This window comes from Papaver somniferum, chromosome 5 (genome assembly GCF_003573695.1).
Source record: "Papaver somniferum cultivar HN1 chromosome 5, ASM357369v1, whole genome shotgun sequence".
Taxonomy (NCBI): Eukaryota; Viridiplantae; Streptophyta; class Magnoliopsida; order Ranunculales; family Papaveraceae; genus Papaver; species Papaver somniferum.
Window position 1 is genome coordinate 78,478,520 of NC_039362.1, and position 72,089 is coordinate 78,550,608.

General features: G+C 37.7%; 3 pseudogenes; all 3 read right to left on the minus strand.

The window, feature by feature from the left end:
- Window positions 1-1,248: 1,248 nt before the first annotated feature.
- LOC113279213 lies at window positions 1,249-2,334 on the minus strand (annotated as a pseudogene).
- Window positions 2,335-3,906: 1,572 nt separating this feature from the next.
- Window positions 3,907-31,980, minus strand: LOC113277564 (annotated as a pseudogene).
- Window positions 31,981-70,441: 38,461 nt separating this feature from the next.
- Window positions 70,442-72,089, minus strand: part of LOC113279214 — a 3,547-nt pseudogene continuing 1,899 nt past the window's right edge.

Here is a 72,089-nt window from a genome sequence, read left to right on the forward strand (position 1 = left end):
ATCCCGCTGTCAATATTTTTTTTTGTTTTTTAATCGGTGTGTTTTTTTAATTATTTTGTCCCCACATTATTAGGATTCCGGCGAGTGTTGAACGCAGATTGCTAGTATCATCGCCTAACAACTTTACCACTCTACTATGATATTTTTTTGAAATACGATATTCATACCTGAATTATTAGGGAATTCAATTTATTGATATATAGTTCAAAAAAACGAAACGGGAGAAATTAGGAACCATCCCTTCAAGTGAAGATGACTTATTGTTGACATAAGCAATTATATGTCTTATTGAACCGCATTATATATACGCTTCCTAGAGAAAGAAGCAGTAGTTTTCCTTTTATAAGCCGGTTATATGATATAAAATGATACAAATTTATATGGATAAAGAATCACAGAGTTGCAATACCTTATCCCATAATGGACCAAGGTGAAAGTTAAAGTCACAGAAAGACAGCCATAAAATTACCTCTGAAATAGTTCTTCCTATTTTAAGACTAACATTTCAAATCTAATGTTGCTGAAATCCTTAGAGGAATGAGATCAGTACAAAATATTCTCCTCAATATCTAATACGATATTTTGAGCGTACTTGTCTTTTACCTCTCCGACGAACATCGGTTGATTACATTCTTTCCGGATGTTGCAACAAATCGCATAAGGTAGGATGTTTTAAATTAATAAAATTTCCAGTTATAGTAAAATTTGTTCAATCTTTGTCTGTTGAAAGCATCCTTTATGTCATCTCTTGGATTTCATTCACCTAACCGATGGTCTTCCCGAAATCTAGTACTATCCCCTTTATGCACGATCCCTTTATAAAAACTCTCCATTTGGTTGGTGACCCCTCTCCACATCACGCTGCCAATGTTTTTTCTTATTTTTTTTAATCAGTGTGTGTTATTTATTTATTTTAGTCCCCTCTTACTTTTTTAATCAGTGTGTTTTTTATTTATTTTAGTCCCCCATACTGATCAGATACTAGTCAGTTTTAAACTCAGACACTTTGTATCACCACCTAACAACTTTATCACTGTAGTGTACCACATTTTTTTTAATACATGATATATTGGTACCTGAAATATTTGGGAATTCAGTTTATTGATATACAGTTCAGAAAACAAAACACCGGAACCATCTCCTCAAGTGAAGGTGACTTATTGTTGACATGTGAATCGCATTATATATACACGCTTTCTACAGAAAGAAGCAACGTAATACTCTTTTTACAAAGCTTAATTAATTTTACTATGGGAAGGCTTGAATGACATCCTGAATAACGCGAATGGATCTGATCTTATGAGACCGAAACCCTGCACTTCTGAACAAAACTTCCCAATCATTTGCAGTTCTCTCCCTACCACCGGTATTCACCATCATATCCATATCTAGAATCAATCTTGCCTTTGTAAGTTCATCTTCAGATTCTTCTAGAAGTACTACATCCACTATGATTACTTTACTCGTCTTTTGGGGCATTGCTTCCTTGCACTTCTTTAGAATCTTAACACAGTGTTCATCGTTCCAGTCATGCAAGATGAAGGGTCATCTTTACAAAAAAAAGAGGGTCATCTTTAGAAGAATACTAGGTTAAATGTCTCACCTTGAGTAAGATAGCTTGAGCACTGGGAACAGACTTGAACATATCACCGAGAACTTTTTCGATGTTAGGGTGATCGTGAGAGTTAACACATGAGGAAGATCATAAAGTTTACATTTTATATGTGGAAAAGCTTTGTATATTGCCATGATTGTTGTTCCATTTCCTCCACCAATATCAACAAGAGAATCCAAAAGCTTTGTAGCTTTTTAAATCTATATTATAAAAAGAAGTGGTGTGTGTAGACTTACAAATCCGACCAAATCCGACCATCGATTTCGTAATCCCACTGCGCGGATCGGTTCGTTATATGTTGTATATAGGCGTCCATCGGATTGTGCGATTTCCGAATTTGGATGTGTTTTCATAAGATGTAATCGCGGTTATACATCCAAAAACAAAAAAAAAAAAACGTCCCTTGGGGGTTTTCTAAATCAGTCAAATCATTAAAAAATTAGTTATTCTAAAACTTGCAAATTAAATACCCAATGACATAATTTAATTTGCAATTTAAAGAAAGCACGAGGAGAAACCATAAAACCTTGCCCAAAAACATAAAAAAATGAACAACCTAAAAGTTTGACTCGGTCAATCAGACCTTTGAGGATGCAAATGTACAAATTGCTGAATGGAGACAAAGTTGTACAACAAAATGGACAAACAAACTCGGTGTAGTTTGCTAATATTCTATGTACAATTTTAGAACCATGTATAGAGATATTAGATTCACGCATATTACAAATTAGCCTTGGGACAGATCCAAACATTAACTTTGGCCACTCTGCCGCTTGGACCGTTAGTTCGCGAAATGTACATCCGCCCGTTGTATATATGACGGGGATTTTATTATTTTGGACGTTCGGGATTGATGTCACGATGTAAGAATATATGACTTTGAAGTAATAATAAGCCTGTTATAAAAAGAAGTGATGTCTGTCTTGGGTAATAGACGACCCTTGATTTCGGCAATCCGACGGTTGGGAAAGATAGTTGGCGATATTTCTATTCATCCGTCCGTTTTAGACATATAATTTTGAGAGATATTTACGTCCGTCGGATCGTGAGATGATCTTTTTTAATATTTTTTTTAGACGGCAGGGATAATTCCCCGGCCCGATGCAAAACGAGACTCAACATTTCCTTATGTGACTCGAATCAACATTTCCTAATGCGTGTCGGTTTCCTTAAAAGTTTTCATGCACTAACTATAAATATCCTTTCTGATTTTACCAAAAAAAAAAACAAATATTAATTTGAAGACTCTATAGATTTTACCTAATCACGGTTAATTTTAACGCGGATATCATATTTTCCTTTAAACCCCGGGCCCATCCGGCTACTATGACCCGCCTAATTGAACACACTATTGTGACCCGACTAACTAACACGGTATAATATGACACGACCAACTAAATATCAGGACCGTTGTGATATTGACCGGACTAACTAAATATACTCCCCACTATTATAGATGGACTAAAATATGGGACGACACTGGCCGACCGACCAAACAATAAACAGAACTCTAAAAGGTTGATCCCCGGCCATAGGCCGGGGTGATACCTAGTACTTCCATATATCCATTCCCATTCCTTTCTCAAATGATTTTGCACTTCCATTTCCTAAACCTTCTCTAATATCCTGCGATGCAACCATGAAATCTTTTTGAGTCATGCCTAGTATCATCGGCACCATACTTCTCTGCATCTCTTAAAAGTAGAGTACCGACCGGTTTAAGCGAGTAAACCTTCTCAACTCCGCCATTACAAGTTTATTGTTCTAAGATATTCAGGTGCACCAAGTATCTTACCAATTCTGTACAAGTGCTCCCAGTGCTCAAGCTATCTTACTCAAGGTGAGACATTTAATATGTGGTTTCTGGTTGTGCGTGTGTTTCGGGTTGTTTTTATAAGTGCTCCAAATCTAGCTAACTGGTTGGTGCGCCATATACGATTAAATCACGAGAGAAAGAAAGAACCTCGTCGGAAAAATTAGTAATACTAGGAGAGCAATACCAAAACTAAGATCAGTACAAACTTGAACAAATAAAAAAACACAAACACAACACACTCTCGAGAAATTACACTTCTCAAGCACTCCGTCAATAATTATTGTTTCTCATTTGTGCCTCAATACGTATTATTTTCCGGAAGTAAAGGTACATTACATAAGAGTTCTTGAGAAAAGTCTTATTAATTAGAATCAAAACAATGATGAAAATAATTAAGGACTCGAGCACCAAAAAATGGCAAAAGGACAGTTGAATCTGACATATAATCACGTAGTATTATTGTGTTTTTGAGTTTTCACATCCTCATGGAGTCAAGAAATTATTTTCCATCGAGCTTCCTTGAATGACATTCCTCCACAAGATCCCCATACGTAGATACACTTTTGAACAAAGCAGGTGTCTCTGGAGTAATCAAGCTTGATATTGGGCCTATTACCGACTCTAGACTAGGGTGATGAAATGTTGCGATTGAGAGCCTCTCCTTTGTTGAGTTTATTACTGCCCGGTGATCGACGCTATGGTAAATTCCATTAGTCATTATCTGTAAAAGAAAAAATAATAACACAGAACCAGTACTCAAAACAAGGACCAGTAGTTACCCTAGCTTAAATAAATACCTCCAAAACGTCTCCAATATTCACTACGAATGCATTAGGTAGAGGTTTGACTGAAATCCATGTCCCTTATTTCTTTATCTGTAATCCTTCCACTTCGTTGATTTGAAGGAGGATTGTCAAACCGCCAAAATCCGAGTGCGACGTAAGACCGATGGCGAGATTTGGTTGAGGACAAGGGGGATAATAGTTCATCCTCATTACTTGTGTCTCATCTTTAAACACCTCTGACATACCCTTAATCTCGGTTGCTTGTACTTGTAGAGCTTTTTCCATCTTCTCAAAGAGAACCATGGATAACTTTTTCATTTCTGATGAGTAGGATTCGATTGTCTCCCTGTACGTAAATTAGATGATCATATGAAAAACTATAACAAACCAACCAAATTAATATATCCAATCACATCACTGAGAAAATTCAAAAAGAGAGAAAAATATTATGATCCACTATCATGCATACTCTTTTAAAGAGTGTTAATTTTGCACGTCTACTGGTCAATAGGGGAGCCAGAAAATAATATCAAGAGGGATAATTTTTTTTATAGAAATAGGGAGATTTAGGTGTGTTAGTTTTTATGTTGGTTCAGCAATAAAACATACTCATTCCGTTCCTTTTTAATAGGCTGGTTTCTATAAATAAATGTTTCAAAAAAATAGGCTAGTTTCTTAATTGGGAAAGTCAAATGTTACTTTAATTTTCTGGGACCACTTTTCTCTTAACTTCTTTTGATGACAACTGTCATGGAGACCATTTCACTTTACTTCTTTTGCTAACAAGTGTCATGGGAACCATTTCACTTCACTTCTTTTATTGACAAGTGTCATGAGGACCACTTTCAATGATTAGTTCTCTTAATTTCCTTAAATTTCTCTAAAAACAAAACCAGCCTATTAAAAAGGAATGAAGGGAGTATTTTTTATTCCTTTCAACTGATTAGTACTAATCCTAATCAATGAATTAAGGTTTGTTTATGTTAATTATGTATGTTTAAGGGTAGATAAAGGCCAAATATCTCTTACACTATTTGGAATGGCATACTAGTTATGATAATCCTATGTGAGGTTGTTTTCAACTCTTGATGGAAGGTTGAATGACACATGTCTTTCCTAACATGAGGTGAGGTGTACTCCGTTCTAGCTCTTGTTTGAAAATGAATTTTCCATCATTAAAGAATAAGAGAAGATAAAATTGGAAGTATCTGCATACAAGTTGTAAAATATATCATTCTATAGCATACATATATCAACATAAAATATTAAATATGTTCACATACAACAAGGTTACAACTAATAAGAAATATTAAAGAATGATTTATATGATGATATTCTATCAAGGTGGATTAAAAATTAAATATATGTGGGCCAAATAAAAAACATAAAAATAAAAAATTAAGTGAGGTGCATAGAAACCGACTATGAAAATGTGAGATTAAAAAGTCGTGTGTATAGAAACTGATTATGAATTAATAATAACCTGAGAGACAGTGTGAGTTTTGAAAATAAATGAGGCTTCCTTAAATGGAGAGGAAGAGTGAGCATCATAAATATATATGCCCAATCAAGTGCTTGGGAGGCGTTACAAACTAAATTCTCTTTGCTTGGGCTCTTAGACCTCTCCCCAAGCTTCCCTTACCAAAAAAACATCAAACAAGTGATGTGGTTACCCCTCTCTCTCTCGAAGTGCTTGAGAGGTAGGAAGCATCATAGGGACATAAAATACTCAAAAAGTAAAAGTTCAGCCATAAACAAACAAGTAAACTTTAATCACAAAACCATTACAAAGTTTTACTCAAAGAAAAAAATCAAAATCATTGTGAACCAATTATCTCAAATAAGTTCAGTACATCCAAAATCAACAAGTGATCGAATTCTAGGAAGGTGTTACTTATCGCCGGAAACTAAAAAAGCCAAACAACACTATTTCGATCCAAATTTAGATGTGAAAGAACTTCATCTCTCAAAACTCCCCTACCCAAAGAGAATCAAAGTTAAATTTAAAATCACCCAATCTCAATGTCTTTTCCGTTTCAACCTGCTCCTCCCCTCCTTTCTCTTCTCTCCTTTTATGTTTGCGTTTATAGTTGAAACATTGTCTACTCCATCTCTTTTGTCTTGCTTTTGTTCTGCTAAGAGGGAGGTTTTGATGATGGGTACAGAATATCAGGGTTTGTTACAAAAACTAGATCTCCACATCTTTGCTCGATGGGTCTTCTCTGTGCTATTTTCTTACCTTTGGTCTCAAACTTCATATAAAATTTTACAAAGTGAATTGCTTTTAATTCTTTATAACTTCATTGCTGACTTTATAGTCCATCTAATGGAATTTGATTTTCACACTCTTCGACCTTTCATCTTTGTAAAGATTTACATAAAACTGAGCTATGTTTCAAATTCTAAACTATTTGTTGATCTTCTTTTGATTTCAGGCGTTGATCTCTTGCTGAATGTCACTTTTCTCGATGCTCCATGCTACCACACTTTCCGGAACACTTTGGAATTTGACCTTGGGATATGGATTTGCTGTTGTCATTTTCAGTCTGAGCCCAAGCCTAACCATATGACCTACAACTTTCGTATCTCCAGATTATCTCCATTAGCTCATTTTCTTGAACAAAAAGATATTGTCATTCTGATGGTCTTTCTTAGTTTGACCCAACTACCTTCGTACAAAACAAAAGGCATTAAATACAACTATTGGCTTTACAGTTGGAGCAGTGTTAATCCTCTTTCTACTGCTTATCTCACCATCAGAAGACATGGTTTCAGTCTTAGCTTGGCATGCAGGAGGCTAGCAAAGAATCTTAGTACTTTCCTCTTCATCAGTCACGGGTTAAAAATTCATACCTCTCAAAAACCCTAAAAACACCTTCTCCCTATATTCATCACAATTATTTTTAAGAGATATTGCAAACAACACAATCATAAAGTGAAATCCCAAAGATATTTTCAAATACTTATAAAAATAACCATTTGGTCTACCCTCAATACAAACAACTCTTCTTGGAGAATTTCAATCATGTCTCTCTCTCATGAAATCTCTTCTAGTTCTATAGAATAAATCACATAAGCTATGCAAGCAAGCCAAATTATTCAAGATCCTCTGAGGCCTCTGGTATTTCTAAGTAGAGAATCTCTGAAGCCAAAGCCAACCCAAGATGACAATTGGTGTGCTGTGGGAAAGTTACACAGTAATATATATGTTAATCATCAAGAAGCTCAATCTTATGCCAGAAAATACTAGAACTTAAAAAAGGAAGTCATTATTTCACCTTTTCAAAAAAAGAAGAACCACTTTCACTTTCGTTTTCATCATGCTGCTGATATTCTATCGGTTAACTACCCAAAACCACGGTTAATCCATGAATCCATGTTGTCTATTGTTCAAATACCGTTTGAAGGGGTTCACAAAATCAAGGAGGAAGAGTTTGACAGAGTTCTGATAAGCATTACTATGAAGAAAGTACCTAATGATTATATCACCTTTAGTGCTCTGGAAGGTATCACTAAACCAACTGGAAAGTTCCCGCTCTTTAAAGATCCATATGGAAGAGACTTTTATGAAAAGAATGTGGAAGTAATGGCTGATATTAAGATCGATCACATTCTCCATTTTGGAACGGATTGTATGGTAGAATGAGTCAAAACTTGGATTGAGTTTGCATACTCTCTGCAACCTTTCAAGCTGTGTCAATATTGTAGAACTTTGGATCACTCGAAAAGCAGCTGCACACCTAAAAGAAGAGAAATACTGGCTGCAAAGATTGCTCTGAGTACTACTAAACTCGTTAACCCTGATTTCAACTTCCAAAGTCCCATTATTAATGGTAGCCCTAAGTTTGATGCTACCTCTTCAAAGCAAACCGCACACAACTTGGTGGTGTCACCAAACCCTTTTGCAATTCTTGTCTCAGAAGCTTTGGAACAAGAACCTCCTACTAGTGATCGTGTTCATGCTACAGCTGAAACAATGATGCTTGTAGTTGCAGGAAATCCTACACTACACCCTTCATATGATTTCATTGTTGATCAACTCATTTTTAGGTTTACACTCTCAATTTTATTGATTAAATTTTGAATGTTCTTACAAGAAAGACAAAGAAGTCAAGAATGATCTCTGCTCTGAACTTTCTCTCTCCTATTTACTTGTTTCTTACTCAAAAAAGATCTCTCTCTTTCTTTACCACTCGAATGACTATTTATAAGGAAATACATAGTGGATGACAGCTAATCTGTCCTTTATTTTCGGATATGGTTTGCGACATTCTCGCAACCTTACAAATGTTAATTTCGCAAGCTCTCTAATTTTCGCAGGACTATCATATCTTTCTCGTGTCTTAGCTGACGTCATTTATTTTATCATTCTGAAATTGTTCTGCGACGCTGTGTGTGTCATTGATAATTTCGAAACATTATTTTGCGAGATTCTGATCCTACATCTTGCCTCTTCTCATATCTTTCTGCAAGTAGAGAATGATGTGAGAAATGCCGCAACTGCTTATCTTTTATATTCTGCATTTTATCACACGTATTCTTTCTTCCTTTTTATTTCTCGACACGTCTTTTGTAACCGTTACTTTTTAACCGCTTATATCTTTCCGTATTAACCGTGTTTATTTTCTCGAGGAAAATTCCCTCTATATATATTCCTTTTCACTCTCTTTCTTCTTTCCTTTTATTCTCTCTGCAACTTCATCGTTCTTCTGCAAATTCCATTATTGCAACTTTTCTTCTTTCTTCTTCAACCTTTTTAAGTTCTTCTTCATCTTCATACTAGATCTTCATAGTTCGTAATTTTCTTCGAGACAATCTCCCTGCTATTATTTTTCATGGATTCATCAAGGTTAGTCTTCTTTTTTCTTCTTTATGAGTTTTGCTGAAATTGATATTTGAAATTGATCTTGTTTATTGCCTTATTTGATGTTGTTTATGTATGATTCCCATACTCTTGTTATTTCAGCAAAAGCGGCTCCAACACTAAATTTACAGTTCAGAACCCTAACATTCCCAAATCACAGCATAAGGTTGTCGCACATAAAAGAAAGTCTGCGAATGAGAAGGTAGTAAGAAACACTATCTTTTTCTAATAACAATATTGTTGCCTCTGTTTCTTATCTGGATTGTAATTCGCAGGGTGATAAAGATCTTAATAAACCTCTCAAGAAATCTCGCCACCTTAAAACTGTTCCAACTTCTGTTCCCTTCCACCTACTCTCATTTCTTCCAAATCTCCTGCGACATCTTCGCAAGATAAACCTTTATCTCCAATTCGCGAAAATGCTGCCTCTGATTTCATTTCTTCAGCTGACCTTTCTATGATTGAAATTCCCCTTGTGGATCCTTCTGCGAATGAAACCTCTTCTCTTCCCATTGAGATGTTTCTCAACCTTCTATCTCTACCAGTTCTCTACCCAAGTCTCTTCTCTGTCGAAAGAAACCGTGGAAGGGATAGATATTGCTTTCAAAGTTTTATCTGAAATTCTGGATGACAAGAAGTCTTCTACTGATCCCATCAAGTCTAATGTTTGCGAAATTCTGAGCAAGCATTTGGGTTCTGACAGAGCTGCTTCGCAGACAGCTTTAGAAAAAGAATGTAATGCTCTTCGTCTTGAAAATCAGAAGCTTCAGAATGTTTTGCTGGATCGTGACAATCTTCGCAAGAAGAATGATGAATTAGAGGTATGATTTTCTTATCTATGTCTTTAATTTGCCTTTTCGATGGTTTTATCCTTCCCATGTTTAATTATCCTTTAAATCCCTCTTTCGCATGTTAAGCATTAAATCAGAAACGAATAATGGAGAGTATCAATTTGAATCTGCTGTTGAAGAAGCCCGTGTTGATAAAGAAATCTTGATGGATCAATATAACCAATTAGATAACCTCTATTCATATTCTCTTGATCAGATAAATAATCTTACCAATGAAAATACCCAATTAGTTCAAAGACAAGATCTATTAAGTAATGAAGTATCTCGTCTTTCTTATTCTTTAACTAAAGCTAATTTAGGGATGGAAACTTTATCAGATGAGAATAAAACCTTATCTCAAGAGAAGCGAACTTATTTAAACAAGATGGCGATATCTTCGCAACAACTTAGTATTCTCCAAAAAGTATGTGCTGACCAAGAGCAATCTCTTCGCTCTTTGAGAAATGAACTTAAAGAAGTAACAGAATCATCTATCGCTGAAAGAGATACACTCATTCAAGGTAGAATAGCTTTAAGTGTAAAGGCAATCATCTTAAAGAACAATATTCCAAATTAGAAGAATCTTATTCTTCTCTTGCGAAGAAAAATGCCTTTCTTATTTCTAAAGAGAAAAATCTTCAGTCTCGACTTAAAGGTTTAGTTGGAGATAAATTTGATGACGCAATGGACCATTGGGAGAATAGTTGTCTATCCTTGATTCAACACCTTATTTCGCAAAAGGAAGGTAGTCATAATAGTTTGACTGCCTTAATTATCTTTTCTTTGTCATATCTCTCTGAATTCCTTATCTTAATAAAATTTTGTATTCTATTTTCGCAGAGTCTGAGAAGAATCTTCATTCTTCTATTTCTGTTTTGGAGGCTAAATATGCTAAAATTCGCAAAGAAAATGCATTGCTCGTCTCTACCCTTACTGGTTCTCGCGACCGAGCAGAAAGAAGACTTGATTATCTTGCTTATTTTAAGGATATTCAAGATAGGAATCATCAAAGAGCACTTCTTCGCCAAGTTCATCTCCGGGCTGAAGTCCTTGTAAATGACATTTTATTGTCCAACTCTCTTCCTCCTACATCAATTGATCCTTTAGAAGTAGATGATGATGAAGTTCCTCGTCCTGCTGATAGTGATTATGATTACGAAAGCGGTGCAGAGGATAATTTCTTGGAAGATGAAGAAGAGGTTCCTTCTAAAGAAGTATCTGCTGGTGTTAATCAGAATGAGAAAGAAATTTCTCCTGAAGAAGTAATTGCTGGCGATAATCAAGATGCTAGTCATGGCGAAGATCAAAACCGAAATGAAGGAGAAGCTTGCGAGAATATTGGCGAAGAATTTTTGTCATCTCCTGTTACTGACATTAATATTGAAGCTTGAGCTTCTTATCTAGCTTTGTCTTCTTGAATTGTCTTATTTCTATCACTTTTGCGAATTACACTTTGGAATCAACTTTTCTTTTAATATTTTGTTGATGAGAAAGATAATGCTTCTTGTGTATTGATTCCCATACTTGCTTCTCATTATCTTTCTTGCAAAAAATAATCTGTTGTGAATACTTATAATTAATTTGTTTTATCACATGGTCTTATTTTTCCTTCCTAATTAAAGGTCTTATTATGCCACCTTTTGTCATTGCGACAAAATCGCAGGACGTCCTTGCACTTTCATGCAAAAACCCATTGATCTTGCCTTAACTTTTTCTTTTGTATTATGGCCTCTTCAGGAATGTTGCGACAATATGACAGGCCTAAATATTCTTGCGAAAATAAAGCCCCATGACATTGCCGTCTTGCGACGAAATCGCAGGACGTCTTCGCACTTTCATGCGAAAACCCATTGATCTCGTCTTATCTTTTTCTTTTGTATTATTGCCTCTTCAGGATTGTTGCACAAATATGACAAGCCTTAATATCCTTGCGAATAAAAAGCCTCATGACATTTGCGTCTTAAGACACTTATCAGCTCCCTAATGGAGGGTGCCGCCCTTATCTCCCCCTGGTTGCCCCTTCAAGGAGGCGTACTTCTACCATACAAGGTTAGCTCCTCCCATCCAGTCTTAACAACAACCAGTTGTTTTCGCAGCCTCTTCCCTTTTACCTATAGGGCTTATGGTTACGAGACTGCACCCTAAGTGGGGTTTTCTTCAGGCCGAGTGCAGTATAGCCAAGACTTGTCAAGAATGGCAAGGACGCTTCAAACGCCCCGGCACTCTTGACTCAACCGTGTACCTCGGCGCCTTGATCAGATTGCACTCCTTGGGAGAGTCCTTATTACCTTAGTCGCCCCAACCTAAGTCATATGCTTAAGCTGAGAATCCAAGGTGCCTCTCCCGGATGGGCTTTATTGACCCCAAATCTCCATGACTCAGGTTCCGGTGGCGGTGTAGCCTTTCCCTGAGCCATGCAACAGGTACCCCCTAATATGACGTACTTTAGGTCTTACATTTGCCTCTTGCGAAATTTTATTCGCGAACTAGGGTGTACGCCATAAAGGTTCGCCCCTTTCTTTTATGTCATTGTTCTGTGATTATCTCTGCGAAATTTCGCACATCATGATCTTCTTTTGATATGAGTAATTTGCAATTATTCTTTCAGAATTCATAACTTCTCAAAGCTTCTTACTGATAATATCTTTTTAAATACAACCTGTTCCATGGTCTGTCTAATCTATGACCAACATCTCTTCCTTCTGGATCCATTAATCTATAAGCTCCTGTTCCAACTATCTCCTTAATGATGTAAGGTCCATCCCATTTTTTCGCTAATTTTCCACCATTTTCTCGCTGATAATTGGTGTTTCTCGCAGAACTAAATCTCCTGGTTGAAATTCGCGTATTTGACACGTTTATTATATTCTCGAGCTAATCTTCGCTGATAATTCTCCATATGTTGTAAAGCTTTTTCTCTTCTTTCTTCTAATTCATCAAGTTTGTTTAAAATTAAGCCCGCACTAAGATTTTTCTCCCAAGCTTCTCTTTTTGTTGTCGGAATAACAACTTCTGTTGGTAACACCGCTTCAACTCCGTATGTTAAACAAAAAGGTGACATTCCAGTAGCTTCTCTTCTAGTTGTATTATAAGCCCATACTGCATTATGTACTTGTTCGCACCATGCTGTGATGTCCTTCCAATTTCTTCTTTAATATATCTGCAATTGTTTTATTTGTTGCTTCTACTTGCCCATTAGCTTGTGGATACAAAGGAGTTGACTTTCCACATTTTATCTTGAATGCATTAAGTAACATTTCTATATTCTGCCCCTCAAACTGTTTCCCATTATCAGATACCAACTGTGCAGGAATTCCAAATCTGCAAATGATATTTTCGAATATGAATGTAAAGATATCTTTGTCGCGAATATGTTGTACTGCCTTCACTTCTGTCCATTTTGTGAAATAATCTGTTGCGACTATTAAGTATCTTCTTTGTCCAGTTCCTGGTAAAAATGGCCCCACAATGTCTAAGCCCCATTTTCCAAAGGGCCACACTGGTTGAAGATGACAATGGTGCTCCTGGTGCATGTATTTTCTTTCCATGCCGCTGACAATCTTCGCAACGTCTTGATATTTGTTTTGCATCTTCATGCATGTATGGCCAGTAATAACCTTGCATTTTTGCTCTATGTGCCAAAGATCTTCCTCCACTATGATTGCCAGCATCTCCACTATGTAACATTTTCAGCACCTTTTCTCCTTCCTCTCGTGTCAAACATCTGAGTGATGGTCCACTAAAGGATTTTCGGTATAGCAACCCATCTCTTAATTCATAATTCGTTGCTCGGCTTTTTAACTTGTGTGTTTCCAATCTATTTCTTGGTGTTTCTCCTTTCGCCAAATATGCATGAAGTTCCATTCTCCAGTCTGCGACATTGTTTATTTGTTCTTCTTTTTCATTATCTATTATCATCACATCCACATCTTCCTCTTCTTTATTGATTGATGGTGACAGAAGTGTTTGTATTTTTATGCATCTCGCAGTTGGATCTGTCATCATGCTTGAGATGAAAGCAAAAGCGTCTGCGAGTCTATTATCCTTTCTTGAAATGTGCCTCCATTTTATTTTGGGATTTTCGCTGACAATTCTTCAACCAGCTTCTTGTATTTCTTCAAGGATGGTTCATTTGTAGTATACTCTCTTTTATTTGGCGAATAACTAGCTGCGAATCACTAGTGATCCTGGCATTTTCTAGTTTCATTTCTATTGCGAATTTTAAGGCATGTATCACAGCTTCATATTCTGTTTCATTATTAGTGGATGCAAATTCCAATCTGAATGAAAAAGCCATCTTTATTCCTTCTGGAAATTAAAACAATTCCAACTCCATTTCCTTCTCCATTTGATGATCCATCTACCAATATTCCCATCTATTTGGTTCTGTTAATAAATCTTTTGGATCTCCATGTCTTCTTCTACATCCATCATTTCTTCTACTGCTTCATCTTCTTCTAAAGGAAATTCTGCCAAGAAATCCGCAACAACTTGTGATTTTGGTGAAGACAAAATTTCATATTTAATATCAAAGTGGCCTACTTGTGCATTCCATCTCTCCACCCTTCCTGATCTTTTAGAATTCTTCATCACTGATTCAATTGGTACTTTTGTTAATACCTTTATCTTGTGTGCTTGAAAGTATATGCGGAGCTTAAATGATGCATAAACTAATGCTAAGATTAACTTTTCAATCTTTGAGTAATTCTTCTCAGCGGTATTAAAAGTTTTGCTAATGTAATAAATGGGTTTCTCCACTCCTGCGTCTACTCGCAATAACACAACACTTAATGCATGCGACGTTGTCGCAAGGTAAATCAATAATTCTTCTCCTTTTCTGCCTTTTGTAAAATAGTTGTATTCATAAGATGTTCTTTGATTCCTTGAAAAGCCTTTTCACATTCATCACTCCATTTAAATTTTGCACCCTTCTTGAGTATATCGAAAAAATATTTGCATTTGTCTGATGATCGCGAAATGAATCTCCCCAGCGAAGCTAGAAGCCCATTCAACTTCTGTACATCTTTTATTGTTGCTGGTGTTGGCATGTCACGAACTGCTTGCACTTTTTCTGGATCAACCTGTATTCCTTCCTTTGATACAATGTAGCCTAAAATTTTCCCGATGCAACTCCAATAGTACACTTCTCAGGATTCAATTTAATGTTATACTGCCGCATTTGTTCAAAAATCTCCCTCAAGTCTTGTACATGGTCTTTAGCTTCTTTACTCTTTACTAACATGTCGTCCACGTACTTCTAATGTTTTATGTATCCATTTTGCGAACACCTTCTCTACCATTCTTTGATATGTCGCTCCGCTTTCGCAAACCAAATGGCATTTTCGTGTAACAATATAAACCTCTAGGGGCAAAAGAAAGCAGTATGTTCTTGATCTTCTTCAGCAGAGGGATTTGGTTATACCCTTTGTACCCATCTAAAGATGATACCCTATCATTTCCCGCTGCGGATTCCACCATTTGAGGAATATCTGGTAACGGAAAACTATCTTTGGGGCAAGCTTTGTTTAAATCAGTGAAATCTATGCAAATCCTGATTCCTTGTGTTTTTCTTTGGGACCATGACCATATTCGCTATCCATTCTGGGTATTTAGCTTCTCTTATAATTCCTGCCTCAAGCATTTTCTGTATTCTTCTTCTATTTGGGAATGGTAAGTTGTTGCAATTTTTCTTATCTGTTTAAATGGTCTCACATTTTTGTTAATCTCCAATTGTGGCATGCAATTGATGGATCTATTCCGGTATCTCATCCATGTTTCCTGCGAAAACATCTTTATATTCTCGCAACAAGTTAACAGTTCTTTCTTCTTCTTCTCTATCCATTTTGGTTCCAATTCTCAATAGAGGTTCCTCTATAGTCCCAACGTTTATTTCTTTTGTTGGTTCTGCGGCAGTGTAACTGGGTTTAGGTTCTCCCATTGGTGTTGGTTCTTTTATTGCTTTTATGGGTCCTTCCCTTCTTCCGAAATTTCGCTGGGTATTCCTTTGCCTTTTTTGCCCTTATCATATACTCTAAATTCTTCTTCTTCTTTGCTTCCTTTGCCAATTTTCTGCGAAATTGTTTCTTTTTTGCTTGTCCTTCATAATGTTTTACTTCAATTTGATGACATAATTTCGCATTATCAACATCTCCTCTGATTTCACCTATTCCATTTGGAGTGGGGAATTTAATACATTGATGCAACGTTGATACCACAGCTTTTATCGCATGTATCCATGATCTTCTTAATAACATATTATATGGCGATTCCATATCCACCACGCACAATGTTACATGTGTTTCGGTTTCTCCAAGTGGAATTCGTACCACTATATCTCCTTTAGGTTTTGTTGTGGATTTTCCAAAGCCGTGAACAAAATATGTTGAACTGGACATTTCTTCGTCTTTAAATCCCATTCCCCGGAATACATGGTAAAATATTATATCAACTGAACTTCCTGTATCGATTAAAGTTCTGTTCAACATCCATTCTCCTGTGGATTTTATTGTTGTCTTCTTCTCTTTTCGTGTAATAGGCACTGTGATGACCAACGGAGATGTATGGTTCAAATTTTCTTTTGGTATTTCTTCCGCCACGAATGCAATTTTTTGTTTTTCCCAATCTTTCAAGGGTGACGTTTTTTCTACCGCCATAACTTTCTTTCCTTCAAAATTTCGTTTATGTATTCTTCCTTTGATGTTTTCATGGAGTTCATTAATCAAGCTTTTTGTTATCATATTACACTCCAATCTTTTGCCATTTTCATTAATTCTACTCATCTTTCTTCTAACTGATTCACTGATTTATTTAATCACTTTCTTGATTTGAATATTCTCAATCAACAATCTTCAACTTTCGATCTCCAGTCCCTGTTTCTAGCGCCATTATGTAGTTGCAGGAAATCCTACACTACACCCTTCATATGATTTCATTGTTGATCAACTCATTTTTAGGTTTACACTCTCAATTTTATTGATTAAGTTTTGAATGTTCTTACAAGAAAGACAAAGAAGTCAAGAATGATCTCTGCTCTGAACTTTCTCTCTCCTATTTACTTGTTTCTTACTCAAAAAAGATCTCTCTCCTTCTTTACCACTCGAATGACTATTTATAAGGAAATACATAGTGGATGACAGCTAATCTGTCCTTTATTTTCGGATATGGTTTGCGACATTCTCGCAACCTTACAAATGTTAATTTCGCAAACTCTCTAATTTTCGCAGGACTATCATATCTTTCTCGTGTTCTTAGCTGACGTCATTTATTTTATCATTTCTGGAGTTGTTTTGCGACGCTTAAGTGTTGTGTCACTGATAATTTCGCTGAAACATTATTATTGCGATATTCTGATCCTACAATGCTACCTCCAATGAGAATTGATCTTAACACTCAGGCAGATAAATCTGGTAACATTGCAACTCAGCATACTCCTGGCTCGTCTCTTCATCGTGTTACAACAAACAACAAAACTATAAAGCTCCAAGCCCATAACTTTGAAAGTCTCTCTTATAACCCTTTTCAAGCCCGTAAAATTATTACAAAGGTTACTGAAAAGGTCCTAGGTCCGGATCCAGTTTATCCTCCGGGTTTCGGACCACACCCACAATACCCTCAGACTATCTCCCCCAACAGTATCCCTTCATCTTCTAAATCTAGAAAATGGGTTAGAGGAAAACCCCAAAATTTCGCCTCTCCCCCTCAGCTCAATCATGGAATTAATTTTCTCAACGTGGAGGATGAAATAAAAAGGAAATCTACTCTCAGTCCTTATTCTCGCCAAGGAAAAACCAGAAAAGCCACAAACCCAATTCAAAACCCTAACTCTTGGTCCCCTTCTCCAATCCTCAATCAAGAATCCTCTAATCTTATCTTTCAAACAGGAACCTATAAAAAACCCATTCCTCATGATAATAGCAGAAAATTCATTAAGTCCCAAAAGGCGACCAAAGTTAGTAAAGTGGTGGAAGTTGTCAGAGGACAAAGAGAAAAAGTGGCAAACATAATTGGATCTTCGTCTGAAAATCAGTTGGAAATCAACGTTGATCAGGTCAGTTTCAATTACTTTACTGTTTTCACCCTCAGCAAATTTCACACTAGAAATATCACCGTCTTTCATAATCCCCAATTTTTATCTAGCATTAAAACCCAAATTTTTTTGTGTTTTGTTTATCCTGCCGTTTCGTATTTTTGGAAATTTATTAAGATTATGTCATGGAATTTCCAAGGTTTAGGGCCTAGTAATACTAGACACCAACTGAAGAAACTGGTCACCGCCCATGTTCCCAACATTCTGTTCCTTTCTGAAACTAAACAGTTACATCACTTTGTGGAGAAAACTCTGAATAACTCTCTGTACTATAACCTTGTTTGCCAGGACCCTATATGTAATGCTGGTGGCTTAGTAGTTGCTTGGGATAAGTCCACAAAGCTGAAAGTTTTATATAAAGATGATAATCAAATTAACTGTAATGTGTGGGATGAGAACTCCAAAGATGAGTGGATTCTCACATGTATGTATGGTTGTAGGATCAGATTCTCACAACAATTATGTCTCAGCGAAATTATCAATGGTATTGCACAATAGCGTCGCAGAACAGTTCAGAAACAACGTCAGCAAGGATCATGAGAAAGATGTGATAGTCTTGCGAAAATTAGAGAGCTTGCGAATTTAACATTTGTAAGGTTGCGAGAATGTCGCAAACCATATCCGAAAATAAAGGAAAAATTAGCTGTCATCCACTATGTATTTCCTTATAAATAGTCATTCGAGTTGTAAAGGAGGGGAGATCTTTCTTGAGTAAGAAACAAGTAAATAGGAGAGAGAAAGTTCAGAGTAGAGATCATTCTTGACTTCTTTATCTTTCTTGTAAGAACATTCAAAATTAATCAATAAAATTAAGAGTGTAAACCTAAAATGAGCTGATCAACAATGAAATCATATGAGGGGTGTAGTAAAGGATTTCCTGCAACTACATAATGACGCTAGAAACAGGGACGAGTGGAAGATTATTCTAGAAAAAGCTAAAGATTGATATTGAGATTTGTGAAAATTTAAAGTAATTGATTAATAATTTTTCATAATTTCTTGAAATATTGTTAGCATTGAAGAAATGGCTAGAAGAAGAAATACATCCGAACAACCGACTACTATTAGAAGAAGCAAAAGAATTGCTGGAAGAGAAAGAAGTGAAATGGGAGAATCTACTAGAATGAGAAATAATAGAGAAAATATAATTCAATCACTAATTCAACAAACACTAGTTCAAGAGAGGAATACATATTATGACAGAGTGAGCGTACACACTTGGCGATCAAATTCAGCAGAAGAAATAGAAGAAGAGCAACAAAATAGAAATTACAGACAAGAAGAGAGAAATCAAGAAGAAGATGAAGGAATAATTCATGGAGGTGAAGAAATTGGAGCGTTAGAAACATTGAGACGAAGAATACATGAAGAAAGAAGAGCTGAGGCAGAAGAACGTGCAAATTTAACAAGACAAAATCACGAATTAAGGATGGAGAATATCAGATTGCAGAATAGAAGATCGAGAAGTATTACAAAATCATATTCCAGATCAACTAGAAGAGAAATGAGGCAAAATTCACCTACGATCAATGTTGGAAACAATATTCAAGAAGAAATGTCAAATCCTAATGAAAAATATCGTGAAAATAGAGAAAGAATTGATGATCGTTACATTCCACAAAATGAAACTTTTGATGATAGGCAAATTGGAGGAAATCAAGAGAACGGGCAAATTCAGAGACAAAATAACCAAGATGGCGAAGGAAATCAAGAGGAGGGAAGAAAAATTTTACATGTGAGAGAAAATAAAAGAAATCAACAGATAATTGAAGAAGAAATTGAAAGACATAATGCCGAAAAAACACGTTTAATCTGCGAACGTGAATGGTTGAGAGCAGAAATGGAAGAGCAAGAGCTTCAGGAGACAATTCTCCAGAACAATCATGACAACCGAGAAAGAAGGCGTATACAAAACCGGAATAATGATAATCTCAATGAGGAATATGATAGAGTGAAGAGAATGGCTGAAAGACAGTGAATTGAGTTGATAAGAAATGAACGACATCATCATTTGCGAATTCAAGATAGGGATGAGGAAGAGAATCGCAGAAGAAGAGGAGATGAGGATAATGAATAAGAAATACAAAATTTCGCAAGAGAAGATAGACATGAACGCAGAAGAAGAGAAGCAAAATTAAAGAGACCAATGGGTCAAGATTCAGGAGTAAATAAACAAATCTTGAAAGAATTAGAAGAAATGAGAGGAATGCTAAATAACAGAGGAGAAGTAGGTAGAAGACAATTGGATGAAGCAATAGAAGAAGCAGCGAAAACTCCATTTACAAGGGAAGTAAAATTATGAGGAATACCACCGAAATGCAATTTGCCCGCATTAACCAACATTTTCGATGGAACAACTTGTGCAATTCAACACATTAAAGCTTATGCGAGGTGCATGTTACAATGGGAAAATCATGATGCGGTATTGTGCAAATATTTCGCATCCAGCTTAACAGGAGAGGCGTTAAAATGGTTTGAAGGTTTACCAAAGAATACAATAACCTCCTTCAATCATTTGCAGACCACATTCTTGGGAGCATATATAAGTAATAATTCCTCACAACCTGGTATAGAAGATGTGTTTGGATTAAAACAAAGGATTGGTGAAAGTTTAAAACACTTGACTAAAAGATGGAGAACTATGTGTAGCGAAATGTCTGGCCGTGTAGATGAGAGATATCTCATATTATCACTTATCAATGCTACGTTTGCAACAAACCTGCTGTATGTTCAAATTTTCAGAGTCAAGAATACGATTACAATGACTGAATTGCGAGAACTTCAAGAAGAATACATTGCTTTAGAGGAAAGAAAAAATGAAATGGAATCATATCCAGTTGCGAACACCAGCTCACAAGCAGCGAATGCAAGCTTATTACCCAAGCTAATAAATACAGTGGCGAATACTTCGCAAGTACAACAAGAAAAGGTGAAAGGTAACAATCAGCAGAAGTTGGTAGCTATGGGAAGTCGAGATCAAGAAGAGTATGAAAGAGAAAGAAATTTCTACAGTCGTGGAGGAAATAACAAGATTCAAAGACTCGATCAACCGCAAGAAACTTATGGAGGTCAAAGACCAAACTTTAATAGAGGACAAGGAGGTCACAAGGTAGTATGGGAATAAATCAAGATGCCACCTCTAAATGCAAGTGTGGAGAAGATATGGGAATCTATAATCTTGATGGAAAATATACCAACACCGTGGAACATGGGAACGGAACCACCTCCAAATCACAGAAGTCATGAATTTTGTTCTTATCATCATTTTCATGGACATACCACAAACAATTGCAGAAATGTAAAGAGAATTATTTTGAGAATGATGGATCAAGGAAAATTAAATGACTTTCTGGTAGGGCATCCGCAATCTCAACCATTACCACCACCGCCAGAACATCACAAAGTGAATAAGATGAAAAAGAAAGAAACATTCTTCATAGAAGTTGGTGCAAAAGCAAAAAATCTATTATGTCACTCTATCATACATTCATATAAGACAATTGAAGATTTTCATGATAATGTTTTAAGTAGAGTGTTCGCAAGAGATAATAATGGAAGAGAAATTATGAATATTGCGAAAATTTCGCGACTAGAGGAATGGCAGAAACAGATAATTTCCTTTACCGCAGAAGAAGTTCCCGAAGGAGAAGAGGTGCATGACAATCCATTGGTAATAAAATTAGAAATTAATCCAAAACCAAAAGAAGATGCGGATGATGAAGTTGAAGCTCTGTGAACATCTTATTTTATCATACTTATAAAACCATGGGTGGAAGAGATGATGATCTTATACCATCAACATATAAGATATATGGTTTTAATGGTACTGCTAACAAGCCTAAAGGGGAGGTTACTATGCAAATTCCATTGAAGGGAATATCTTCCGAAATCTCATTCTGTGTCGTTGATGTAGAATCACCCTACAATGCATTAATTGGTCGACCTTGGATACATGGGATTCTAGGTGTAGCTTCAACTTTCCATCAATGCATCAAATTCCCTCTCCCAAACGGTGTAGGAATCATAGAGGGAGATTGGGTTGAAGGAAAGAAATGTTACGAAACTGAGACAGAATCTTGCGAAGGAAGATCAAACAAGAAGGAAAACTGGCGACACAAAATCAAAGATGTACAAAGAAGTGAGAAGTTGATGGTGGATACAATCAAAAAGAAAGGAGAAGAGATGTTACAAAATCAATGCTAGCTCAGGATAAAAAGGATGAACATACCATTACCAAGGACGCAGTAGCAGAAAATCATAAAGAAGCAGAGGAGGGCAAAAGTAATAAAAGCAAGAAATGTATGAATGATTAAGAGAACCAAGATTAGCGGTCTCATAGATGATAAGGATCGTATCTCTGATCAAGGTGCCAAGGCTTTGGCGAAATTCCAAGAGGCTCTCCTTGAAGTTCAACTTGAGCGAGATGAAGCTAACCGCAAGAATATTGAACTCTGCGAAAGGGAAAATCAAATTCGTTCTCGTCTTCTCATAAGTAGTGAGGATGAATTTGTCTGGGCTGCGAAAATTTTAGATGATGCTATAAAAGATTTAGGCGTAAATGTTAGCCTCCAAGTTGAACATACAGCCTTGATTAGAGACATGATTTCTGACAGAGAAGGTTGCTAATTGCTCTTCTTTACTAATCTTTTTCTTCTTATGGATTTTCATCAAGTTGATAATTGGTCGTCTTTTGTTCGCAGATTCTGAAAATAGATATCGTGAAAAGATTGAAGAACTTGAAGCTGAAAAGGAGGAACTCGCAAAGAATCTTTCTTCTCGCAACGACAAGTATTCTAGATTGAAGAATCAAATCAAAATCACCATTGAGAATTTTAAGAATGACGTTATGCATTTTCGCAATCAAACCATCCAGATGGTTTGTGATGACCATAATATCCCACATTCTGATTACCCTTGTCTTTTAGAAGAAATCCCACAAAATACTCCCAGTTTGATTATCTCTGATAGTGAAGCTGACGATGAAGAATCGATAGTAATGGAAGTTCTGATGGTGATGAGGATTCTGACGCAGATGAAGAAGGAAATAAGTCTGATGAAGATAATCAAGGATTAACCAAGAAATAGTCTTTATTTCTTCTTTGATTCTTTGTAACACTTGTACATTTATTTCTTCTTTCTGTATATTTGTGTTTCTTTCATTTTGGCCTGCGTAAATTAAAACAATTCTTCTTTGCAATACAGTTAATTAATATAATCATTAATTCTTGAATTTTTGAGTAAATCTCTCATATAGAGACAAATAACATTTTCTAATTTCATACATTCCCATACTTTCCTCTGTTATTTGAATCCAAATGACAGATTTCATAAACTTTTTCTTATTATATAATTTCGCAACCTTTTGTGGAGTGAATTTTGTTTCTTTTCAAAATCTCATTCCTGTGTCGCATTAGGAAATGAACGAAGAAGGGTAGCTTCATCAGAAAGACCATAAATGTCTGCAAAACGGATCATTTAAATAAGATAAAACAATAAGATGAATGAATAAAGATAAAAGAGAAAAGTAATATACCGTAAAGCTGATTATTAGCTTGTTGAAGACTAGAAATTTTGTTCTTATAAGAGGAAGAATCAATTTCTAATTGTCTATTCTTCTCGCGAAGACCTTTAACTTTAACTTCAACTTCCAATTCTTCATTCCTTTTGTGAAATTGAAGATTCTTCTTTTCAAGAATTTCGCGTCTTCTCTCTAGATCTGAGGCAACCGCAAAAGAAGCTTTTCCAGCCTGCGAAAAGAAATAAAAAATATTAATATAGAAAGAGATTTTGAGTTATAACAATGAAGAAGTAAAAAGATAAAAGTATACCAAACTATTGAGAGAATGCAAGAAGTCGGGAGACACTAATCTAGAAACTCCGCGAAGAGAGCTATCACCATCTAGTAAAGGGACATCACAAAGTGTAGCGAGAGATTTGCAGGTATTTGCGAACTGGCTGTCTCCCATTCCTTGTAGAGAATCAGAAAAGAGGCCAGAAAGCTTAGCCATAGAAGATTCAGGTGGAGAATCTTCAGTTGCAGCGAGATCATCATTATCCTCATCATCCTTGTCACTTTCAGAATTTTCGTTAGGAAGAACATTTGAAGGAGAAAAAACAACGAACTTTTATTTTCTTTGGAGGAGGACTAGTTGATTTTTCTCTGCGAAGAGCACCTTTACCTTTATCACCAATCTTCGCAGCATCAGCAGATTTTCTACTTCAGCAATAATCTTCGAACACAGATAGAAGTAAGAAATGGGAGCATGGGAATAACAGTACTATTTAAAGTCATAAGAGAAAATTTCTTACCTCATCTGTATATGAGTGAAGAGCTAACAGAGTACTAGATTTCCCAGTCTTGTTATAACTATCTTTTAGTTTTTGGATCTGCGGAATATCGCAAGAGTTAGCGAACAGAATAGTAAAAATCAATAAAGAAGTATAAAATGAGTTAAAGGGGAGAAGTATACCTCTTTCTCCTTCTCGGTCCAGGAGAAAACCCAAGGTTGGTATGCAGCGAGATTCGCAGGAAGAACGTTTGATCCAGCAATGTAAGGACCCTTTAGCATTAAAGGAAACACACACCATTTTTCATCTTTGGATTGGCGAGGAGTTGTGTTTTTACCAGAATGCCAGTCAATATCTTGCATAAGAATTTTGGCTTCATCAATGTTATCTTTTCTTCTTAATCGAATACCCCAGCGAGTATTCTCTTTCTTCATGGAGATAAGTTCGTAGTTTTCAAAGAAATTCGCCACTGTATATTTCTCAGCAACTATCTCTAGGTCTGCGAATTTTGGATCCCTAAGTTCATTGGAGTAAAGAGATCCTCTACCATCACCACGATTAGCGAACTCTGGTATCAGACGGATGCAATCCCCACTTAGTTGGAAAATGGCTCGTGAAAATCCTGGATGAGCGAGAATTTCATACAATAAAGGAATGTCTGGGTTATAAAGAGGAATAGGGAGAACTGCGAGAATTTGACCTAGAAAAATTATGATTGATTGATCATCACAATTTTGATTGGATAAAAGCTTGACATAAAGAATTGATTTGGAATTCACACCAGGAATGGGGGAGAGTGTAAGACCTCTATTAGCAAGATCTTTTTGGACATCTTGTAGATTCTTCTCATATCTATGACCACTTGGAGCCATGATTGAATAAAGAGTATGGGAATGTATGGAAAGTAAAAGAATTGAAGGAAGAAAAAAATTACAACAACAGAATTTGTAGAAGAATGACAGAGTTGCAGAGATGAGAGAATAAAAATAGAAGAGAAAGTAAAAAGAAAAGTGGAAAGAGGGAGGGAGAAGAGTATATAAAGAAAATTTACTTCTCGAAGAAATAAACACCATTAAGACGAAGAGATGTGTGCGGTTGAAAGGTAGCGGTTACATAAGACGTGTAAAGAAATAAATGGAAGAGAGAGTACGTGTGATAAATGTGGAATATGAAAAGATAAGCAGTTGCGACATTTCTCACATCATTCTCTACTTTGCAGAGAAGATTTGAGAAGAGGCAAGATGTAGGATCAGATTCTCGCAACAATTATATCTCAGCGAAATTATCAATGGTATTGCACAATAACGTCGCAGAAAAGTTTCAGAAACAACGTCAGCAAGGATCATGAAAAAGATGTGATAGTCTTGCGAAAATTAGAGAGCTTGCGAAGTTAACATTTTTAAGGTTGCGAGAATGTCGCAAACCATATCCGAAAATAAAGGACAGATTAGCTGTCATCCACTATGTATTTCCTTATAAATAGTCATTCGAGTTGTAAAGGAGGGGAGATCTTTCTTGAGTAAGAAACAAGTAAATAGGAGAGAGAAAGTTCAGAGTAGAGATCATTCTTGACTTCTTTATCTTTCTTGTAAGAACATTCAAAAATTAATCAATAAAATTAAGAGTGTAAACCTAAAATGAGCTGATCAACAATGAAATCATATGAGGGGTGTAGTGTAGGATTTCCTGCAACTACAATGGTAGTCCTTACTAGGACTATAAAAAAGATTTGTCCTGGCAATTTATCAATCAAATGGGGGAATGTATAAATAAACCTTGGATTGTTATGGGGGATCTGAATGTCATTCTCCATAGTATTGAAAAACGTGGTGGTAACCCAGCTAATGGATCTATGATAAGAAAATTTAACTTTATGTTTAACAACTTAGGTTTGAAGGACATAGGTTTCTTAGGCTTACCTTTTACTTGGTCTAACCATCAAGAGGGAGTTAATCACATAGAGGAAAGGCTTGATAGAGGACTGGAAAATGGCCTTTGGCTAACCCAATTTCCTTCTGCCAGTCTCAGACACTTAAATCACTTAGGCTCTGATCATTCCGTCATTCTTTTAAACACGACCATCCCTTGTCAAGAGGGACATAAACCTTTTAAGTTCTTTGGGATGTACCAAAAGGAGCAGAAATGCAGAGACCTAATAAAGTCTTCTTGGGAGACCAACTTCCAAGGCTGTAAAGCTTTTGTCCTTGTCAACAGACTAGCTACTGTTAAAAGAGAAGTCAGTCTGTGGAACAGAAATGATTTTGGTAAAATAAATCACAATTTAAACAAGATGAATAAAAAGTTAGACAGTATTATGGATAATCCTAATGTTAGACTTAATGACCAAACTCTGATTGAGAGTAAGGATGACATACAAAAACTCCATGATTATGAAGAAGAACTCTGGAAAATAAAAGGTAGAGAAAACACCATCTTCTTAGGAGATAGGAATACACACTTCTTTCACCAAAATGCCATAATTCTTCAAAGACGTAATAACATTCAAGGTTTGTATGATTCCAACAATGTCTGGGTTGAGGGTAGAGATAAAATTTCTAACTGTTTAAATGTGCATTTTGAAACTCTCCTGACTACTTCTTTCCTGGTCATTAATCATGACATTGTTAACGTAGTCCCCACTTTAATTACTGATGTTGAAAATGTGAAACTCATGGAACCACCTTCTGAAGCGAAGATCCATGAGGCTCTGTTTGGCATGCAGCCAAACTCCAGTCCTGGCCCTGATGGTTTTCCAGCATGCTTTTTTCAAAAAAACTGGAATATTGTCAAAAAAGACATCATTGATACTGTCCTGGCTTTTTTCAATAGTGGTCATATGTTAACTAGGTTAAACCAAACTTATATTTCTCTGATCCCTAAAGTCTTAAATCCAGCAGGACCTGGAGATTACAGACCTATAAGTTTGTGCAATGTAGTGTATAAAATAATCTCTAAAGTCATAGCCAATAGGATAAAACCCTTTCTTGATAGGCTAATTTCTCCATATCAGTCTGTTTTTGTGAAACAACGACTTATCTCAGATAACATTCTTGTTGCTCATGAGATAATTCACGCTATGAGAAAGAAAAGAAAGAGCAAGACTGATTTTATGGGTCTTAAAATCGACATGTCTAAGGATTTTGATCGGGTTGAATGAAACTTTCTCATAGACATCCTTCGCAGAATGGGATTCTGTGAGGCCTGGTGCAATCTTATTTTCCAGTGTATCACCTATAGTCAGTCTGCTATTCTGGTTAATGGTGTTCCTTGCATCCCTTTCAAGCCCTCTCGAGGTCTGATACAAGGAGACCCCTTGTCTCCTTACCTGTCCATTCTTTGTATGGAGTCCTTCTCTAGGACTTTATCTAATGCTGAGCAGAGAGGGCTAATTACTGGATTTAAAAATAAACAAAAATTGCCCTTCCATCAGTCATTTAATATTCGCTGATGATTGCTTAATCTTTTCTAAAGCTACCATCACCCAAAGTAAAAATATTTTGACCATCCTTGAAGACTATGGTAGCACTTCTGGTCAGATGATTAATTTCTTTAAATCCGGTATTTTCTACACACCTCACATCCAAAACAACCTTGGCAGGGACATAATAAACATTCTAAAAGTTAAAAAAAATAGATTAGATGATAAATATTTAGGAGGCATGTTATTCACCAAAAAATTTAAAATAGCTTGCTTTGAGAATTTGCCTGAGAAAATGGAAGGGAGACTTAAGGGTTGGAAAAGTGAGGCCATGTCTCCTCCTAGTAGAAGAGTAATGGAAGAAGCTGTGCTTGAGTCAGTCCCTATGTACACTATGACTACCTTCATCCTTCCCAAAACAACTATTAAAAGGGTCACTAGCATAATCAGAGATTTCTGGTGGGGGAAATTGGGTCCTAAAAAGGGGATATACATGGCTGGATGGGATGGTCTATGTAAAATTAAAGAAAAGGGAGGAAATGGCTTAAAGAAACTTGAAATTATGAACTTGTCGCTAATGGATAAAAATGGGTGGAGGCTCTTCCACAAACCTAACTCTATCTTCTCTAAAACTATGAAAGGGAGATACTTCCCAAATTCTAACTCTTTTCATGCCACCTGTAATGATGGCTCTTCCTGGGCATGGAAGGGTGTGTATAAAGGCCTTATGATCCTTAAGGAGTTTAGCATTTGGCAGAATGGCAATGGTAATACGGTCCACATCTGGAAGGACAACTGGATTCCATATGTTGATGGAAAACCAATCCAACTGGATAGTCTAGGAGTTAATAATAATTACACTTTAGTTAAAGATTTAATGAATGATACTGGTTGGAACATGGTTGTGCTAACTCAATTGTTTGAGTGGAACATTATAACTAGAATCCTTTCTATCACACCTAATAAAAACTCTGAAGATATTTTGAGATGGACTGACCATCCTCAAGGTAATTTTTCCAGTAAATCTCTTTATAATTTGCTTGGTCGAAAAAGGGAACAAGTTACTGATAGATTAGCCATGAAAATCCGGGATCTCAACACTGTTCCCAGAATTAAATTTTTTGTGTGGAAAATGAAAAACAATCTTTTAACTTACAATGGTTACCTTGCTAGATATACTAAACATGTTAAACCTATATGTACTATGTGCAATAACCACCCGGAAACTGGAGAGCACTCTCTAATGCAGTGTGATTTTACTCGTGTTGTTTAAGCCTATTGTTCCTTAAATCTAGATACTGCTAGAAATGGTTTCACCAATTTGGCTGAGTGGTGCAATAGCTGGTTCACTAGGAACATTCCTCAAACTCAATGGGTCCTTGGGCGACTGTTTGTGCTACGATGTGTTGGTTCATTTGGAAGGCGAGGTGCGACACAGTGTTCAAGAACTCCAAACCTTGCCCAAGATACACAAGAAAACAGATTATTAGCCACCTGAATATGAATGTGGGGCTTCAACCTAAAGTGGTGAATGGAAATGCTGCCAGAAGCATTGAAATTGCTGATCAAAACCTTCCCACAATTGTCTCTTTTGCTTGTAAGTCTGCTTATAACTCTGTAACATGGCTAACAGGAATTGGTGTTTGCATTATAGGTCCCAACGGAGAAATCATTGGCAGGAAAACCAGGAGAGCCAGAACCCATGGAAGAGAAGAAGGGGACTGCCTAGCTGTGCATGAAGCTCTAGATTGGGCCTCACACCTCAACTGCAGGGTCCTAAAGCTGCTAGGAAGCAATCAAACATCACTAGAGCACTTCAAGGTGGTCAAAGGAGAACCAGTTCGAGGACAAACTCTTTAGTTGATCAAATTATTTTGAAATTAAACTCCTTTGAAAATGTCTTTTATAAAACTTTTAAAGTTGGTGATTATCCTGACCTCCAAAGACTAGCTATAGTTGGAGGAAGATCTCAAAGTCCTCAACTGTGGGAGGCTCCATCACTCTATGTTATTTGTCAGTAATTATCCTTTTTATCAAAAAATAAATAAATCAAGTTCTTGGTCCTCTGATGCAATAAAGCGTTGTCCAAATCCTTCTACATCTCCATCTTCCTGTTCATATTTAGTTTTCTCATCCATAGAAAGGTTAAAGAAACCTTGAATTTCTGATTTTACACTATCCACCAATGAAACGTCGACTCCATGGTTTACTACCTGCAACATATATATGTAAAGGAAGATTATCACTAGCTAATAATTAGTGTAACAAAGTACAACTACTGGATGCAATCACAATGCTTGTATTTACGACATATATACCTGAAAGAAACCCCATTCTTTGCAAGCAGAATGAAGCCTATCCAATTCTAACTTTCCGATTACGGGTTCTGGAGATAATAAATTTTTGGGCTATTTTGCGTTTCCTCCCCTTCCAAGATTGCTAATTAGCGTTTCCTTCCCAAATAGTTTAAAATTAGTGTTTCCTCCCGTCGTTAGTTTTTCCATCCATTGTTCGGTTAGCTGAGTCAGCACTCATGCACGCGTGGCGTAAATTTTACACGTGTTCCATCTTCTGCCCAAAATACCCCTAACTCTAAACAAACTTTAAACATGTTTCCAACTTATGTGTCTAAGAATACCAGATATTCTCCTTCTTCTCCGGCACCAGCACGCCATCACCGATCGGAATGGATTCTTTCGGATTGAACTCAATCGTTGAAATCCATGTAAACCCGAAATCTCATCTTTCTTCCTTTTGTTCAAAATCTTCTTTCGCAATGATCAAACCCAAGATTTCACAATAATAGTTTTGGGGATCATTTTTCATAGGCAAACTCGAGCCACTTCAGTTTCTTGTTGACTTCTGAAATATCATCTAACCCCTTCTTAAAAACCTCCCAAGACCTGTAACAACAACTCACAGGCAACATCAAACCCTTGTTTCTCTTCAATTCATTACTCAAAAACCAGCCACTTCTCGACAAAACCCACATATGATTCATACACAACCTCTGTGTTCTTATTTTCGAAAATACTTCCTACTGAATATCCGTCTGTCCTATACCAATTAAGTAACCACCGAAGGATCAGAATTAATATATAATCTTATATATTAAGTTATTAGATCTCAAGAATAAAATTACATACCTCTGCAACATTATAAAGTATCAATGGATGTGGTTATAATGTGTTAGTATACATGATAAGCCTTGTCAAGAAAATGGGGTCACTGGAGTAATGGGAAAACAAAAGAATCGCAACCTCACGTTGTAAATACACTCAGGGACCATGTCTAGATCACGACAAGTCTTGGCAGTAAGAATTAGGTGCTCAGGCATTTTCTCATACACCTGTTGTGTACGACTGTAATAATATAGAAATAATCTCTATGATATGTATGTCATTCTCTATCTCCTTTCTTGCAGAATTCAATTTCAAATCAAACCCATATCTCATAAACCATATAACATTCATAAATAACACCATTCATTCGATTCAACAACAACACCATTATCATCTTCAACGGAAAAAACATCATTTCTTCTTTCCTGATTTATCGATCAAATCTTCACTAAATCTCCTGACAAATCGCCTGGAAGTTTACTTCTCATCGATCAATCCCATCTAGAGAATCATTCACAGATGGAAACCACATATTTTGATGTCCAAACTCATTTTTCGTCTGCAAGCTCAATCTTCCCTCACCATTAATTCCAGCTATCAAGTTATTCTCTTCCTTCACCATTAAGTCGAGCCATTACCTTCCTTCAACTGCAACTATTATATTCTTTCACTAAGAACAGACGAATTTTTTTTAATTGGGACGGAGACCTGTTGACGAGACGAAGAAGTAAAATCAATTCTGATTGTGAAGGGAATGATGGATTTGATTTAATTTAATGAAACAAATGAGGGTATTTTGGTAGCATTATCTGACACATGTGTAAATTTCCCACGCGTATTTTTTCGCTGACTCAACTAACTGAAAATTGGATGGAAAAACTAACGATGGGAGGAAACACTAATTTTAATCTATTTAGGGAGGAAACGCTAATTAGCGATCTTGGAAGGGGAGGAAACGCAAAATAGCCCTAAATTTTTTATATTGATGACAGGAACGGTTTCATGATCATTATTACAGATGCGCCCATAGGCAACATAAGGTTTTCATCGGTGCATACGTATCGAGATGGAATTTCGGCAAGCGTGAGTTTAGCCAATTCTGAACACTTGGTATTGCCATACCATTACCTAGCTTCACAAGTTTTTCTTTCTCCATGATTTTTCTAAATTAATTAATGAATCAATTTCTTATCGGAAATTCAGAATGCGAAGTACTTGTGTTTCTTTCTCTCTTATAGATGATCCTATATATATACTTAAAATGTATTGCGCACTGTTTTTATGAGTAATGCATTTATCTTTTCACTGAACGAAGGGTCAGAGCTACTAGTTTGATGTCTATGATTTTACCTAGTGGTCAAAGATAATCAACAACTAAATTAATACGATCAAGTTCTTGTTTAGAGCAGCTGGCTATGATTGTGAAATCCTAAAAAGGTACCGTGTTGATTTGCCATGAAAGAATTATATTTGAGTCTGCAGTGCGTTTTAGGCTTGAAAAAATTAGCATCACAAATTTTTCATTTTCAAAGATTATTATTCAGACATTTTGCACAATGTGTATGGGCCAATGTCCCCTCTCATTGCTTTTGCTCACATGGGAAAAGAAGTGTGTACTTACGTATCATATTTTGTTACGAAATTAGTGAACTGTTGCTCTAAAACCCGCGAAAGAGTTTAGCACAGCTACATAATAGCACTTTAAATATTGAAAATAACCACAAACTAGAATAAAAGAGACGATAATTTAACGAGGTTAATTTGATACCATAATAGTACTCTAAATATTGAGCATTACTCACTAATGCCGGAGCCTGCCGAGTATTTTTCCTATGCTATGTTCCCCTCCTGAATCCATAATATTGATATGGCATGACAACTTGTTTTCACTCGCAGCAGAGTAGCACGAATTTCCAAGTATCAAGGTTAAGGTCCTTGCATAAAAGTACTCAATCGGAAACCATACTGCTCTCTGGAAATAAACTTAAAGAACTTTATGTCAACACATATAATTCAATCAATTTTGTGATAATTCACAAGATTCAGATATTATCCTGACTAATTTGCAAAATTAGGGTTTTGCGCCCTGCGCAGTATATTAGACCTCGCATGTCAAAATTAAGCCTAGACGAACTAGGAAATTAATCCGCCATGGATTAGTAGGTGCAAAATCCTACCTACAATCAGAAAAAAAGGAATAAAAGGAGCCGCAAAATAGGAGCAGCAACAAAGGGATGTGTGGCCATGCCATAGGCCAGCTGACGCCACTTGCAAGTGGCCACACCCCATGCTGCTCGACCAATCCTATTTCCCGTCGACCAATCAGGTCGCCTTAAACCCGCCACACGCATATGAGTTGTGGTTGGGCCCATACTTGCCGGCCCTATTTCCCATCGACCAATCAGGTCACTTTAAATCCACCACACGCACACTAGAAGTGTGACCACGCCCACGTTTGGTGGCCCCCTTTTCTATTGACCAATCAGGTCGCTATAAACCAGCCACAATATTAAAAGAGGCAAAAATTGCACCAGATAGTCACAATGCCAAATTGGCTTTCCAAAGCCGCACCAATACGCTAATTTGCATGCCAAACATGCCAAACGTGCCACTTTTCCGCAGTAGCATGCCGAACATGCCAAACGTGTCACTTTGCCGCATTAGCATGTCGAACGTGTCAACATGCCATAAATAGCGCGCCAACGTGCTAGGCCAAACGCCATAACATATTCCAATTAGGGTATTATAAATACGGCTCTGCCTTAGTGGCGTTAGTCAAACCCTAATTTCCAGTCGTGGCCCAATTACTCCACTTTGGCCCTACAACATGCCACAAGCCATGTGGGACCCGACAAACCCTAAAAACATCGCCATTCTATAATCACTCGTGGCCATCCTTGCGCCTGTGGTTATTCCAATATTATAGCCTTCCATAATTCCTTTAATATGGCCATGGCACTGATTGCATAAAGCACCACCGTGCCTCGGCCATGCGACATGCGCTAATTAGGGTTTTGATATGCCAAACCCTAATTTAGCTAAAGTTGCCACGCCAACTATGTCAAGTAATTCTCCTAAGGCCTTAAGTTTGATATAGCAACATGGTCAATGTTGCCGGAGCCATATTTGGGTCTAACACCAATATGCCAAATAGCTGCTATGGCTACGCCAGGCGCCACTATGCCACTGGCATGCCGCTATATGCCACTACGCCATTGGCATGAGCCAATGCCGCCAATGTGCTACTATCAGGCGCCAACAGAATGTGGCCATAATCAATGGACACCCTTTCTCATGAGTTACGATCTCAGCCGTCCAAATTCGCCACAGAATTGACAGACCTGTGGCAAGTTTTGGGCGACCAAGTAAGACAAGCCTAATAGCATCACATGCTATTATCCTGTGGCAAGTCTCCTGACTTTGACTTGCCACACATAGCAATCTGCTACATGTTTTCCATGAAAACACTCGAGACATCAAACATGTCACAAACTGGGGGATGCTCATCAGGGTATTGATCTGGCGGTTTACAGCGTGCGGCGTGCAACACAGCCTTTATAAGAAAGTTTCAGAAAGCAGGGAAGTTAGTGGCGGTAAGAAGTAGTGGGTGTAAACTAACCAGTTTCCTCCATAGTGGGAACGTGGTCTCTGGCATTTACACATAACCCCACTTCTCCATTACTCAATCACTCCCACTTTCTACGAGATCAGGGTGCGTTCAATATGACTTGTATAAATAGGTTTTACCTATTTCAACAAAACAACAAGTTTTGGTTAGAACAACAACACAGTATCCAGAAAAATACCAAAGAACTGATAGCTTTCATTTCGCAAGCCAGTTCCTAATTCTGATACAAGTCATAAAATAGCCACACCACCAGAATTGGAAAGTCACGGGAATTAACTTAAGGTAAATTCCGAAATCATATATTCAATATCTTAAGCCGGAGTCTTCGCATCCTAAAAATAGAGCTCCAAGTATTGAAGTAAAGCGTACTATGTTATTGGAAACTAATATGAAATTTAATGGAGATCATACAATTTTCGGGGATAAAATAAAATGTCTATAGATATTCTAGCATCTAGATGTTGCTTCTAAGTTGTAAGAACATACGTTATTAGTACGGAAAACAAAACTAATTATTGACCATAAATATATTATAGGCAGGATTAGTGTGGACCAACTGTCAAGTTTTTGGGTATAAGTCTGAATACTTATGAACCACTTCCATGGATAAATACCACTGAATAACCGATTTTTTTTCCAATAAACTTGATACTAAATCGGTTACATAAAGAAATATTGTGGAACTATAAACTTCATATGCTCTGAGTATATCTAAATATAAGAAAAAAATCGCTTAGACAATGGAATTATCATTCAGTTAACATTAAAATTGATCTCTCAACAATCGTGAATAAAATGAAACATAAAATAAACTAACCTATTTGGAGTTCCTAATGTTTTTTCTAAGTTCATATTGACGAACATCAAAATAAAATTGAGTGCAAAAAGGCTTGATAGTTTATCCCTGTGATCTACAACATTTTAAGTATAACGACATCGTATTCTTTGAATTAGATGATATATTTACATTTGACCTTACTTCCTTTTTATTTTTAAGCAACAATAATATGGGTATAACAAAATTGAAGAATCCCTAAAAGAAAGGTGCTCGAATCTTAGTGATGTGGAAGTTAGGCATAATAAAAACCGAGGCAAAGATAACTAAAACACACTTCACGATTTCGACTTTAGATGGTAAATGGATACTTGTTCTAGGAAATTTCAGATTACACTTGAAAGATCATACATGTGTCACCCATAGAGACTGGATCTCGCGAAATATTTTATTCATTTTGTGGGTAATTCATCAAAAATGCGAATCTTTCTATATTATTCTTATTATGTTTTTAACTGGATTCTCTCCATTGATCAATAGTATGCATGCAAATGTAATGGAATGTTAATGTATCATAACCTGAACTCAGGTATGAAACATCTAATCAAGTTGCAACGAACGGATACAAAAGAAAAACAATAAGTAAACCACAATTGCGAGTAGGGATACGTTGCAACACTAATTATAGACAAAATGTTGAAAAATTGAGGACATGTAGGTCGCTCTTATGGTAAGTTCCACAGTGCTAGATAAAATTCAATGGTAATCCATGTCATAACTTTTTTAAAAATTAAATTGGCTATTTTATCATTTCGGGGAATGTGTTGGGATTGAGTTTTCAATCTTCTGGGAAGGACACAAAAATATTTGTAGTCTTAGACATGCCAGATATTGATGACATGAAGAAAAGGTATGTGCTCAACTAAAACAAAGAGTTATACTATAAAGTTTCTACGTATATAGTATTTAAAAGGATGACTAATGACAATATTTAATAAATAGGCTAGAAAAAAAAGGAAATAAAATAGATGTTTTTTGGCAAGAGGTTAAGATTATAAGAAAGGAAGCAGTAACTCTAAAACTTTTTTTATTTTTGTAAGATCCATGAGTAACAAAAATAATTGATACAATTGAATAATCATGTTACCCATTGTTGTACGTCATATTATACCAAGTTCAAATATTATATAGCATCTCTGAAGTGCATTTTTTGGGATGAAGAACTTAAGTATAGTGAAACTATGGTTTACATATAATTAATTGGAAGGTCAAAACATGCATCAATATCGATTGAGATACTTCTAGATTATTTATTAAGAACGGACATGTTGAGTTTTATAATATAAACAATAGTTAAAACTTAAAAGTGCAAGTTGGAATGTGAACAATAATAATTGTTATAAGAGTAGTTGTCGAGGTTTTGACTCAGTGATAATAGGATGGTCTCAAAATTCATTTAGGTTGATCACTTATGCGAGAGGTATGGAATGGAAATCTACACCACTGCTCGACATATTTATTAGCAGATGAGTGCTATAAACTAAAAAGTAATAATTGTAGGATAACCAAATATATCTTTCGATAAGCGACCATCACGATATGCTTCTAAAAAATAATATCACGATATTATCTGGCTATAAGAGTTCCGTCCTGCAATACATATATCATCTCGATCATGAATTAGAAGACTACAAAAAGTAAAAAGATTACCTAGGGGGTCAAGAATTAGTGAAACGCTAAATTCCTAGGTAATGATTTTGTCGTGCTTGTTTAACGATTGATGTTTATTTAATAATTAAGAAATGCAACATCATCAGACGCAAATACCATCCAAACCGGATAAGAAGGTTGTGCCATGTCATGAACTATTAATTATGTTGAACCTTCCAACAAGATATTCATAGCAATCCAGTATGATTAAAAAAATTCACACACATATATAATTTTTTAAAATTATTATTTTTCGAGTTTTGGTTAGCATTATCTAGAATACAAAACAAAGCTTGGCTAAGTTAGGCTAGATAAAGAGCGGTTGAGATTTGTCTAGGAGGGATGCATCTATGGCCATGGTTTCTTCAACTAACCATTATAAATACTTTATTGATTAGTGTCCTATTAATTGCTTGAATGATTATTTAATTTTTCATGATAAATGTTCATTTGATGAATCTAATAAATGCATATTTTTATTAATAAATAAGTTTATTAAAAACTATACATATAGATCGGTAAAGAATTTGGTGCTGACGAGTTTCGAACTAAGGTAACTGGTATCATCACCTAATGACTTTACCATTGTACTACAGTGACCCTGGTTAAAAATTATATTAAATAATTTTTAATGGTGGTAGTGAAAGAAGCAGTGGGTGGCGGAAACAATGGCGGGTATTTGTGAGTGGTGGAGGTGGTAACATTACTGGTGGTGGAAAAAATAGTGGGCGTGGATGGTTTTTACGTACGGTGGTGGATGTTAGTGAATAGTAGTGGATAATAATAGTTTTGTGTCTTTACAAAATGGGAAACATTTTATTGTGATAGATGTAGTTGGCTGTTTTTGACACAACTGGTAAGGACAAAACACAAATATTTTGAGGAGGATACTAAATCATATAAGACAACATGATCATGACCGTTGGATCACCTAAATGTGATCCCAACTATCTATAATACATGATAGAATAAATCACGGTTTTTAGTATTAAAAGAAAATTGATTACATTTCATTAGTACAAAACAAAGCTAGGATAAGTTTGCCTGTGTTAGTGGTGGTCAGGATTTGTCCTGGCAAAGATAATTCAAGGGATGTGATTCTCCTGACCACCCCCTACAACTCGCACGCGTGGCATTAATTACAATATCACTAATTAAAAATGAATACTCAAGTCAAGATATGGAATTTCAAATATTATAACGGGGAGGTTCAAACTCATAACCTATTGTGTCATAAGAGTGGCCTCTAACCAGTGTTCCACCTTGGTTGGAATTAATAGAAAAGATAAATCAACCGTGGTGGTTTGTTCAACTTAAATACCATAATTGATTTATTAATTTGTGTTTCACTAATTGCACATAATAAATAATCTATTCATTATAAAGTGTTTTATTAATTAATGTTTCACTAATTCCTCATAATAAATGACTAATCATTTTTTAATTATAAATATTTTCTTAATTAATTATAATATTTATTTCTATTAATAAGTAATTTTGATAAATACTGTCAATAGACATTTTTTGGCGACAATGAGTAGTAGAAGAGGCGGAGGCCGAAAGATTAGTGGTGGTTAAGTGCGGAGTCAAGCACAATTATATTTATTTTTGTTCTTTTATCGTAAAATGGGATACAAAGTCCATTTTTCACATGTATCCAACTTGCCAAGAATTTTTTCTCCCTCTTTCCTCAAAATCCTGGCTCCGCCCCTGGTTTGTGGTGGAAGAAGTAGTGACGGTGAGTGCTGGTGGGTAGTGATAGACAATATTAATTTTATGTTGTCGTTACAACATCGATAACATCAGTGTGGAAGATGTGGTTGGTTGTTTTTAACACTTTTGATAAAGGAAGGTACCATATATTTCAGGTATGATATCATACAAGACAATATTTTCATGATCGTAGTTGGATCACCCAAATGATGCCCCTGTTATCTTTGGTACTATATCGTATAAAATTGATTGCAATACAAAAAAGAATATATACACGAAAAAAAATAATGAAACTAATCAATTGACGACATTTTGTTCAATCTAAACCTCATACATGGCATTTGTGATTGAAAATTATAATTGCGTCCAACAACCTACATGGATGGGCGGCAGTGATGGTGGCAGTGGTGGAGTCAAAAATTGACATTGAGGAGGCCTAATTTTTTTTTTTAAAGAAACATGTAAACTTTGGTGGACTAAACCATAAATATATATGAACAAAGTACTATTTATAAAATAAACTAAAAAATTTATGTAGTTATTAAAAAAAAGGGGGTTAGAGCCAGGTTAGTCAAGCCTTGAATCTGCCACTAGGTGGTGGTGGATAAAAAAATGGATTCGTATGGTTTTATGGTGGTGGCGGGTATTGGTGAACAAAAACATATTATGCTAATTTCGTAACGCCATAAAATGTATAACATTATATTATAAAGTATAAAACGTGGTTGCTCATTCTAATGTTAAAATAAACTCGATAAAACACATGTCCATTTTAAAAAATTGGTGCAATCAATTGCCAGGTTATGTATTATCTAAACGAACGACACGAATCAAGATCAGAACATATCGATTTGTCTATGTAAAGTGTGGTCAGGATTTGTCCTTGGGAAAGATAAATTTACTGCTGGGGTTTGTTCAACTTAACCTTTTTTAAATGTTTTATTAATTAGTGTCTCATTGATTGTTCATAATGATTAATTAAATTTCTACTATAAATGTCCCTTTAATAATCTAACATAAATATATAATTTAATTAATAAATAATTTTATTAAAAACTATATTAATTCTAATGGTGGTAGTGGAAGTAGGGTTAGTATAAGCGGTGGCGGGTGTTTGTGAATGGTGGAGGAGGTAACATTACTATTGGTGGAAGAAATAGTGGCGGTGGATGGTTTTTATGGTGGTGGGTGTTGGTAATAATAGTGGATAATAATAATTTTTGCTTTTTAGTGAGTTTTATTGACCAAGTAAAAAAATAATCTTCACAAAACATACAACATTGTATTATGAAAGATGTAATTGGTTGTTTTTAGCACGACTGATAAGGAAAAAAACCAAATTATTCGAGGATGATACCGGAACGTATAAGACAATATGATCATGATTGTTGGATCACCCGTATTATATAAAGGCAATTGGTGTACCCGCGTAAGAGAACATTATCGCTCTCTCAAGTACTATTACATTCTTTTTCCTGAAAGACCATCAATGCCGAGTTGTTTCGCGACAACTACCTACAAAGACAACAACTTCACTCAATTCCCGATATAAAACCTTATTGACCGGGAAAATGTATTTGCATTCTAAAATGTTTGTTCGAAAATTATGTTTGTTCACCAAAATCATCATAAAAAACTCTAAATCATAAATCTAAATTTCGCCTCCGATGTTCATAGAATACTTTTTATATTTTACATTCTCAAATCATGCGACCTCTTGATTACAAATCAATAATATCAAATTACGAATCAATATGTATAGGTTTCATTTACTGGGTTAGAAGGTAGAGTAGACACAGATGGGTAGATCACACAAAGCAGAACATGACTGAGAATACTTCAATAATTTGGTCAAGAAATAAGGTCAAAAATTTAAGATTAACTTTCTATATGACTAATTAGATCGGCTTCGATAGGAGCCGACTAAAATATGGATTAATAATAATTTCCACGTAAGACAATTGCAAAACATAGTTTGGATAACTCTGCCTATGTAAAGAGTGGTCAAGATTTGTCCTTCCTCAATTGTTATGTTATGTGAGAAGAAGGTGATATCTAAGATTGAGGTATAATTCAAATCTATTAGATTCATACCATTTACAACTGGATGCCTTGAAAAAAATTGACGTGTTGTTATTATTATTACAGGCAAGGGATACATTGACCACACTTGCGCAAATAGCTCACTTCGCAAATGATTGGTGTTGCATGTACTGTCTAGAATGCAACGAGGAGTTTGAGGAAACAAGGCACCAGAAGCTGTGTCCGGAGTATTTTGGATATAGTAACTTAGACCAGATGTAATACTTATGTTCTTTTTCTTTTTAGTTTTTCCACAATCTATTTATTTAAGAAAAATGAACATTGCAAATACATAACATCAACAAAAATTAGACAGATTGCGTTTGACAATAATGGCTACTGATGGTCCGGAAAAGGCAAAGAAAGGAATTGTTTTAGAAGAATTGTTGGGATATACAACGGATTACTTGATACGAATGAAACAGGTATAACTATTTTGATTCTGAAATCACATAAAGTTCACAGTAGAAGATGACATCAAGTTTAAACTTAGTAACAAACATAATATGGCTAACTAAAATGTTAAAAACAAACAAGATATATAAACTTAGAAAGCCGTGAGACTTGAAGAGGCCAATTTTGAAAACTACAATCTTAGAAAACAACGATCAACAATACCATAATTTTTTTTTTATAAATATTCAACGTAGAATATGTCAACTTTTGGTAAAATATCTATTAACAACCTATTAATTTGAAGTAGGAGGTGTTCAAGGTTCTTTATGAGGTAATGTGTCGCCAGATTGTATTCCAAGTGAAGGTAGGAACATAAGGAAGTGACAAAATGTCCAAGACTTTTGAAGTTACCAAAGCCTTCGTTAAGACGAACTGCTGGGCACAATACTTTGTTGGAGATTTAATGGCAGAGGTTCGCATATATGCAATCCCTTCGAAAAGGTAATGGGTACACATTTTAAACATTGTCATCTAATGGGTGTTGAAAAATTACAGGAAAATCATGTCACATTGGAGAGTTTGTATCATTCATTCGATGAAAAAATATATTATTCTCTGCCTATTTGGAGGATCGACAACATGACCATGATAGATGAGTCAGCTGGAGCGAAATAGGAGCATGGGGAGACTTTTATGGACGATATTGATTAGTTGATTTCACTGAGATGAGCGCTGCTGACGACAAACTTCCAAAAAATATTTAAACTTCCATGTTCATGTAGAGCATTATCTCATTATAAGCAATGAACTTAAATAAAAAAATGTCTGGAAGTTAAGATTATATTTCTTTCTTTTGAGCAAATCTCCGGCGGTAAAATATTAAAGGAAAAAAACAAGAAAAAAAGAGAGGAAAGTCCCAACTATTTTTATGACACACATATCAAATCATAAGGAGTTGATAAGTATTCGGGACACAAATTATACGATATATTAAAAATGAACCAACATCATGGCCCGTGCCATTACGGCACGGGTTAAGGGCTAGTCCAGAATACAAAATAAAGTTTGGACAAGTTAGGCTAGATAAAGAACGATCAAATTTATACTTGCAGAACATAAATCTACCGCCATAAATGATCACGTTTAATTAAAATTTAATAATAATGCTCAATTAATATTTCATAATAAATTTTTGTTGATACATAATAAATTTATTTGATGTTAGAGCATTGCTCGGTCGAACTCGCAAGCGTTGCTATCTTAAACATGTTTGTCAATGTTAGTGATCAAAACTATAAGTCTTGATTTCTAGTCTACTATAGCTAAGGTTTCGGAGTAGGATAGAAAGTGTAGTTGAGCTCAAGAACTCCATGTCAATCATCATACAAGAAGAAGGACTACTCAAGGAACCGGTGGATCTTCATCGACTAAAAGGTATGTGGAGACTTGAACTTATCTATCACTCAAAAGTCTATTTATCTCATATTTTGAGACAAAAGTCGTTTTGTTATATAGACTTAGATTATACACATTTGCTATTTCGAGCCGAGTTTATCTCGCCTATGTATTTCTCGAAATATGTGTTGGTAAGCTTCGCTTTAGCCAAGTTCATCTTTACCTAGTGACGAAAGTCATGAAAAGTTTCAATCACTTTGAAAATTGGTTACTTTGACGAAAAATAGTTTGTGAATAACAACTATAGAATATCAACGTCCTCTAAGAATGTTTCAATGATTGAAATGAGAGTTTAGATTATATAACCATTGGAGGATATAAGCATTGTTGTGGAAACACATATATGTATAAGTCCTTATTCCTTGAACCAAAGTTTGCGAACTTTGTTGATCAAGAGAACCGGAATGGTGGCGTGAGCCAAGTCCGCGAACTCAGTCCGCGAACTGGCGGAAGTTCTCGACCCGAGGAATTCTACTAGAGTTTGTGAACTCCGTCCGGGAACTTAAGTCCGCGAACCCAGTCCGCGAACTTGAGTAGGTTATATATAAAAACGATGGTTGTGAACTTATTCTTATATAAACTAAGGAATGCAAATTGCAAACCGTGGCTATATAGTTCATGAACCGATTCGAGTGAATCAAATCGTTTTTTCTTCAATTGTGTCTTGTGTAGTTACATAAGATTTCCTTGCAATTGAACAACTCTCTAACTAGTTCATTTGATTCACTTGAACTAGTTATGGTGAAGAATAATATGGTTGATATGAAAGTGATCATACGACTAACCATTTGGTTGACTATTGTTGAACCAATAAATGTACAAGTTTGGGTACGGTTACACAAGCCTAGAAACGTGCATTTCATTTGTGTGTAACAAGCTAGTTTTAGATCTAACAGTTGAAAGATATTAGCTTGAATCTAATCATATTTTCATCTAACGGTGAATATTGAATGCTTTGTTACCAAGCTAACATTAATTGCAAACCCTGATCTGAAAGACTATATAAGGGAGAACTCTAGCAACTGGGAAACCTAATCCCCACACCTTCTGTGTGATACTAGTTGTGCTTGTTAGAGCATAGCTCGGTCGACCTCGCATGCGTTGCTATCTCAAGCATGTTTGTCAATTTTCGTGATAAAAACTATGAGTCTTGATTTCTAGCTTACATAGCTAAGTATCGGACTAGGATAGAATAGTGTAGTTGAGCTCAAGAACTTCATGGTGATTCATCATACAACGACGAAGATCTATACAGGAAACCGTGGAACTTCATCAACAAAAAGGTATGTGGAGACTTGAACTTATCTATCACTCAAAATTCTATCTATTCTATCTCCTACTTCTTATGAGACAAAAGTCGTATGCTATATAGACTAGATCATACATATTTGACATTTCGAGCTGAGCATTCATTGCTTATCTTTTATCTCGAAATCGTGTGTTGGTAAAGCGTTTCTCTTTGATCAAGTTTATCTTCACCTAGTGACGAAAGTCATGAAAAGTTTCAATCACTTTAAGAATTGCTCTGACGTGAATCGGTCTGTGAATAACGTCTACATAGCGTCCTCTGAGAATGTCTCAATGATTGAAATGAGAGTTTAGATTAGATAACCATGTATTTCTTGAACCGAAGTTTTCGAACTTTGTTGATCAAGAGAAATCGGGAGGATTGTGGAATTGGCTTGCCAAGTCCGCGAACCCAGTCCGCGAACTGTCAGAAGTTCTCGACCGAGAAATTCTGCTGGATTTTCCAAAAACTCGTTTGTGTGCTAAGTCCGCGAACTGGCGGAAGTTCTCTTTCCAAGAATTTCTGCTGAGTTTGGAAAACTCAACCGATTAGCTTAAGTCCGCGAACTTGTTTGTGAACTTAAGAGGTTATGATCTAAAGATGTGCTCTGAACATGAAACATTAAATTACTAACGAATGCTTTATGCAAACCGTGGCTATAATGTTCATGATCCGGTTCAATCGAATCGAATCATCTTTGTTTCAATTGTGTCTTGTGTAGTTACATAAGATCTCATAGCAATTAAACAACTCTTTAACTAGTTCATTTGAGTCAATTGAACTAGTTATGGTGAAGAAGAACAAGGTTAATATGAAACGCTCATATGGTTAACCTTTTGGGTTACTATGTTAAACCAACATACACGTACACGTTTGGGCATGGTTTTCACAAACCCAGTAAACGTTTACCCAAGTGTGTGTGACAAGCTAAGTTTTCGATCTAACAGTTGAGAAATATTAGCTTGAATCTAAATCAGGTTTTCATCTAACGGTGAATATGGATTGCTTTGTACCGAAGGCAAAACCCTTATTTGAAGGATATATAAAGGAGACATCTAGCATTGTGAAAAAATAATCCCCACACGTCTGTGTGCTACTAGTGCTCCCGCTAGATTCGATCTCCATTAACCTTTGATTTTCTTCTCTAAAATCAGGTTAACGACTTAAAGACTTCATTGGGATTGTGAAGCCAGACCGATACTACTTTTATCGTAGTTGTGTGATCTGATCTTGCATCTTCTATCGTACGAGTACAATCTATTGATTGGCTTGAGATCGTGAGAGTTCTCCGATAGGCAAGATAAAGAAGTCACAAACATATTCGTCTTACTGTTTGTGATTCCTCGACAAACCGCCTGTGTAGTCAGGAAGGATTATAGAGAGGTGATTGATTAATCTAGGTTGTTCTTCGGGAATATAAGACCGGATTATCAATTGGTTCATGTTCACCTTGATTTTATATCAAAAGACGGAACAAAACCTAGGGTTTATCTGTGGGAGAGATTTATCCTTTGATAGACTTTTCTGTGTGAGACGGATCTGTTTATTATCAAGTCTGTGATTTTGGGTTGCAGCAACTCTTGGTTGTGGGTGAGATCAGCTAAGGGAATCAAGTGTGTAGTATCCTGCTGGGATCAGAGGCGTAGGAATACAACTTTACATTGGATCGGTGGGAAACTGATTGGGGTTCAACTATAGTCCAGTCTGAAGTTAGCTTGGAGTAGGCTAGTGTCTGTAACGGCTTAATACAGTGTGTATTCAATCTGGACTAGGTCCCGGGGTTTTTCTGCATTTGCGTTTCCTCGTTAAAAAAATTTCTGGCGTCTGTGTTATTTCTTTTCCCCATTATATTTTATATAATTGAAATAATACAGGTTGTGCGTTCATGATCATCAATTGGAAATCTAACATTTGGTTGTTGATTGATATTGATTGATCCTTGGACATTGGTCTTTGGTACCGTCCAAGTTATTCCTTATATTTGATAAAGACTCTCTATTGTTTTTAGCTTGAGTAAAAATTAAATCAAGAGAGAGATATTAACTCTGAGTCTGACTGTCTAGTTATTTCTCTAGTAAAGTATTTCGGAGTTAGTCCATACAGATTGCTAAGCGAAATATTGGGTGGTGTTGTTAGACCCCCGCTTTTTCAGTGCTAAGCTAGAGTCGATTCTCCTTTAACCTTTGGTTTCTTCTTATAAACCAGGTTAACGACTTAAAGACTTCATTGGGATTGTGAAGCCAGACCGATACTACTTTCTTGTAGTTGTGTGATCTGATCTTTCTATTTCTATCGTATGAGTACAATTGTAATAATTGGCTTGAGATTGATATATCCAATAGGCAAGATATAAAAGAAATCACAAACACTTCGTCTCATCGTTTGTGATTCCGCAATATTTTTTTTTCGCTGCGTCGATTAAGATTATTGTGAGGTGATTGATAATACTAGGCTGTTCTTCGGGAATATAAGTATGGTTTATCAATTGGTTCCTGTTCACCTTGATTTATCAAAATACGGAACAAAACTCGTAGGTATATTCGTGGGAGACAGATTTATCTATTATCGTAGACTTTTCTGTGTGATACAGATTTGTTTATTAAAGTCTTCGACTGTGGGTCGTAGCAACTCTTAGTTGTGGGTGAGATCAGCTAAGGGAATCAAGTACATAGCATCCTGCTGGGATCGGAGACGTAGGAGCATAACTGTATATTGGATCACTGTGAGATTGATTGGGGTTCAACTACAGTCCTGACCGAAGTTAATTTGGAGTAGGCTAGTGTCTGTAGCGGCTTAATATAGTGTGTGTTCAATCTGGACTAGGTCCCGGGGGTTTTCTGCATTTGCGGTTTCCTCGTTAACAAAATTATGGTGTCTGTGTTATTTCTTTTTCGCATTATATTTTTTTATATAATTGAAATATCACAGGTTGTGCGTTTTTCAATCAATTAGAATATCCGACCTTTTCGTTGTTGATTTAAATTGATTGACACTTGGATATTGGTCTTTGGTACCATCCAAGTTATCTCTCTAGTATTTGATAAAAACTTGCATATTTGTATTTGCTTGAGTATATATCAAGGTATGGCAAAAATATTAGAAGATGTTATCGCAAATCAAGTTGATATTGTCAAGCTGCAAAATGAGATGTTTTGTCTCTTAAAGAGTATGGAAAACCGGTTGTAGCAAGATCCAGCAAACATTCGTTGGGAGAACGCCACCAATTTCAGAGATGGCACAAAAATGTTGAATCCTTGTCCGAGGTATGTGACCCTGCCAACGATGATGCATACATAGTATGTGGACGTATCCAACGAGAGCAAAAGGGAATGACCAACACCAATGTACCGCCCGCAAGTGCAGTCAACACATCCCATGGCGTTACACCCTCTAGCACCAACACCAGAAGCATCCCCTCTGGCGTGACGTCTCCTATTACCATAGCCGCCGCTACTCCTAATATTCCTTCGAGCATGACGCCTCCAATCATCACCAGGGATGCTACCACTTCTTAGTCAGGACGAGAGACTGGAGGAGGTAGCGGAAACCAACCTCCCATTACCATTGTCGATTTAATGGAGAGACATGAAGTTCTTGCCAAAACTCAGATGGACATGACCACAACTCAAAGGGAGCGAAACAACGAACATCTGAATGTGGATTCAGAATTCGATAGTTAGATTGTCATGATTTAAATGTGACTGAACATCAATTGGTGGAGTTGTGCTTTAATGCTTTCTGGGGACTCTGTTCGCAAAACTGTGTAATCTATGATGGAGCATATATTTTCAGCCCTCAACCGTTTTGTGTCGCGCAGGCGACTGTCTTCAATTGAAGAAGCTACCCCGAAATCCCAGTCTCTCTTGGAAGGTACTATGGTAAATGTAACTGGGGACTCCTAACCACTACTCACCTGAAAGGTGTCGAGTTTGAAAGCGTACTGATTGACGCGACCTCTAACTTCAACATTATAACCATCAAGACTCTGAGAGTTGCAAGGGAAAATCAAACAGAAGTAGCGTATTCTTTCCCCGGAAGAGAAATCACGACTTGTCGACCAACATAATTTGTGCGCCTTCTTCCCATCTGCCATATCGTATCAAATCGTCTTTCGAACTCAAGGGTTAATGGCGCCTTCATTAGAGTTCGCTCCAGCAGCTGCTTCGACGTTCTCTCCAGGAGCTGCTTCAACGTTTCGCTCCAGAAGCCACTCCGCTTAAACGTTTCTCTCCAGAAGCCGCTCCGCTTCAACGTTTATCTCCAGAAGCCGCTACGCTTCAACGTTCGCTCCAAAAGCGCTTCAACGTTTCTCTCCAGAAGCCGCTCCGCTTCAACGTTTCGCTCCAGAAGCCGCTCCAACATTTCTCTCTAGAAGTCGCTCCGCTTCAACGTTTCGCTTCAATAGCCGCTTAACCAAAAAAAGGGGGATAAATTCACATACGCGAGTTATTAAAGCCCATCAATGTTCATGACCGTGGTCGTCCAAGGTTCGTGCTCGTAGCTGCCACTCCTTCCTTCCAAGATCCATGACCGTAGACACCACTCTTCCCTGCCAGGATTTGTGGCCGTAATCACTACTCCTCCCTGTCAAGGATCGTGACCTTAGCCATCCAAGCACCAACCAACTTGTTTTTTTTCCCACGAAAATGCGGTCTCTTCTGATCACATTTGTTGCAAAGAACCGTTGCTGCTCGTTTGTTGATACCAACCAGAGTTTCATCATAGCAACAACCACTATACACAAAGGTAATACGAACTTTTGCATATTTTAGTTTCCCGTGGAGGAAGTAATGGAGCCACCAATATAGAGTCAATATGGTGACATCTTTATCATGGTTAACCCACCGACCATACAAGATAGAACCACGAAAACCACACTTGGGGACTGAGGCTCAACGCGGAATACCTTCACTGTCGAGAACCCTTCAACACAGAAGGGACAACCAACCAAGAAGTCATAACCGTGACAAGGTCACCACTATTCAAAGATGTAGTGCAAGGATATCACCACCTCCTTGTCTGGAAGGTGCCTGACCAACAAGCAGTATTTGGCTCAACTATTCATAAGCGTTGCTGTTAGTGAAGAATCAAAGAGGAAATTCGCACCTCAGCAAACCGCACATACCAACTACACCATGTCTTCCACATCACCTACTCAAAACTCAACACCGCCTACCCAAGGCCTGCATGAAGCCGCACATCGCGGACAAAGCCAAGTTCGGTGTTTCTAGATTTCCAATTTCATATGGAAGGGGTGCATGGGCTGCCAGAAGTCGGATACAATGCAGAGCTATCAAGTGCGACTCCCGCCCACTGATCAACACATGACGAATCCAAAAGATTGCCGCCTTCATCAATTCGTCAACCACCTTACCAGCAAATGCAATATAAGTACGTCTTTCAAGAGTAAAATAGGCTCAGAATAATTACACCAGGGGACTGCCAGCACAGGATGCCCTCACGTCCCTCAACCAGGTTATCTCTGATATCATCATCGTCGTTACTGTCAGAGCTTTACGAGCCGTAGGAATTTCTCAACATGAAGCCGTACACGTGCATCAAAGACTCCAAAGTATGCGGCAGAGATATATTCACATATCCGGCCACGCCATCGTATCTACTCTGGTGACCATACAGAAGTGTAATTGGGGACTGCTCATCGCATCCCATTTCATACAACAGTTCAAGATTCAGAAGATGGTTCAAATGATGTCTTTTGGAACAAATTCCTTGAAGATTTGATAGCAGCATGTCGGCAACAGAACACCTCTCAGCTTGTCTACTTCACCCAGCGGTTCCAGAAGACTTCGACCATGAAAGCATCCACATCATATCGTCATCGCAATCAGAAAGGAAAGAATAAGCTTCCACGCACTAAATAACTTAAAGTCAAGGACGGATCAACAACGCAGCTACACTCTCCAAGATTAGCCCTGACATGATCATTGTCGAGCATATATTTCATCCATCCATCTCAGGAGTGCAAGGGAGTTTGGTAAATTTTGAAATCCACTGGAGAGGTTAGATGCTCATTCTTCTGGTGTCAGAACCTTATTACACATTCTGGAGAAGATCGATGGTACTGTTGGGTAGCTACATGCGCAAAATAGAAAAGATTACCTACCTTGAGTTCTCATGGATCGCCTTGCTACTGGTTATAACTATTGGAGATTGCTTTGTTGTCGTTGACGTCGCTAACAAAGAAATCCATTCACATCGAGCTAAATGTCCAAAATTAATCAACTACTCATGGATATTACACTCGCAGCGAAAATGCGAAGACAAGATGAACTTACCTTGCCGCTAACGATTGGAACGCCTATGATTGAGCTGCTTCAAACGAACACAAGAAGCAGATGAGTGAATAATAAAAGGGGAGGAAGTTAGCACACCCTTTTATATGAAGAGTACTTTTGGAATTCGAATAGAGGAGGGTTTTTCTTTTGGACCATGCACGGAAGAAGGCAGCTGGGCCCATAGCGCCAACGCTCCATGGCACCAACACTCCATGACCGAACCAGCAGCGGGCCAGCACGAGGAACACCAGTCGCTCAACCTCCAATACTTCGTGTCTAGGCCAACCGTGTTAGAACATTGCTCGGTCGAACTCGCATGCGTTAGTATCTCAAACATGTTTGTCAATGTTAGTGATCAAAACTATAAGTCTTGATTTCTAGTCTATTATAGCTAAGGTCTCGGACTAGGATATAAAGTGTAGTTGATCTCAAGAACTCCATGACAATCATCATAAAAGACGAATGACTACTTAAGGAACCGATGGATCTTCATCGACTAAAAGGTATGTGGAGACTTGAACTTATCTATCACTCAAAAGTCTATTTATCTCCTATCTTGAGACAAAAGTCGTTTTGCTATATAGATTTAGATTATACACATTTGCTATTTTGAGCCGAGTTTAACTCGCCTATCTATTTCTCGAAATATGTGTTGGTAAGCTTTAGCTTTAGCCAAATTCATCTTTACCTAGTGACTAATGTCATGTTATGTTTCAATCACTTTGAAAATTGCTCTGACGAAAAACGGTCTATGAATAACGACTATATAACATTCTCTGAGAATGTTTCAATGATTGAAATGAGAGTTTATATTACATAACCATCGGTAGGATATAAGCATTATTGTGGAAACACATATATGTATAAGTCCTTATTCCTTGAACCAAAGTTTGCGAACTTTGTTGATCAAGAGAAACGGAATGTGGCGTGAGCCAAGTCCGCGAACTGGCGGAAGTTCTCGACCCGAGAATTTCTGCTGGAGTTTGTGAACTCCTTCCGTTAGCTTAAGTACGCGAACCCAGTCCCCGAACTTGAGTAGTTTTTATGAAAAATCGGTTGTTCTTGAACTCATGTTTATATAAACTAAGGAATGCTTTTGCAAACCGTGGCTATAAAGTTCATGAACCGATTCGAGTGAATCAAACCGTTTTTGCTTCGATTGTGTCTTGTGTAGTTACATAAGATCTAAGCAATTGAACAACTCTCTAACTAGTTCATTTGATTCATTTGAACTAGTTATGGTGAAGAATAATATGGTTGATATGAAAGTGATCATATGGATAACCATTTGGTTAACTATTGTTGAACCAACAAATGTACAAGTTTGGGTACGGTTACACAAGCCTAGAAACGTGCATTTCATTTGTGTATAACAAGCTAGTTTTCGATCTAACAGTTGAAAGATATTAGCTTGAATCTAAATCAGGTTTTCATCTAACGGTGAATATTGAATGTTTTGTTACCAAGTTAACATTGATTGCAAACCCTGATGTGAAAGACTATATAAGGGAGAACTCTAGCAACTGGGAAACCTAATCCCCACACCTTCTGTGTGATACTAGTTGTGCTAATCTAGAGTCGATTCTCCTTTAACCTTTGGTTTCTTCTTCTAAACCGGGTTAACGACTTAAAGACTTCATTGGGATTGTGAAGCCAGACCGATACTACTTTCTCGTAGTTGTGTGATCTGATCTTGCTGTTTCTATCGTACGAGTACAATTCTAATAATTGGCTTGAGATTGATATCTCCGATAGGAAAGATATAAAAGAAATCGCAAACACTTCGTCTCATCGTTTGTGATTCCATAATATCTTTTTCGCTGCATCGATTAAGATTAGTGTGAGACGATTGATAATACTAGGCTATTCTTCGGGAATATAAGTCTGGTTTATAAATTGGTTCCTGTTCACCTTGATTTATCAAAAGACGGAACAAAACTCGTAGGTATATTCGTGGGAGACGGATTTATCTATTACCGTAGACTTTTCTGTGTGATACAGATTTGTTTATTAAAGTCTTCGACTTCGGGTCGTAGCAACTCTTGGTTGTGGGTGAGATCATCTAAGGGAATCAAGTACGTAGCATCCTGCTGGGATCAGAGACGTAGGAGCATAATTGTACCTTGGATTAGTGTGAGATTGATTGGGGTTCAACTACAGTCCAGACCGAAGTTAGTTTGGAGTAGGCTAGTGGGACTAGGTCCCGTGGTTTTTCTGCATTGCAGTTTCCTCGTTAACAAAATTCTGGTGTCTGTGTTATTTCTTTTCCGCATTATATTTTGTTATATAATTGAAATATCACAGGTTTTGTGTTGTTCAATCAATTAGAATATCCGAACTTTTGGTTGTTGATTTAAATCGGCTGACACTTGGATATTGGTCTTTGGTACCATCCAAGTTATCTCTCTAGTATTTGATAAAGACTCGCAGATTTCTATTTGCTTGAGTATATATCAAATAGAGATATTGAGATATAAACTCTTTGATATACTTTTTATCTAGATTGAGTCTGACTGTCTAGTTGATTCTCTAAAAAGTTTATTGGAGTTTGTCCATACAGATTGCTAAGCGAAATATTGGGTGTGGTTGTTGTACCCCCACTTTTTCAAGCCGCTCAACCTGCAACGCTACGTAGCCAAGCCAGCTGCTCAACCTGCAACGCTCCGTATCCAAGCTAGCCGCTCAGCCTGCAACGCTCCGTAACCAAGCCAGTCGCTCAACCTGCAACGCTCCGTGTCCAAGCCATCCGCTCAACCTGCAACGCTCCGTGGCCAAGCTAGCAGCACGCCAGTACAAAGATCACCGGCCACTCATGCCTATTATCGAAGGACAATCAAACTTTTTCTGGTAACCTCTACATGTCTTGCCTTTTCGATTTTACTCATGCCTGTGACCATCTCATGCTTACCCCGTAACAATGTCACTATTACGTGCTAAGCAGGGGACTTAATTTTGATAGTGGTTTATAGTTCATGGCTAAATTTGTAAAATTTTATCTACCTGCAGATGGGGCAAAATGATTTGCTGGTTTTCACGGGATTGAGGAGACGACCGTACGGAGGAGACTCCTTGAACGGAGCGAAATGTTCAACCTCACACAGATGCACTGCAAGAAGGGAGTGCTTTGAATTCGAGAGATCAATTTGTAGTACTCCGGCCTAAACCAAGACAATGGCCGTTCCAGAGTAAATTCGATCACAAGAGAATGGGTTGATCTGTAGGAGGAAAGCTGAGAAATGCGTGGAATCAATGGTAATCAAAGATTGTGGGTGTGTTGTGAATTCTGAATAAGATAAGTTCTGAATGATTGAATCTCTGTTGAGAGTAATTACTCATATGTTGAGTTAATCTCGTGTTGTCTGTGAGACGTGAGATCGTTGTATATTCAATCATGATTTCAGAGAATTATTTATATTGTTGGAATTGTAGACACCATGATCCCATGAAGTGTGATAGTTGATGGAATCAAAGAGTGGGGAAATGGAAATCGTGTTTGAATCCAGTTGATCATCGTGCAGAGACTTGGTCGATTTTCCATCCACTACTTTGTTAGATCCTTCAACTGATTGCACGACTTGCTCACATTCCATCATGTGTATGAACACATGTGTCGTAGACCGCAAGACCAAAACCCTAGTTAATATCCCCCATGTGACACGATTGATGTCTCGTGGCTAATTAGTCAGTTGTTGACTTCATGACTTTATGGGACGATGAGTCCATGTACTTGCTGAGTTGAACATGATTTTGCAAAATGTTCTGAAACTCATGAATTGAACGTGTCTGTTGAGACAGAGGTATAATTCTCACGTTGATAGTTGAGGAGAGCAAGTATTTCTCATTCGATGAATTTTTGAATATTGATAGTTGAACCAATATTCCTTGATTTGAGCAAATATTGCTTATCTGAGCAAGTGTTGCTCGTCTGATGAATTATTGGTAGCGTGACCAAAATAAAACATTAATTAGAATACTGATAGTTTAACCGAGCATAATTAATAAGAATACTGATCATGAGATCGTCATAAAGTTATTAGTGTTCGAATCTGGAATTATGATCCTTGGACTCAGAAACCCTAATTTGATCAATTGATGGTTTATTTCAAAATCAGCCATGGAATGAAAGAAGGATCGCCTACATAAGACCATGGATCGACCATGTAGCGCACATATGCTCATTGAGTAAACACCAAGGTATCTTGAAGAGTTGGTGATTTGTTGATGAAAGAATGATTAAATGCTGGTTTAATCATTTATTCGAAAAATGCTCGTCTGAGCCTTAGGTGATAAAACCTAATTAATTATGAAGGGGTGAGGGCCAGACCAAGGGGTCATGAAACCGGCCCTGGGTGGTCACGGGATCGACTGACGATCATTCTATGAAATTCCAAAATTATCTGGAAGAGTTTTGGACGTAATACGTGCAATTGCGCAAATTTGGTCAAATCATGAAAATACGTGGGACCGGCTAATTGCGAGCCAAAGAGCCAATCCTGGTCGGTCAAGGTAACATGCTCACATCGTCAACACGTCCGTGTCTCAGTCTTGAAAATCTTGATATTTTCTGGCGTGCGTTTGCGCAACCATTTGAGAAAATATGACAAAATCAAGGTTTTGCTGAAACTGGGGAAACTTCATGAGATGAAGGAAAATAATTATAAAATGAAGGAATATGAAGTGTGGGACCGCTGGAGCCAAGGCATGGCCGGCCGGCCAGTGACCATGGTCCCATGGTGCCTTTTCCTAATTTTATAATATTTTCATGATTTTATGAAAATATCATGAAATCAAGGAATTTTGTTGAAATTAAGGAGTTTCCTTAAAGTGAAAGAGTTTCCATGGGATCAAGGAAGAAAATAATATTAAAATAATAAAATAAGGGCGTGTGGGGCCGGCTAGGGCCCGGTCCCACAAGTTTCCCTAATTTTATATTATATTTTCATGGTTTTGTGAAAATACCATGAGATTAAGGAGTTTTCATGAGATTAGGGAAATAATAATAAAATAATGAGGAACCATGAGGTGTGGGGCCGGCCGGGATCAAGGCATGGCCGGTTGGCCAATAATCACGTTCGCACAATGTTTTTCCCAATTTTATATTATTTCCTTGGTGCGAAGGAAACACCATGAAACTGAGGAGTTTCCTCAAAACGAAGGATATTTGTTCAAATGAAAGGATTTTCATAAAATCAAGAAAAATAACAAAAAATATGATAAAATATAAAACTGGCGTGGGATTGGCCACGGCACGGCCGGCCGGCCGGTGAGCCTAATCCTTCAACACCTTGGTCAATATTTAATTATTTATTATTTTCCATCCTATTTTGCATAGGTTCATCGTTTCGTCATATTTTGAAATACTTGTTCATGCGGTGATTGTTAGTGCATCATCGTTGAGTACACTTACACCATTTGAGTCGGGGCTTGCTCTGAGGTAGCTCAGACGCCCGTGCGTTGAATATTTATTACTAACCCATGCAATTCTGCTGGGAAGAACCATAGATTGAAGTAACGAAATATTGCGAAAATATTTGAATATTTTCGGAAATTCAGTGGATGAATCCAAGAATTTAGGAATAATTAACTTATGGCTCTATACTAGCAGAGCAAGCTGTCTAGGAGCATTAATTATTCTGACATGAGATTGTTGGAGCTTCATACCCTTTATATAGTCAAGGAAAACTGTTGTTTGTATCCTGAAGACGTTATCGCTCTATACTAGCAGAGCAAGCTGTCTAGGATCCGCCAATCTCGTGATTCTATATAAAAATAATTACTGAAGTGTTCAGTATTCTCCATTGTCCAGCGGAAAGACTACATATCTGCATGTACTCTGAGATAAAATATTCTCAGTCAGAGATTTGATGAGAGACCCGTGTCTCAATACTCACGTCTGATTGCTGGATCAGAAGTTCATATAATTATGGGTTTACGATTTTAGCCTTTGTCGAAAATCCACCATCTACATTAAGTCCCCTGCTTAGTGAGGAAAGCCGTGTTCCTCAGTCAGCATTGAATGGTGATTTTTCGGTCATAAACAATATAAGTAATTGAACTTAGTCGTACGTTAAGACGTTACCGGATTTTGATAGTAGATCAAACCATGACTTGAATGAAGATCCCAGTGGCATGATAAAGCATCGTTTGACGAACATAAATTGGTGTTGAACCGCTGGTTTGGACGGTGGGACCTTGGTCGTTTAGGATTCGCGGGCCGAGCCCAATAAGGAAATCCTTGTGAAATTAGGTTTTGGAAATAAAATTAGATATAAAAGGGAATTAATCCCTTTTTTTTACTTTACGACCAGCACCCTGACCCTCCATCTCCCTCACGCTCGAATCAGAGGAAGAAGGTAAAAAATCGTCGGAACTTTGCCGCCGGCAGTCGCCGCTGATCATCCGTCCGTCCAACTTCCGGCCGCCGACCAGTAGGCCTTTTTTTTTGCTGATGTTATGAGCTTCATGAATTGATTCATGTTTTAGTTATATATACATGTGCATATATTAGTGTGAGTTTTGTTGAAAACCCTTGTTTTTGAAAACGTATGTTCGTTTGATCGTTAGTTTTTGAAAACTAATAATAATCCCTGATTTAAGAGAGATTTTTTTTATATATGTAGACCTAGATCCAGTGATAAAACTTAGTTTATGAGCTTTCATGTGAACTAAGGTTTTATCATAAAAGGAGTGAATTTTTCACAAAACCGAAATAAACCCTCGTTTTAAAGAACGACGATAGCACGAAGGAAAAAAGTGTTTTTTTTTTATATGTGGACTTGTGTCCAGGGATAAAATTTAGTTTATGAGCTTTCATGCAAATCAAAAATTTATCCTATAATACAAAATTGAAATAAACCTTCGTTTTAAAGACGGATGACAATACGAAGGAAAAGATTATTTTTTTTTTTGTAAAATCGTGGCCTGTCCACGGAAAATATTTTGTATGCAAAACTGTGACATGCTCACGGAAAAGAGTATGTCTTTTTTTTTAGCGTGAGTTATCACTCGCAAAAGATAAAACGTGAATTATCGTTTATATTTTTGTAAACATATATTTTCAAAAACAAGTTTGATTTTGAGCGATGTTCAAAGTAAACAATTATTTATGATGAAATAATGTTTTAGTTTTCATAATTCCATGGTGAATGTTCACACAGTAGAAATGTTCATGATTTTGTGAAAATTTGAGTTTCGTTCATTTTTGTAAGTTTCTAAGAGACGAACGATTTTTGAGGTGTACTCTAGCATTACTATCACTATCGTTAGTGGAAATGTAAAAGGTAAGAGTTAAGAGTTACCATTTTTGCAGATGCTAGCATTTCCATTTGCATGACTTCATCATCTTATTGAATTTCTTCCGGATGATATACTGAAGCAGAATCCAGTGTGAATTTTACAGCTACTTCGCAAAGATGTCCAACTCCCAGGCTAATGACACTTCGAGAGATGAAATGTGTATTGATGATGATATCTACAGAGATGAGACATGTATGGATGAGACTTCCGTTGGCGAAAAAGAGGATGAAGCATCTGGAATTAAGAATGTTCTGAATGTGGATGATGCATTTTTGAGGTTCAGGAGGAAGCTGAAAAACATCTCAAATCTCCAGCGTATCGTTTTCTGATAAATCCCAGAAATGTTACTCAGAAGAAATTGGCGACTCCTAAGACAATGATTCGGTTTTGTCTTGAACGAGGTATCTTCCTTGCATCAATCATAGAATTTAAGCTTTCTCGACGACCGTTGGAAAAAATTCTCTGGATGGGCGAGACATATGTTGGGTTTCCCTCAAGTCAGGGCTATGCTCGATCAGGCGCAAGTGACGAGAGCTATTCAGGCTTCTGGAAACTTATTCATTTTCCATGATGGGAGAGGTATTGTGGCTCTACTTGCTCGTTGGTGTATTCCCACTCACACCTTTATATGCAGATGGGGAGAGTTTACCGTTACCTTAGAGGATGTGGCTGCTTTGATGCATCTCCCAATCACGGGCAATCTCCCTGGAGATCTTTCAGATGAGGAGACTGCAATTTCCAACATCTTGACAACTACAATGGAGAAAGTGAATAAGGCGCCTGGCAGTAAAGGTTGCTATGCTCACTGGTTGACATAGACGAGGTTTCTGATAGTCCCATCGACGGTATGTTACCCATTGCTGCCTTCTTATGTTTATGGCTGTCGAGAGACATAATTTAAGACAGTGGAAACTTGTTGAAGCCCTTCGTGATCCCCTTTGCTATCAAGATGGCTCAAGGTGAGCAACTCCCAATAGGTAGCCCGTTCCTGGGTTCTTTGTATTCTAACTTAGACTCCTTGGTTATAGACTCCAGTGTATCGAATGACTTTATGAAGATTGAGTGCTATGCCAATACGATTTTTCTTCAAGCTTTGATGTGGGAGCACTTCAAGAATTATGCGCCTATTCCACGTAATATTTTTCAAGGACCGAATGTTGATGCTCGTCACATTTTCTATGAAAAAGATAATGTCAGGATCATGCGTTGGTCTACAAAGCAGCCTCGGTCTAAAGCACGCCTCATTGATGTGTTGGATGATGAATCTGAGTTCAACTTCCGCCCGTGGGTGTCAGTTCCTGCTTATGTTTCCCAGCCAACAACTTTCAATACTGGAGAGAGTGTGATGCTGATGTCTGATGCAAATCTGAGTGATGGAGAAATATCTTTCATGTTGAGTTGCACCCCTGGTCATTTGATATCGTCTATATACGGAGGACTTTCAGTGGAGGAATATAATATTGACAGAGCAGCTCGACAAATGGGTATGGATCAGTGTGTTCCAACTTTTCGAAGGAGGAAGCCATCAGTTGAACAACTTAGAACCCATTTAGACCATACTCATGTGGAAGGAAGTAATTACTGGTTCCCTTGCTCCGAGAGATTTGCATATGTAACTCCAGGTTATGTAGAATTTTGGGATCAACAACTTCAGCGGTTGAGTGATTACGTGATGGATGGTCAGCCTCCAGTGAAGGATCCTCCTTCTAATGAGATGATTTTTGGTCTACCAAGATTGAAGTATCTCTCTGGTGATAAAAGAAAATCGTCTCCAGGATCTTCTAAGGTATGTTTCTTCGTATAATATTCATGAAATTATGAGAACTGTATTCTAATTATGTTACTGAATTTTACCATAGCACGGTCGTAATGTAAGACCTCGAATCCGTGTAGATTTCTCAGAAACTGAAGCGATTGTTCACGGTGGAGAAGGAAGGAACAAAAGTTATAAGCTGTTACCTAATACCATAAAGTCCCCAGTTGGTTCTTTGGTGAGTTCTCGGTATTCCCCTTGTCGTGACTTTTTCTCGCCCACATTATTAGGATTATGAAACCAATGTTGTTATTACGTTGCAGAATTTTATCCACCAAGTATCGATGGTCTTCGGTTTTCTGCAACAATTCCTGATTTGAGCGATGAAGAAGAAGCCGTAAGTATCCCTTCGCATATTAAATTATGATGCTTTTTAGATAAAATGTTGATTGTTGAGGATGTGTCCAGGAGGATGTCGTCATGGAGACGGAGAGTGCTGATACTCGACCATCCTCTGAGAATAGAGACGAAGGCACTTCCAAAGAATCGGAGCCGAATAGAAGTAATGAGCCCTTTGTCGTTAACACGGACAATCCCAATTCCTCGAACACTTCGGAGACTCCCCAAGTAAGTACATGTATTGTATCCTCTTCATAGAAGTATGAAAGTGCTGATTTGTGAATGAATGAATGAATGAGAATCCATGTGTATATACGAAAAACTTAGTCGAAATACGTCGTCAGAAAATTCAGAACTCAGTTTTTTAGCAACAATGCCGTAAAACCTTCAGCTGGAGTCGGATTTTCATGATCTGCATATGCATATTCATGCCCGGAGAATTTCCAAGCTTTTCAAAGAAGATTTTTAAGTTTTGAGCACGTTCAGGGCCTGAAAAAGGCGAAATAGTAAACTTCCAGGAGACTTTCAGAACTTTTTCAGATGGTATGTTTCTCAATGTTTTGGCCACACCTCCTTGGTCGTTCATCGGATTGTTATGGAATTCTGACACATTGTAGAGGACATCCATACTAAGATAATGGTATATAACCCATATTCAGATTCCTTGTATATTTCTCCCAGTTTGTCTTCTATTACATGGCAGAGTACAGTTTCTTCAGATGAAGTTACCGTAAAACGTATCTTCATGACTTTCATGCTATATGCTCACATCTTGGGTGAATAATGATGAACTTTGATGATTTTGCATTGATTGTATACCGTATTTTATAATATCACTTGGTTTCATGCTTAAATGACTCTAACCTCATGTAATCTTCGTATTAGGTGTCAAATACCGAAGTTGAGGATATTGAATCCAATGAGGATAACTCGAACTTCCCTGGAGTTATTGATGAAGAAACAACCATACCTGCACTTCAAGGCCATGAGAAGGTTGTCACTGAAGTTGTGGAAACCCATATTGTTGATGCTTCAGTGATAAAAGAAACTGAAACACCGGTAGAGAATACTGTTCCCCTGATTGTAGAAGCTGCCCCAGTAATTGAGAACCGTATAGTGGTGCATGGATATATAAGTGCAGGAGTTGCTTTTGATCCTCCATTTTATGCTTCACTCCCGTATCATGAACTAGTTGGTGGATTTAGCGTTCCCATTGGATACGCAGGCTTGTATGAGAAAATATGGAAGAAGTTTGGTCACATGATCGTTGATAAGAACCCTGGACGTGCTTATGCCTTAACAATGAAAGTAGGTATTATCTTGTGTGTCTTGAGTGATATATGCACTAGGACCAGAAATACTGTGACTCCAGATATACTCTTTGATTGAGAGTTTAATTTGGAGAATTCAGAAAGACTTGGCTTCAATGTGAAGTGGCTTCGTAAGCAAATGAACGCTATCAAGGACTCATGTGAGAACAACATATCCTTTCCCAATGATGCTGTGATGGAGAAAGAAGACAAGATTTCCGGGTTGACTGAAGAACTGAACAAGGAGAGGGCATCTTTGCAAGTCTTGAAGGATGCAGAGGAGCAAAAACCCTTTTTTGCTGATTTTCTTTGATTACTTTTTCATAATCTCTTGAACTTCTAAACTTCTGAGAGATGTGAGGTTTTTATTTGGGTTTTTATATTAGCTGGTTTTGGATTGGTAGATGGTTAAGGATTTTCTTTTGGATTTGATAGAGATTTTCTTTTAAGAAGTATGAACTGAATTTTGATAAATTGTTGAATTCAAATACTGATTGCAAGTATTGCAAACGTTTTGGAGGAATTGAAATACAATGAAAGAAATCCTAAATGCCAAATTCAGACACCATGAATGCTTCAAAGGCCCAATACCTCAAATGCCTTATAATTTCAGACAAACGCCTTAAGCCAATTCTCGTGAATTACTGGCAGGGTTCTGCCATCTGTGTTGATCAGTTTGTAGTATCCTCCGGTTATGGATTTAGCAACCATAAATGGTCTTTCCCAATTTGAGTTTCTTGCCGAGTGAAGATTGCGCTGAACTGCTTTGAGAACCAGGTCCCCTTCACAAAATTTGTTAGGTTTGGTCGTCCGCGCTTTGAATATCTTCTGTTGATTCGGAGTTCCTCGTGTGGTGGGATTCTGTGGTTGTGGCACATATGGACACTCGTGCAGGAAGGAGTATCCCTCGTAATGTCTGTCATGATTAGTCACATCTTCAGCAATGAATCTGTTGATAGGATGATCCACTTGAAGAGATTATGGACCCAACCATTGGGTGAAATATTGCTGAGGCGAGATTATCCACTCATAGCATTTTGCGATTGCTAAATTGTTTGCGGAGTGAAGCCCTTAAACCAAATAAGCATATTTGAAAACTGATAATATGGGCACATGAGAAGGAATAAAACTTGCCTGAGTGCGAAATCTCTTGACGAAAGCGTTTGGGTGTTCCTCAGGCTTTTGTGTAAGTTCTGTCAAGGCTTCGACCTCCTCCAGATACTCGAACGGTGAGGTATCTTCTTTCTCTTCCTCTGAGTCAGAGGTTTCTTCAGCGGAGATATGTGTAATTGAAGGTGTCAGCGTCACCTTCCCATCATGAATCCATGTGAGTCCAAGAATCATATCATATCCTGGATCTTCTCGGATTATGTAAAACTTGGTCTCAGTGCAGACCAAATTTTCTTTGACTTTGAGGATAACGTAGCCGTACGCGTCTCTGGAAACTCCTTCGTGATCTCTGATTTCCATGGGGGCATGAGTAGCTTCCTGTCGAGTAATGCCAGCGGCTCTGAGAGTTTTCAAAGGGATGATGTTGACGGCAGTGCCGACATCAACAAATGATCTCTTGAACTCGTTTCCTTTGATGTGCACCGTGGTGAGCAGTCCCCAGTCATACATTTCTTTGTCCGTTGCTGGAGGCATAGTGAGTGTCTCTTGAATCAACAAACGCTTTCCTGACACGATGTGGTTTATTGCCGCAAACATGTCTTTCCTTTGAGCCTTTGATAAGTATAGCAATTCGCAGACATGCTCGATTAAGGATTGAACTGCTTCTTTGACGGGAGGCTCAGAGATGGTAAAGGTTCGGACTGGAAGGGGGTTTCTGTGTACTCCTTCAGTCCCCAGGTTGAGTTCTCCCGATTCTACCTTTTCTCTTAATATGCGTTTCAAAGTTTTACAATCACTTGTGGGGTGACTTACTAACCTATGAAAGCGACAGTACCGAGGATTTTCCATGGCCTCTTCAGTTGGTTCCTTCTTGACATATGGCAACTTGATTGCACCGTATTAAATCCAGGCGTCCAGTAATTCGGTAACTTCTTCAATGGAGCAAGGAAATCAGGTGCTCCTGGATCTTCCGTGTGTTGAGGAGGAGCTTGCCCATTATCTTTCTTTTGCTCCTTTGAAGGGGCTGAGGAAGTATGCTTATGTTGTGGATCAGATTTCCGTTTGCTTCCTTCCGCGACAGCATTTGTGGAAGGTTGAAGGTTGTATTGTTTGTTGATCAAACGTCTGTTGTTGCCTCTGCCCTCTCGTGGTTCTTCAACTTTTGCAGTCTTAGTCCTTTCTAATAGAACAGATGCAGTAGTTGCCGACCTCTTGGCTGCTTCATGGAGTTCTGAGAAGGTCTGGAACCTGAGATTATCCAATAAGGCTCTGTAGACTGGAATCATTCCGTTGATGCATAAGTCCACAAGTTGCTGCTCTGTGACATTCGGATCATGGCAATCCAACGCTTGAACTTTGAACTTTTTCACATAATCGTTAGGATGTTCGTTGTTCTTTTGAAACATCCTTCCGAGATCATAGAGGGTAACTTGCTCTGAAACGAAGAAATACTTCCTATTGAAAGCATTAACCGTTTCTCCCCAACTGTTGATAGTTCCTGGTGCGATGTTGTTGTACCAGGTGTACGCTCTGCCTTTCAAGGATTTTGAAAATTCTTTGAGGCGAACAACATGGTTATGCTCATGTTCAGCCAAAGCTTCCAGGAACCGAGAAACATGTTCCCGAGCATTGCCGGTTTCGTCGTACAAAGTAAAGGTTGGAGAGATATAACCTTTTGGAAGAGGAATCCTCTGCGTAGCAGCAGGGTATGGAGGCTGGTGACGATGGACATGTGGGGTTTTGTCCTTTCCACGGTTCTCCAGAAGGCGTTCTAAATCTTCCCGAGTGATGAAGTTTGATGATTCTTTCGCCGATGGATCGTCCGCATCTTTGCGAGCTTCATCATCATCAATTGTATGAATTGGAATTACCTCAGGATCGGCGTCTGAGGATTTTTCCTTTTCTTTTCCTTTTCCTTGGATCTTCCCTGACATTGTATCAGTGAGATCCTTCAGTTGATTAAATATCTTCTTCTGTGCTGTAGCCATATCGGTTTGATTATTTGCAAGAGTCTTTTGCACTTTGATGAGATCAGCAATGGTAGGTGGTAGATTCCCTCTAACTTCCTCAGGGTGTCGGCCGAACAAAGGATGACCATCCGCGTTGTCCTGAGGAGGAGTGACATCACCACCGTCAGTGTTAGAGGCCGGAATCGTTTCCGGGATATCCTCGTTGTTGTTGTTGCTAGTGCTAGCGCCGTTTGCGTTGGAACCTGTGACTAACCCAGACCTAAGACCGGTCATCTTGTGAAATTGTGAGATTGTAACCGAGAGAATGATCTCCAACTGTGGTCGCCAATCTGTATATGGGGCAAAACGATTTGCTGGTTTTCACGGGATTGAGGAGACGACCGTACGGAGGAGACTCCTTGAACCGAGCGAAATTTTCAACCTCACACAGATGCACTGCAAGAAGGGAGTTCTTCGAATTCGAGAGATCAATCTGTAGTACTCTGGCCTAAACCAAGACAATGGTCGTTCCAGAGTAAAATCGGTCACAAGAGAATGGGTTGATCTGTAGGAGGGAAGCTGAGAAATGTGTGGAATCAATAGTAATCAAATATTGTGGGTGTGTTGTGAATTCTGAATAAGATAAGTTCTGAATGATTGAATCTCTATTGAGAGTAATTACTCAGATGTTGAGTTAATCTCGTTGTCTGTGAGACGTGGGATCGTTGTATATTCAATCATGATTTCAGAGACTTATTTATATTGCTGGAATTGTAGACACCATGATCCCATGAAGTGTGACAGTTGACGGAATCAAAGAGTGGGGAAATGAAAATCGTGTTTGAATCAAGTTGCTCATCGTGCGGAGACTTGATCGATTTTCCATCCACTACTTTGTTAACACCTTCAACTGATTGCACGACTTGCTCACATTCCATCGTGTGTATGAATACACGTGCCGTAGACCGCCAGACCAAAACCCTAGTTAATATCCCCCAGGTGACACGATTGACGTCTCCTGGCTAATTAGTCAGTTGTTGACTTCATGACTTTATGGGACGATGAGTCCATGTATTTGCTGAGTTGAACATGATTTTGCAAAATGTTCTGAAACTCATGAATTGAACGTGTCTGTTGAGACAGAGGTATAATTCTCACGTTGATAGTTGAGGCGAGCAAGTATTGATCATTCGATGAATTGTTGAATATTGATAGTTGAACCAATATTCCTTGATTTGAGCAAATATTGCTTATATGAGCAAGTGTTGCTCGTCTGATGAATTATTGGTAGCGTGACCAAAATAAAACATTAATTATAATACAGGTAGTTGAACCGAGCATAATTAATAAGAATATTGATCATGAGATCGTCGTAAAGTTATTAGTGTTCGAATCTGGAATTATGATCCTTGGACTCAGAAACCCTAATTTGATCAATTGATGACCAATTGATGGTTTATTTCAAAATCAACCATGGAATGAAAGAGGGATCGGCTACATGAGACTATGGATCAAACATGTAGCGCACATATGCTCATGTGAGTAAACACCAAGGTATATTGAAGAGTTCGTAATACGTGCAATTGCGCAAATTAGGTCAAATCATGAAAATACGTGGGACCGGCTAATTGCGAGCCAAAGAGCCAATCCTGGTCGGTCAAGGTAACATGCTCACGTCGTCAACACGTCCGTGTCTCAGTCTTGAGAATCTTGATATTTTCTGGCGTGCGTTTGCGCAACCATTTGAGAAAATATGACAAAATCAAGGTTTTGCTGAAACTGGGGAAACTTCATGAGATGAAGGGAAATAATTATAAAATGAAGGAATATGAAGCGTGGGACCGCTGGAGCCAAGGCATGGCCGGCCGGCCAGTGACCATGGTCCCATGGTGCCTTTTCCTAATTTTATAATATTTTCATGATTTTATGAAAATATCATGAAATCAAGGAATTTTGTTGAAATTAAGGAGTTTCCTTAAAGTGAAAGAGTTTCCATGGGATCAAGGAAGTAAATAATATTAAAGTAATAAAATAAGGGCGTGTGGGGCCGTCTTGGGCTCGGTCCCAAAAGTTTCCCTAATTTTATGTAATTTTTGTGTATTATTTTCCACGATTTGAAGGAATTTTCATAATTTGAAAGAAATACCATGAAATCAAGGAATTTCATGGGATCAAGGAAACCTTAAAATAATAATAAAAAAATAAAGGGCGTGTGGGACCGGCTGAGGCATGGTCGGCCGGCTGGGCACGGTCCCACGAGTTTCCCTAATTTTATATTATATTTTCATGGTTTTGTGAAAATACCATGAGATTAAGGAGTTTTCATGAGATTAGGTAAATAATAATAAAATAATGAGGAACCATGAGGTGTGGGGCCGGACGGGATCAAGACATGGCCGGTTGGCCAATAATCACGACCCCACAATGTTTTTCCCAATTTTATATTATTTCCTTGGTGCGAAGGAAACACCATGAAACTGAGGAGTTTCCTCAAAACGAAGGATATTTGTTCAAATGAAAGGATTTTCATAAGATCAAGGAAAATAACAAAAAATATGATAAAATATAAAACTGGCGTGGGATTGGCCACGACGTGAGCCCAATCCCTCAGCACCTTGGTCAATATTTAATTATTTATTATTTTCCTTCCTATTTTGCATAGGTTCATCGTTTCGTCGTATTTTGAAATACTCGTTCATGCGGTTATTGTTAGTGCATCATCGTTGAGTACACTTACACCATTTGAGTCGGGGCTTACTCGGAGGTAGCTCAGATGCCCGTGCGTTGAATATTTATTACTAACCCATGGAATTCTGCTGGGAAGAACCATAGATTGAAGTAACGAAATATTGCGAAAATATTTGAATATTTTCGGAAATTCAGTGGATGAATCCAAGAATTTAGGAATAATTAACTTATGGCTCTATACTAGCAGAGCAAGCTGTCTAGGAGCATTAATTATTCTGACATGAGATTGCTGGAGCTTCATACCCTTTATATAGTCAGGGAAAACTGTTGTTTGTACCCTAAAGACGTTATTGCTCTATACTAGAAGAGCAAGCTGTCTAAGAGCCGACAATCTCGTGATTCTATATAGAAATAATTACTGAAGTGTTTAGTATTCATGAGATATGCTGTTGTCTAGCCGAGAGACTACATATCTGCATGTACTCTGAGAGAAAGTATTCTCAGTCAGAGATTTGATGAGAGACCCGTGTCTCAATACTCACGTCTGATTGCTGGATCAGAAGTTCGTATAATTATGGGTTTACGATTTTAGCCTTTGTCGAAAATCCACCATCTACACTACCTGACCCGACATCAGATGTAGTAGACATTTAGACGTCTATATTCCGCAGGGAATTTGGAGAATATATCAAAATCTGATGAGTGCCTATGTCTCTCTTCATATTATATTGAAACTCAAGCTACTAGATGAATTGTTCACTAGTATAGAGCCTAATGAGTGTATAAGCTCCTAGCCGCATTACTCACTAATGCCGGAGCCTGCCGAGTATTTTTCCTATGCTATGTTCCTCGCATGAACCCTTAATATTTATATGGCATGACAATTTGTGTTCACTCGTAACAAAGTAGCACGAATTTCCAAGTATCAAGGTTAAGGTCCTTGCATAAAAGTACTCAATCGGAAAGCATATTGCTCGCTGGCAATAAACTTAAAGAACTCTACGTTAACACATAGAATTCAATCAATTTTGTGATAATTCACAAGATTTAGATATTACCCTGACTAATTTGCAAAATTAGGGTTTTACGCCCTGCGCAGTATATTAGACCTCGCCAGTCAAAATTAAGCCTAGGCGAACTAGGCAATTAATCCGCCATGGATTAGTAGGTGCAAAATCCTATCCACAATCAGAAAACAAGGAATAAAAGGAGCCGCGGAATAGGAGCAGCAACAAAGGGAGGTGTGGCCATGCCATAGTCCAGTCGGCGCCACTTGCAAGTGGCCACACCCCATGCTACTCGACCGGCCCCTATTTCCCGTCGACCAATCATGTCGCCTTAAACCCTCCACACACACATGAGTTGTGGCTGGGCCCATACTTTCCGATCCTATTTCTCATCAACCAATCAGGTCGCTTTAAATCCGCCACACGCACACTAGAAGTGTGCCACGCCCACGTTTGGTCGCCCCCCTTTTCTATTGACCAATCATGTCGCTCTAAACCTGCCACAGTATTAAAAGAGGCAAAATTGTACCAGATGGTCACAATGCCAAATTGGCTTTCCAAAGCCGCGCCAATACCCTAATTGGCATGCCAAACATGCCAAACGTGCCACTTTGCCGCAATAGCATGTGGAACATGCCAAACGTGCAACTTTGCCGCAGTAGCATGCCGAACATGCCAAACGTGCCACTTTGCAGCAGTAGCATGCCGAACATGCCAAACGTGCCACTTTGTCGTAGTAGCATGTCGAACGTGTCAACATGCCATAACGTACTAACCCACTTCTTGTCCGTGGACAAATGCCATAACATATTCCAATTAGGGTATTCTAAACACGGCTCTTCCTTAGTGGCGTTAGTCGAAACCCTAATTTCCAGTCGTGGCCCAATTACGCCACTTTGTCTCTACAACATGCCACGAGCCATGTGGGACCCGAAAAACCCTAAAAACGGCGTCATTCTATAATCACCCGTGGCCATCCTTGCGCTTGTGGTTATTTCCATATTATGGCCTGCCATAATTCCTTTACTGTGGCCATGGCACCGATTGCATAAAGTGCCACCGTACCGCGGCCATGCCACACGCGCTAATTAGCGTTTCGATATGACAAACCCTAATTTAGCTAAAGTTGCCACGCAAACTATGTCAAGTAATTCTCCTAAGGCCTTAAGTTTGATATAGCAACAGGGACAATGTTGCCGGAGCCATATTTGGGTCTAACACCAATATGCCAAAATAGCTGATATGGCTACGCCAGACGCCACTATGCCACTGGCATGCAGCTATATGCCACTAAGCCATTGGCATGAGCCAATGACGCCACTGTGCTACCATCAGGCGCCAACAGAATGTGTCCATAATCAATGTCCACCCTTTCTCATGAGTTACGATCTCAGCCGTACAAATTCTCCACAGAATTGTCAGGCCTGTGGCAAGTTTTGGGCGACCAACTAAGACATGCCTAATAGCATCACATGCTATTCTCCTGTGGAAAGTCTCCTGACTTTGAGTTTCCACACATAGCAATCTGCTACATGTTTTCCATGAAAACACTAGAGACATCAAACATGTCACAAACTGGGGGATGCTCATCAGGGTATTGGTCTGGCGGTTTACAGCGTGCGGCGTGCAACACGCCCATTATAAGAAAGTGTCAGAAAGCAGGGCAGTTAGTGGCGGTAAGAAGTAGTGGGTATAAACTAACCCGTTTCTTCCATAGTGGGAACGTGGTCTCTGGCATTTACACATAACTTACCTCTCTATTACTCAATCACTCCCACTTTCTACGAGATCAGGGTGCGTTCAATATGACTTGTATAAATAGGTTTTACCTATTTCAAAAAAACAACAAGTTTTGGTTAGAACAACAACACAGTATCCAAAAAATACCAAAGAACTGATAGATTTCATTCCGCAAGCCAGTTCCAAATTATGATACAAGTCATAAAATAGCCACACCTTCAGAACTAACCATTCTGGTCTCAACACCTTCTTCGCTTCCCTCCCTAAGACCAACCCTTCTCCTTCACTTTGTGACCGAAGCAAGACTGGAACGACCATGTCTTGGTTTAGGCCAGGATTATACAAATTGATCTCTTGAATCTAAAGTACTCTCGTGTAGTGCATTTGTTTTAGGTTTAGATTTGTTTCTCATCCACACACCCAAATTTACCAAAACCAGCAGAAACAGTTTTTATCCATAAACACACTTATAGTAAAATTTGTTCAATCTTTGTCTTAGAAAGCATCCTTTATGTCATCTCCTGGAGTCCATTCACCTAACCGCTGGTCTTCCCGAAATCTAGTTATATCCCCTTTATGCATGATCCTTTTATAAAAACTCTCCATTTGGTTGGTGACCCCTCTTCACATCACGCTGCCAATTTTTTTTCTTATTTTTTTAACCAGTGTTTGTTTTTTATTTATGTTAGTCCCCTCTTACTTTTTTAATCAATGTGTTTTTTATTTATTTTAGTCCCCATACTGATCAGATACTAGCCAATGTTGAACTCAGACACTTTGTATCACCATCTAACAACTTTATCAATGTACCACAATTTTATTTTATTTTTGATACATGACATATTGGTACCTGAAATATTAGGGAATTCAGTTTATTTAAATACAGATCAGAAAACAAAACACCGGAACCATCTCCTCAAGTGAAGGTGACTTATTGTTGACACGTGAATCACATTATATATACACGCTTCCTAGAGAAAGAAGCAAAGTAGTAATCTTTTTATAGAGCTTAATTAATTTTACTATGGGAAGGCTTCAATGACAGACTGAATAGCGCGAATGAGTCTGATCTTATGAGACCCAAACCTTGCACTTCTAAACAAAACTTCCCAATCATTTGCAGTTCTCTCCCTAAAACCAGTATTCACCATCATATCCATATATAGAATCATATCTTGCCTTTGTAAGTTCATCTTCAAACTCTTCTAGAAGTACTACATCCACTACGATTACTTTACTCGTCTCTTTGGGCATTGCGTCCTTGCATTTATTTAGAATCTTGGCACAATGTTTATCGTTCCAGTCATGCAAGATGAAGGGTCATCTTTAAAAAAAAAAAGTGGGTCATCTTTAGAAGAGTACTAGGTTAAATTTCTCACCTTGAGTAAGATAGATTGAGCACTGGAAACAAACTTGAACATATCACCGGGAACTTTTTCGATATTAGGGTGATCGTGAGAGTTAGCAGTAACATGAGGAAGATCATAAAGTGTACATTTTAGATGTGGAAAATATTTTTAGATTGCCATGATTGTTGTTCCATTTCCTCCACCAATATCAACAAGAGAATCCAAAAGCATTGTAGCTTTTTAAATACTTCCATATATCCATTCCCATTCCTTTCTCAAATGCTTTCGCACTTCCGTTTCCAAAAACTTCTTTGATATCCTGCGATGCAACCATGAAATCTTTTTGAGCCATGCCTAGTATCATCGGCACCATACATCTCTGCATCTCTTAAAAGTAGAGTACCGACCGATTTAAGCGAGTAAACCTTCTCAACTTCGCTATTAAAAGTTTCTTGTTCTAAGATATTCAGGTGTACCAAGTATCTTACCAATTCTGTACAAGTGCTCCCAGTGCTCAATCTATCTTACTCAAGGTGAGACATTTAATCTGTGGTTTCGGGTTGTGCATTTGTGTTTCGAGTTGTTTTTATAAGTGCTCCAAAGTCTAGCTAACTGGTGTTTGAGGGTAAAAACTGATTCTACCGTTTTTGGTAGATTTGGGTGTGTTGATGAGAAACGAATTCAAACCCTAAACAAATGTACTGCACATGATTACTTTTAGATTCGAGAGATCAATCTGTAAGACTCTGGCCTAAACCAAGAAATGGTCGTTCCAGATTCAATTCGGTCACAAAGTGAAGGAGAAGGGTTGATCTTATGGAGGGAAGCTAAGAAAGTGTTTGAGATCAAAATGTTGAATTATGAAGGTGTGGTTGTTTTATGACTTGTATCAGAATGTGGAACTGTCTTGCAGAATGTAAGCTTATCAGTTCTCGGTGTTTTCTAGATACTTGTGTTGATCACTTGTTTTCTTTTTTTTTGTCGAAATAGGTCGAAAACCTATTTATACAAGTCATGATTGAGCATACCTGATCTCGTAGGAAGTGGAGACAGTTAAGTAGTGGAGAAGTGGAGTCGTGTAAAATGTGGTGACCATCATGTTTCCATCACGAGGGAAGACTGGTCAGCCTTACACCCACTACTCACTTACTGCTCACTAACCGTCTGCCTTTTCCTGACATTTTCTCGTAATGGGCGCGTTGCATGCCGCACGCTGTAAACCGCCAGACCAACACCCCAGTGAGCATCCCCCAGTTTGTGACATGTTTGATGTCTCGAGTATTTTCGTAGAAAATATGCAGCAGATTGCTGAGTGGGTCTT